This window comes from Talpa occidentalis, unplaced genomic scaffold (assembly GCF_014898055.3).
Source record: "Talpa occidentalis isolate TD23 unplaced genomic scaffold, MPIMG_talOcc4v2.1 talOcc4.14, whole genome shotgun sequence".
NCBI classification, from domain to species: domain Eukaryota; kingdom Metazoa; phylum Chordata; class Mammalia; order Eulipotyphla; family Talpidae; genus Talpa; species Talpa occidentalis.
This window is the reverse complement of record NW_023601433.1, coordinates 68,376,117-68,437,064: the sequence shown is the minus strand read 5'-3', so window position 1 is coordinate 68,437,064 and position 60,948 is coordinate 68,376,117. Positions and strand designations below refer to the sequence as shown.

General features: G+C 37.9%; 1 protein-coding gene across 1 annotated transcript; it reads right to left on the bottom strand.

The window, feature by feature from the left end:
* Positions 1-275: 275 nt before the first annotated feature.
* ARMC3 (armadillo repeat containing 3) lies at positions 276-40,553 on the bottom strand. The gene is made up of 19 exons (XM_037510706.2): positions 40,465-40,553; positions 37,239-37,399; positions 34,025-34,142; positions 30,917-31,042; positions 27,259-27,327; positions 26,559-26,734; positions 22,999-23,193; positions 20,651-20,834; positions 16,589-16,741; positions 16,387-16,492; positions 12,736-12,985; positions 12,283-12,419; positions 11,118-11,286; positions 8,783-8,883; positions 8,028-8,129; positions 7,230-7,334; positions 4,305-4,505; positions 2,697-2,859; positions 276-1,497 (listed from the first exon to the last, which is right to left on the bottom strand). Exons 2-19 carry the CDS (start codon positions 37,284-37,286, stop codon positions 1,288-1,290), a joined length of 2,613 nt encoding a protein of 870 aa, XP_037366603.1. The 5' UTR covers positions 37,287-37,399; positions 40,465-40,553; the 3' UTR covers positions 276-1,287.
* Between the last annotated feature and the right edge of the window lie 20,395 nt (positions 40,554-60,948).

Sequence of the window (60,948 nt, the reverse complement as noted above, 5' to 3'; positions counted from 1 at the left end):
AGAGTTTAGTGTCAAATTTTTACTCACCTCTGACAAATCATAGGATTTTCATGGATGTATTCGAATTCTAGGCTTATTCCTTCCCTTCTTCCCTTGTTGAATTCTAAGCTTATTCCTAGCCTTTCTTTATCACATTTCTGCCTACTATTTTTTTTTTTATTCTTGTTACATCTTATATGTCTTAGTAATCCACTTAAAATGCCTTCTGGATCAAACCAGACTTGAAAATGCTTAAACAGGCTAATTCATGATAAATAAATTTCCACACTATTTGATATAAAGAACTTTATTCTGAAATAATTACACATTCTTTGAATTTGCACATCGATTCATATAGAATAATCTTAGCCTTAATTTCTAAAATTAAACTAACTTCTAGTAAAATGATTACACAGGTAACTTTAGGTTTAAAGTCTGATTAGCATACTTCATATTCATGAAACATATCCCAGTACTTATTTTTTACCATTTGAAATGTGAGTTTGCTCCCTGCTTTGCGCTGAAAACTATTGCTCAGCAAAGAATCACTCTATCTCTATATTTCAAATTTTTCCGAAAAATAATTTTTAATTTTATGAATTTAATATTTTTTGTGACTGACCATTAAATTTTGTTAAAACAAAAATCAGAATTGTATTCAATTGAAGGTATAGTTCCAAAGTCAATATAGATAAGACAAAGACAGCTTATGGAAAAAGCTTTTAGAAATATTTTTAGTTCAGTGAAATATATTAAATTTGTTCTAAGTGATAAATTTTAAGAAACATGAACCAAAAATTCTTAGGAATTTTCTTAGGAATTTATATGTTAAAGTAGATCTATAAGTATTCAAACTATCGACAGTCTTTATGAATATAAGACAATGTGATGGAAGTCATTAAAAAAACTTTGACTCTATCTAACCAAGTGTTCCTGAGGCATTCTGGGCATAATGAGTCACAGTTATGGGGCCACAGATTTGTCCTGGGAACAGCAACTGGGTGATTTTATGCATGGCTCCTCAAGGGCAGAGATGCTCCTTAGGAAACAGTTTGGTGGATTAATTTTGACAATAATAAGCTTTACTTAAGGTACAGTGAGTATAATGTGACCTAATCAGAAAGAACTTTTGCTAAAAGCCTGCAATCAGAAGTACAACTAAGTTCAATGCAAGTGTCCTCATTTCTACCCAAAGACAACATTTTGAATACTTGCATTTAAAAAAAAAAATTAAGTCAATTGGTGAACTTCATAGAAAGCATATAAATTAATTTCTTGTTTGAATTCCTTTTGTGTTCATTTGATAGTTTAGAAATATCTGTAAAATTCTGCCTCTCTACTTTTTAACTTCATCAGTCCACCTGGAGAAAACATGAGGTCAACTATATATTCCTTAAGGGGTGGGACACCCCCAATTACTCCTTTCCGAGATTCATTCATGAGCTTAACTTCATTCCAGGCTCTGCCATACTCCCCTCGAACCAGAGAGCAACCTATGCCAATTTTATCAGCCAGAGCCTGTGGGAGAAAACATGAGATCAACCAAGGGTGAAGAGGGAGAGGGATGAAAAAAAAAATCCTTTGTTAAGGTCCATCTTGGGTGAGGTGAAACAGGCAACTCTTACAAAGAAGTGCTTAGAAGGAAGGCTGAAAAAATGTGGGATATTGTGATAGGAGCAAATAAAATATATGAAGTTCTCAAGATTCTGTAGACTCCAAATCTGTAGTCCTGCTAAGAAATGACATTTTTTCAGGCAGTTACACTGCATTGCATTAGTGCAAGATTGATAATTTCATTGGAAAAAAGTTGCTGCACAGTCATGAGGCACTAGCACATCTATCAACCATTCCATGCTTCTAGGCTGCTCTTTATGGGTGATATGAAGTAGGACTGAATGGAGGGAAAGACTGGTCAGGACCTATATCTGGTTGATTTATTCTGTTTGATACAATGGGTGCAGCAGAATAGGAAGAGCAGAGTCACCCTTCTTGGGCTGTCTGCTGCCATCTCTTTAGGGGTTGCTTATGTTCCTTGGCAGTTGTCTCAGAAAGCGTTGTTTCAGTTCCATTTTATGTTAGATACTGGATATGATGAAACAACAGATCACCCCCTCTCTTAAGCCTGATACTCCTCTAGTGCCCCTCTAAATGAATGGTGGCATCAGTACCAGTTGCCTTACCCAGATGAACTGAAATTATTTTGTTCTCATACAATCTCTCACACCACACCTAGGCAGTCACCAAGTTTTATCTTCTAAACTCCCCTCTAAATTCACCACCTCGTCCATATCCTCACAGTCCTGCCTTTGGTACAGGTTATGCTTATGCTTCTTGCTCCAGTGACCTTTATAACCAGTCTTGAATCATTCTCCATTCTGTACCTGATAGATCTTTCAAAATTATATTAGTGCTTTCAGTGGCTTTTCAGATTTTAGCATTAAATGCAAAGACACATACATGATGGTTTGTGGTCTGACCTATAGATATGTCTTGACCTATAAATGACAAATATTGAATGAATAAGCTAGTAGTTTAGTGAATATATATGTGTGTGTGTATATATATATATGCATGTGTGTATGTATGTCAGTATAGGTACATCTAAATGATAGGGTTAATATCATCCAATAAAATATTAGCATCTGGTTTACTCCATTTTGATAAAGATAACAGTTAACATTTTCATAATGACAAACAATGAAAAACATCCTAAATACCTTGAAAAGCAAAGCTCGATGGTAGAAGATTCCTTTCTTGATGAGTCCAATTGGTATAACATTGGATTTAAGTTGAAATTTTAGTTCACTTATATGAAGTTCCCAGTTGAAGTCATTAAGTTTCTCTTTTGAAATTGTACCACCCATTTTTTCTGCCACATACCTGTGTTAATTACATTGAGATCAAATTAATTATGTTTAACATCTCACTTTAGAGGCCTCGAATATAATTTTATTAATAAAAACTATATTTCCTGACTTCTTTACTTTTTAAAACATGTTTACTATGAGTAGGTTAACATATGCTTATTATGGTCAAACTATCATATACAAAAATGAAATTCTAACAATTCCATTCAACACAAAGAAATGAATGTTAACTTTCCAAATATTTGCAAGATAGAAACCAATATCACACTAAAGATGTATCAAAGCATTTGTAAAATGTTATATTATCCTTTAAAAGTATTTTTTAAATGTTTAAATATAAAGTCCAATGCATTGAACTAACATGTCCTTTTTTTTACAGAAATTCAATCTCAGAGACAGAACAGGCAATTTTTAAATATGATTTTTTTCTTTTAAACTCTTATTTTTAATTTAAAGAAAGACATACTATTTATGTAACACTGAGGCTAGAGAAGAGAGAAAAAGGCAAAAAAGGAAAAAGAAGTAACTTAGATGGGGTGTGGGATGGGGTATATACTTGGCCTGTGGGTTTCTCCTAATATTAGGCTGTCACTCAAGAAGTCAGTCAACACACTTGCAAAAACCCTATCAACTAAGGCTACTACACTCTTGGGGCAAAGACTGAGATGCAGATTTTAGAGAAAGAATTTCCACTTACTGTATGTGGAACTAAGTGAGAAAAGTGATGTTAAAAAGAGAGAGAAAATGAACAAGAGAAAGGTTGGGCAGAGGGCAGCTGCGCTGACCCTCTGCTCCGCCCAGTCAGCGTGCCTATGGTGCTGAGGAACCAAAAGCTTGGGGGCAGATCTCTGTCTCTCTCGCCTGGTGTGGGGTCAGGGTAAAATACAGTGATTATTTGGAAATGATGGAAAGTGTTTCTGGCAGGAACAAAGCCTGAGGAAATTTGACTCATGGTGAAATGAGCTGAATGATTGCTGGGGTGAGTCATCACTCCTCAAGGACATCAGGAAAACTTCAATAGCCAAAAATGTTCTCTCCCACTTCTGACTGAGAAGTCAACAATCTAGTGGCTGTTTCTTGCAGCTGTCACATCCAGGTTGTTGACAGGATCCCACTGCTATTTGCAGTAGTACAAGGCCCCACAGAGATGGCAGCTGTTACACCATGCAGCAGAGGCTTCCCCCTACCCCCATCAGTGTGTCATGAAGCTATCATCCATTTCTAGTGATTCCTAACCCCTTACACCTATCATGGAAAGTTCTCAGCCTCTTCTTAGTGGCATCTAAAATACAAATTGAGAATTTTTTTCAATGTATTATATTTCTGCTTCAGAGTCAGATGGAAGTGGTATAAAGTTTGTTACAGTGTAGTTATCTGAAAATTTGCTAAAAATTGCAAACCACTAAAATAAGAACATTTTCAAAAATTAAAATGTATATGCACTTGCAGACAACTTACTTTGCAAGAGTCTCAACCTGTTCCTTAACATTGGTTATGGGAAGAATTGACTTGGTCACTTCATGCACATAAACACAGAAGTCAGGGTCACAGGGAGGCTGCCATTCTTTTACAGGGCTTCCTTCTCCAGTAATTTTGGGGACTGCTGTACCTTCTTCATCCTCTTTCAGTTTTTCTTCTTCTTTTTTTCCTTTGCCTTTTCTTTAAGAATAAATAGCAGCAATCAAATCACAAAATAAATACTAATTGTGCTTTTAACTCAAAGTTTCTTCATATTCACTAATTTTATCCTTTATCATCTCCAATCTACTTAATCATTTCCACTCTAAATCTGTAAAAATCTACAGTGAGATTTGTTTCTGTATTTTCAATTCTATAATTATTTGTTCCTTTTTTAACTTGTGTCTTTCTAAGTGATTTTTGTTACTTTTTCAGTTATTTCAATTTAATTTGTATTTGATTGTTGAATCATGTTGTGATGACAGCCTTAAAATTCTTCTCAGATAATTCCAACATTCAGTTTATCTGTGTTTACATGAACTGATTGTCCATTTTCATTTATGTTGTGATTTACCTTGTTCATGCTATAAGGGCTGATTTTTAGATAGTATCCTGGACATGTTATCTATTATGGTAGGAAACTCTGGGTATGTTTACTTATCTTAATAAGCAGTCACTCTGTTTATGTTCAGCCTGCAGGTTTTACTTTTGTGGATTATAGATCCAAAGGTAGCTTAATTTTCAGCTTAATTTTGGTCAATATCTTAGTGTTTTACAGCTGCTAAAACAAACTTCCTTAACTGGGTGGTGTGTGAACAACACAGACTTATTCCTCACATTTCTAGAGGTTAGCATTTCCATCAGGGGGCTATTAGAGTCAGTGTCTGGTAGGGATCATCATCTTGTTTCATACGTAGTCAGTCTTTTGTGTGCTTCCAGGGATCTCTTTTATAAGGACTTATTTCCATTTATGAGAGCTCTACCCTCATGTCCTAATCACTTCCCAAAGATACCATTCTCAAAATACAGTCGCATTGGGCATTAGGTTTATAGAGTCCAAGAGACTTTCCAAGTCAGAGCTTGTTCTGATAGAATCCCCCCAGCCTGTGAAAGATGCATGGAGGTTTCAGGCTGGGCACTTAGGGCAAGGTCCCCTGATATTGTACCCTACCGCTGGGTATCTAGGTAAATGCGGTGAGTCTAAAGCCCATGGGGACAACTTGTAGTGTCTAGTTTTCTCTTGTTATGCCACCTAAATGCCAGAGTAGCTCTTGGCTGGAATGGGGTTGGGATAAGGGAGGGAGAGGAGTGTCTGGCCTAGCAGGAAATATGTTCACTTAATCTAGCAACTTATTGTTAGGGGGGATGCAATTAATCCCCTTGTCCCTGGCTCTGTTATCGTCTAATGTCAAAAAGACAACCTATATTTCTTCCTTTGCTAGGGAAGGCAGCAGGTTTTCTGTGGGGTTGGCAGGGCATAGAAGACATCCTGCTTTTGTTTTGTTCCTTTATTCCTAGGATCCCCATCCAGTTCCTTTTACAATGTATATGTATGTCAAATCATCAATTTTTACTTTAAATATATACAATACAATTTTTGTCAGTTCATGTCATTTTGTCAATGTGTATGGGGATTGAAAAAAATTGATGATACATCTTAGTACTTTAAAACCTAGAAATAGGGACTCTCCTGGTGGCGCAGCGGTTGAGCGCTGGGATGTGAAGCTGCCTGCAGCCTCTGCAGCGCCAGTTCGATTCTTGGCCGCCTGCAAAGGTCCCACATGGTATGACAGATCGTGCCTGCTGCTCCCCTCAGCAGTGTATTTCGTCAGTCTGCCTGTTCTGAATTCTCTCAGCCTCCCGCACTTCTGACTGTACCCAGTACTTGTATAAATAAATAAATCTTTAAAAATAAATAAATAAATAACTCCTAGAAATATCCGATTTCTAGAAGAAAATGTAGGAGAAATTCTTAATATGTGACTAGACAGAATTTTCAGACATGGCCAAAAAAAAATAATTCATCAAAGAAAAATGTGATAAAAGCTTGCTCTGAAAAAGATATTGCTAAGGGAGTGAAAAGATAACGTAGAAGATATTCAGATGTAGAAAGAATATTTATGTCAGGCCTAAAAAGCATAAAACCATATAATTGTTCTAATCAAGTAAGGATTTTTGTCTGTGATCATCCCCTTTTCTCCCTCTGGCTGCTTCCTGAAGGGAGATTCAGTGAGTAAGTCTAGTAGGGGGTGAGGAAACAGAAGGCCTTCCAGTGTGTGCTGCTCAGCTCTATGGGGAAGGACAAGTTCAAGTTCATTACTGACTTTAAAATGACTGACTTGAGACTACAGTTTCTGTAGTCTGTTTTTAAATTAAAGTGACTATAGGATTTTATAGAGATGGCAGTGACCTGAGTTCTCAGCCAGAGGCAAGATAAGAAATTCCCTCCAGGGGGCCTCCCTGGTGGTGCAAGGGATTAAGATGCAGCACTATGAAGCAGTCCGCAGTCACTGCAGCATGGGTTCGATCCATGGCCAGGGAGGTGACCCACATGGCGCAGCAGACCTCTCCTGTCTCGCCTGATGCTCCCCTCAACAGTGTATTTCAGTCAGTCCACCTGTTCTGCTCCCTACTCTGTCTCTAGTGAATCCTCTCATTCCCCCACACCTCTGGCCTGTACCCCAGTTCTTGTATGCATAAATAAATCATTAAAAAAAGAAAGAAATTCCCTCAAGTTTAGAGAGACAGGGAGAGACAAAACAAAGTTACTTTTAAATTATATCTTGTGAGTCCTGCCTGGTTCAACATACTGATACCATAAGGAAATCTTCCTATTTAAAAGCTAACCATCCTTTCACCAACTTTATTGCATAACTAAAACTTAATGTGATTATATTAAGAAGACTATAATAATACATTTCTTACCTTAATCCTCTTTCTTTGATGGCACTTTTGCTAAGAGCTGTATTTCGTCCAGAAGTAGGTTCTGATTTCTCTTCTGTGGGAGATCCAAATCCAGCACTACTTTTTCTTATCATTTGAAAAAGAAAATACAACCAATTATGAAAAATAACAGTGTGTAACATTTACAAGTCATTTGATAATCTACAATGCATTTACAATTTCTTTATATGCTTTGATTCCTTTCACCATTATGAAGCAGAGCTCCAGGCAGGAGTCCATCTACAGATGAGGATACCAAGCCTGCTCCTGGACACTAGGTGCTGTTGTCAGGGTCTCACTGTAGGTTCACAGCAGACAGAATGTGAAGCTAGGTTTTCTGACTCCCGTTTCAAAGGTTTTTCCATAGTGATTTTAAATGCATTTATGAAATTATATTACTATTAGAAGAATAAGAATTAAGTTGGGGCCTTCCTGGTGGTGCAAGGGGTTAAGAAGCAACCTATGAAGCTACCCGCAGCCACTGCAGCATGAGTCCGATCCCCAGTCAGGGAGCTGACCGACATGGCGCAGCAGACCTCTCCTGCCTCGCCCGCTGCTCCCCTCAGAAGTATATTTCAGTCAGTCTGCCTGTTCTGCTCCCCACTCTGTCTCTGGTGAATCCTCTCCCCCCCATACCTCTGGCCTATACCCCGGTTCTTGTCTGCATAAATAAATAAATCTTTTTTTTTTAAAAAAAGAATTAAGTTGTCAAAATCTAAAATCTATTTTACTCCAAAATTTAAGAAATATTTGAGTATAGACATATTATCATTCTCTTACATGGCCTTTTCTCTACTTGTTCTCCGTAAAGAAGATGAAGAAGAAATACGTCGTCCATCACCAATGTCTGATGATTTGTCTTCACTAGATGGAGGTGGAGAACTAGAATTTTACATATTTGAAATTGTTTGATTAGAATAATTCGTCAGTATTGGCTCTGACCTAAAATACATTCTTTTAAAATCATGTTTTGAGCTTATTTATAATAATAACTTATTTAGAAAGTATAAAAGAGTGGTTATGACAAGACCCAAAGAATATTATATAGCTCTTTATGAGCTTAAAAAAAAGAAATATTTTTTATAAAACATGTCATAAGGATATTATGCAGATATAATGATATATGTGACCATTGTTTTGTTGTTAGCTCAACTATTTCATATTATATTAAGAAAAAACACTGAATAGTAGTTGTACACCTGCATAGTTCTGGAGACTTGCAAACATGATTCACCTTAGTTTGCTCCAGTCTATACTTTCTTCATTTACATCATGTTACCAGGGGTTAAGATGCCTTGACTGCAGAAATACATATGAAATTGACTGGTAACATGGGCTCAAAAGAAAAATCATGGTGGCAGTTATGCTATAGTCTCTACCATGGCAGGCTATGGGTTTACAGACCAGTGTTTACTTTCATGGTAGTGCTATATTCAGGGAAAAGGAGATACCATGCTGGTATCTTTTTTCACGTGATGATGGACAAACAAAAAATTACGAGCTTCCCTGCATCCCTCTTCCCTCCAAAGACTCACACATCAGAAGGTTTACTGTTAATTAAGAGTATAGCACGCAGACCACTTGGTTCTTGCAAGCAGAGTTCCTTCAAAGGCAAAAGTTTGGTGCCACGATTTATCTGTAGATAATTTAAGGACTTATAAGTAATATCTGCATGGGCATATTTTAAAAAATAAATATTGACAGCGTATGTTTTCAACTGTTTGTGTTGTTTAAGTTTTCTTTCTTTCTCTCTCTCTCTCTCTCTCTCTCTCTGACACACACACACACACACACACACACACACACACACACAGAATAGGAGCCTGAAATGTGTGGAACTCTTGCCTTTGGGCAGGATATATTCCTCCACTTTCCCACAACCTCTATTGCTGATACTCATCTGTTTCATACAATTACCAGCTTGACACATGAAAACAGTTTAGTTTGCAAATCCATCTATATACATCTAGGCAACATCCTGTACCTGATTAACAGGGTTAGACCAGAGTGCATTCTGAGGTCTTTTTCCAGTGAAGTTACAATTAAGAGCAGCCCTCTTTCATCTAAGATACTTGTCCCGATACTTTTAAAGTAATATAGATGATGACATTCTGCCATAGTTTCCAACTTCATTCAGAGTAAAGGCCAAAATCCTTCCAATGTTCTACAAAACTTACATGATCTGATTTCACCCGCCTTCTCTGATAGAATCTCTACTCTTCTATCCTTTGGTTTATTGAGCTCTCTGTACACTGAATTTGTTGTGCCTTCAATAGTTCAACCATGTTTATATCTTATGTCTTCTGAACTAGTGGTTCCCTCTTTTAAGGGTTCTTCCCCCTGCCTAAGTATCTCACTTCCTCTAGGTTTTTGCTCAGAGAGTAAGGGTTTACTCTTACCCTCTTGCCAATGGACTTGGCAATAAAACTTTTTTTTTCCCCAAAAATGGTGCCATAGCATTAGCTTTTATGCATATCAAGCAGTGAGCCCTGGTTCAGTAACACAGCTGTTTTAATCATTCAAACTATCTCTAATCCTTTCACCATGATCAAGTTTTTCCTACAAATACGGCTTAGCTATGTAATTCTTTTATAGTCTGGTTTCCTCTGATTGTTTTAAACAAATTGTTCTCAGAGGGCTTTTCTTGACAGCCTTGCTCACCGTACTTGCACAGGTCCTGACAAACAGCACCTCTGAGTTTACCCATCACATCAGGAAGTAGATTTTTCATTGAACAATACAGGTATGAACAGCAAGGTCCAGACAGATTTTGTTCTCTAGCTGTGAATTATACATTTGGGGCTTGGTATTCATGAAATTTTTCAGCACCAATGATGATTGGTTAAATAAACCCATCCATAACCCACAAACACAGAGGGTTGACTAAGTTATGCCCGGAGTTCTGACTAAGCAGTGAGCATATCTTACTGCCATGTTGTTTAAGAATCAACTGTAGGTTGATGGAATGTCACCATTCCATTCCTTGTTCCCTTCTGCTTTATTTTTTCCTTTTCATTCTTCCTCTTGCATAGCTTCCCCCAGATCTGAGGATCCTTTTGAACTCTTAAATTTTCTTGGAGACAGTGTTTTTGCCTAAAATGGGACTGGTGGGTTTTTAAATTTTTTCTCATTCTCCTTGCTGTTTTTGGTTTCCAGAAAAAGTAGAATACAGTCTTAGCAGTAATGTGAAAATGTTCTCAAGATTCTAAATTTTAGCTTCCAATTTCTCTTGAGGTTAATACTGAATTACAATACATTTTTAAAAATTCATAATTAAAAATTTGATTACATAAATAATATTCTTTTACATTACATTTTAAAATCAAGTATTGTGATTTGTTTATTTACTTTTTTTATCCTCCCATTCATGCTTTATTGTTATATAGTGTATCTTTCTATACTGTGTCCATCAGCATATATTTATAACTATTTTTTTGTACAGTTGTTTTTAAAGATAAAGACAACTTCATCCAGCATTAACATGTTTTGCTTGTAATTACTCTTTTGTGATTTGGTTATTTTCAATCAGACTCTGGCTAATAAAATGAAAACTTTATGCTTCTATTGTCACTAAAATTGAAACCTAGAAGAAAGAGAACACTAACAGTGAAAATGCTTCTTCTTTTTTATCTGACACTTAAGATTAGCATTAGCAAGATGACTTAATTATAAATACAGATTGTAGTTTAAATTGTACACAAAAGCAAAATGTTATAGCCAGACAAAATGAAGGATGTTCTGATTCCCAGGTTTCTGTCTATAAAATATAAATTATGTTAGCTGGTTATAAAGTTGCAATGTAATGGCATCATGATAAAAGAAGTAATTATTATCATACACACTGAAATATAATTTGGTGCTGCCACTTACCCGACCATAATCATAAAATCCATCACTAATTATATTACTTGATGACAAATAGCCCATCTGGCTATATTTCAGGGACAGGTTGTTGTTGAGCAATTTGTTATAAGCTGCTTCACTGAATTTATTTTTTCGAGTTACTGAAAGATTAATTTCTTCAAGGATATCTAAAGCCCTGTCAATAAAAGCAAACAGCATTATTCGCTTTATACAAGCAACCCCAACATTGAATTCTCATTTATATACCCAGCTAAAATTCTCAGTGAAGGACTGAGATGGTAAGTCTACAAGCGATCTCTGAATCTTTTAGATAAACTCATATTGACAGAATCATGAAATCAAATCATCATTCAATTTGGGGAAGACAAGTGCCATATAGTAAGTTATACTAGTTTTCAGAAAACAAAATTCTTTATTTAAAGCATAAGTAGTTTTAGATTCCAACTTTTTCAGTTCTTAAAATGATAATATAAAGAATAAAAATGGTTAGAAATAGAGTAAACCTGTGTACGGAAACCATATTTATTGGCCTGCTAATTCAACTACTCATCTCCTGTTGAGAATGAGAAGGAATTCGGAAGAAAGTTAAATGAGTAATTCTGATGAAAATATTTGGGGGGGGAGGAGAAAATTGGAGATGGTAGTCATGGATCATCCATTTTAAAGAGGATTGTGTTTAGCAATAGCAGAGGAAAGTGAAAGAGAAGCATTAATCAAGATGGAAAATGTGGAGGGGTGGGTAAAGCAGCTAAAAAGGGTTAACTGTGTGCTGGAGGATGGAAATTGGTTTTTGGGTGGTGAACATAACATCCTATGTACAGATGTGGAATTGTAATGCTGTACAATGAACATATAGAATATTATAAACCAGGTTACTTCAATATTTTTAATAACAATTTTTGAACAAAATTTTTTCTAATGTTTTGAAGCTAAAAAAAAGTGTAAAAGGAAATGTTGAAGATGATTCTGTAAAGGTGGTGGCTTAGCTCTGAGGGAGGGAGAAAAGGGTGGACTCCATGCCTCCTAGGCAGTCCCTAGAGGGAAGACCTGTGCTGTGACACAGCCCAAAAGCGGGTGCTGACCCGTTTTGAAATTCCTTGTGCTTGAAGCACCTGATGCTTAATTGTCTTTTCTTCATCTGATTCTGCAACTTGACACAGCACCCACTCACCCAAGCTGGAAAAATTCAGTGGCTGTCAATTCATCACCTGCGCAGACCATCACAGCCCAACTGGCGTGCCTTCGGACTTCATTATTATTAGAGTGCAGGAGTTCTACCAGGGGTTGCAGCCCCCCTAAATTTCTTAACTGAAAGTAGACACCAAAATGCGATGCATTAAGAGTACAGAATGTAAACCTTTGTGCTTTAAACTATCTCATTATTTGATCGTAAAAGGTTTTTCTATGGAGAAAAAAGACACAGCGGCAAGAGACTTGCTGGATTGCAGGGTTACAGGGTAGGCGCTTGTTTGCAAGATAACACCAGTTGGTCTTGTAAAAGGCTGCACCAATCTTAAAAAACTTAAAAGACGGGTTGGTTCAAACACTTGAAACTGTTTCTAAGTGGTCCACCAATAAGTGTGGCCTGGGAACATGAGAGAAACCATGTGCCTAGAACTCTCACCTCTGTCCGGGCCTCAAAGTCGCAGGCTGTGGCAGCGACAGCCAGAGCCGCCTTGCTCTGCACGACGGTGTTGGCGGAATGCAGAGGGCCGAGGAGGGCCTGCATGATCCCCCGGGTCTGCATGTGCACGCGCAGAGGCTCCTGCGTGGCCATGTTAGTTAAAGCGGTGGCCGCGTTGGTGATGGCTCCATCTCGTTCACTGGCTAGGATGTTTATTAATGGGCCAATTCCATCAGCTTCTGCAACAGCACTGGGCACACGAAGGAGAAGTGAAACTATCTTGGTGCATATGACAAAGTTTATAAAGAAATGAGTGCATAAATTAATTTTAGAAATAAAATACACAATGTCATGGACCCAGAATGTCAGTTATGAGAGACATTTATAGAAAAATGTATCTTCTTCTTAGAAGCCCTAATATAACTGTTCTTTTGTGAAATCAATGATACTTACAAAACTAGAAAATTCTATTAAAAGACAACTATTAATATATACTGTAAAAAAATTTTAAATAGAATGCGTGTGCAAGAGAACTAAATTTAAAATTTTTTAGCCCATCTTACTCTTTTTCAAATTAGGTTGTCAATTGTATCCTGAGGCTATTGCTCCAATTCTACTTCTATAGGCACTGCAATTTGACTGTCTAGCTGAAAGATGGCCTGAAAATGAGAATTTCATACTCCCTTGCCAACTGGAAAGTAGGGCCATAATTTCACATGATAGAAGAAATAGAGACAGGCTCAAAGAAAATCTCTACCTTATGGCTCCCTGAGTATGAGCAGATGATGGTGGTAGCTGGCCTGTGTGGGCCAGTACTGGAACTAAATACTGGAAATGGACTTATGCTTAATCCCTTGGTCCTATGGGCTAGGAAAAATTGTCAGATCCATTTTTCAGGTATGGAGACAAAGGCACAGTCCTTGCTGAGGGTAGCAGAGGTGGGGTAGACAGTTACACCGAGGCAGTCTCCTATGTATAGCCATCCCCCCCTCTAATCTGCAAAGGATATGATTCAAGATCCCCCAGTGGATGCCTGAAACTGCAGATAATGCCAAACCCTATACAATCTGTCTGTCTCTCTCTATATGTATGATTTCTATTTCATTTACTTCTGCTCTAATTTTTATTATTTGCTCCACTATACTGGATTTTGGTTTCATTTGTTCAACTTTTTCTAGCTCCTTGAGATGAGATTATTTATTTGAGCTCTTTTTTTTTTCTTGATGTGGGCTTGTATTGCTCTATACTTCCCTCTTAGTATTGATTTTGCTCTGTCTCATAAGTAGTGGTTGGTTGTGTCCCAATTTTCATTTGTATTTATCTCAAGGTATATTTCAATTGGCTTAGATTTCCTTATTAACCCAATTCCATATAGTATTGTGCTCAGTCTTCACATGTTAGAGGTTTATGATTTATCCTGCTTTGCATGATGTTCTGAGTTTCTAGGGGCTGGGAAGGGGCAGCTCTGCTCCACTCTATCTTCTTTCCTCGGGATCCAGCCTGCCTGGGTCATCTCAACAGGAACCTTCTGCAGTTAAGTGTGTACCTCCACACTAATCAGCAGTTCCTCCCCACCCAGAGCTTCCCGTCAAATGCTAGAGCACAGGGGTGCATTGCAAGCTCCCACCTGGCTGCAGTCTCCAGGCACTTCTCTCCACCCACCTTTTGTTGACAAGAGTTGAATTTTCTCAGTGTTTCTCCTGTCATGGTTAACATTGGACTCCAATGTCCATTAGGTACTCCAATATTACCTCAAGTCATGTGATCCTCCAGTTTCAGAGTCCCTGTGGGCTACCCTAGATTATTCGACTGGGAGTGTAGCAGGGAACTGACTCTGGTGCCCTCTTCCCCCACCCAGTGTTTCTGGTTATGTTTTTGTTGTAAGGCTTGTCCCCTCCTCACCGCCCCTGAATTCCTCTCATGGAATGGGCACTATTCTACATGCCTTGGATTTATGGGTGAATTTAACAGACAAAAATGCTCCCTCATGGTGCTGGTCTGAGGAGTTGGGGACAGAAAAGAATGAATATAACAACTGAGTTACATAATATGCTAGAAAACAGTAAGCGCTATGAAAAAAAGGGCAGCAGGGAAGGAGGACAGAGATGTGTGTGTGTGGTGGGGGTTGCTGTAAACACCGTAGTCTTAGTCGTGCTGGCGCTCTAACAGCACATACCTGAAGGGGATGAGGGAATGAGCCTCAGGCTGTCTGGGGGAGAAGAAAGCTCCACATAGTGTCCACGTAGTGAGGTTAGGCAAGACCAAAAGTGTTTGGCAAAATACTACTAGAAATTGACCTTCATTTCTGGAATATTTTATGATCTACTTTATTTTTATTATATTACCCTGCTATACTGGGTATTTGCAAGTAAAGGATTTGTTTTTTGAATTATTTTTTAAAATACAATTTTACTTTTCCATAACTCAAATACTTAGAAACTTCACATATCAAGACTATACATGAGACTTATCAGGGAAAAAAAGGGGTTGTTATCTTCTTACATAATCAAGAAAGGCCAAAAATGAAGTCACTTATTCTAAGCCCTATGTCACTAATTCTATGATAGAATTAACTTAATTAAAATTTTGATATCTCCCTGAAATGGAATCATAATCCAAACTATCGGAATCACCAGGTCGACACCAATGAGGTGATCTTCCTGAGAGACCCCTGTCTTCCCCTGAAGGACAGTGACCTTGCCACAGCTCAATTTTTTCTAGCATAACTTCTTTGTTCCTGTTCCCTTTTGTCTATAAATCTTTCATTTTGTACAGTTCCTGGAAGCCCCTTTCTGTCCGCTAGGTTGGATATTGTCAGATTCATGAATAATTGAAAAAAAGCCAATATGATCTTTAAATTTTATCCAGTTTAATTTGGTTTTTAAACAATATCCTATTGGTTCTGTCTCTAATAAATGTACCAAACATACAAAGGGCAAATAATTATTTTATTTATGAGAGTTGTCTTCAAAAAATTCTTGTTTTATAAAGTAATCTATTGTGGAAAGAACACAGAGTCTGGAGTCCAACAGACCTGGGTTTAATGTCCAGTTCAATGATTTTGATTAATATGTGTGCCCAGAAAAATGTGATACCCTTACAAAGCCTCAGTTTTCTCATCTGTTGACAGATAGTCTTGATAATTACATATTTGAATAAATGCAATCCACATACCACAGTACTTGGAATATAGAACATATTTCTTTCAAAACTTTCTTTCATCTTTACTGCCCACAATGTTGTTTTAAAATGAATTTTTAAATGTTTCTAGTTTTACCTAATGTTTATGTCCTTTTAAAATGGACTTCCCCCCTAAATTTAGTAGATGTTTACATAATGTTATCTGTAATATTTCCTACATTAGCCAGTTGTAATTGTTCTAGAAAATTCCACAGGATGAGCCTGTTATCTGAATCAAATGGCTCACACATTTTCCCAACAAGTCCAGAAACAGTCAAATGTTGTAATATCTTTGGAGAACACTTCTGATAACACTTTTCATAAGGCTTCCTGAGCAATAGTCCAACTAAGACTTGTGAAAGAAAATTTTAAGTGCCTTGAAAGCCAAGATACTGAAATGAGAGCATCTTGGTCTGTTGGTCTGTGGGACAACCCATAGCAAGTCAGCACTGAATGAGTCTTGGCACTTACTTTGCATTAGCAGGGTTGCAGGTGGTCAGGTTAGCCAGGGCAAGAGCTGCAGCTTCTCCGACCTCTTCGTTGTCACTTTTCAGCAACTGAATTAGCTGTGGAATCCCTTTAGAAAAAATTAAAGGTGACTTTATAAACATCCATGTAAACAAGAATATGGTAACTTAAAAATGTTCAAAATAGGGTTTTTCAGTTTGCTTACCCTGGGTATTGAAAAATTTTTTGCTGTCCTTATTCTCACACATTGCCGAAATTGCTTGGGAAGCAGCAATTTTAGTTCCATCGTTTTCAGAACCCAAAAGGGTTATAAGACACTTTTCAACCTCTTGTTCATGAAAAAATTTTCTATTTTCAGCTTTCATAAACCAAAAGGGAAAAATATCAGAATGTTGATGTATACCTACTTATCAGAATTATTCAAGTTGCATGGATGGTTCAGTGTTAGAAATCTTTCCTGTCAGAATTATGCAAGTATACCTACTTCCTCAACCAAAATATGGGAATTCAAACTAGTTTTTTGCTTAGTCACAAAGAATAAACTAAACAAGATATTTTACTTTTAGAGCAAAGCAATTATGCAAAACAAATCATGCATAATGCTTTTTTTCTTATTCCTATATATGATACCAATGCTATGGCAAAGAAAATACGGTAGGAAAGAGGAAAGATTCAGGTTTAGCAAGAACTTATTCAGTCATGTTTACTGCATGGTGTTGTGTTCACACATGCCATTTTCTCACAAAAGATATCAACATGTTTATTTGATGTTTACTTTAAATACAAAACCCAGCATTTGAAGAGCTACTAAATGTGCTTGAGCTAGATGCTCAAGAGAAGAGGAGAAAGTAAAAACAAGTAATAGAGTATACTTCCGAGTTTAAGGAATTTATAATGTTATATCAAAGAAATCATAATCATCTTTTATGTTATACTACATGCTGACAGAGCAAAAGTTAAAATAATTTTACATGATAAATTACCATAAACATAATCTAAACATACATTAGCATAATATTCTTTATCTGAAAACAAAATTAGGAATCTAAGAACATATCATTATAAAACACTAAATGGAGACCCAAAATACTTTTAGTGTTCTTTTTTTTCCTAAATGTTTGTCTTTTGATTTGATTTGATTTTTTTTAATAAAAAACAACCTTACTGATAACCTACACTAAAGCAAAAATCACATTAAACTAGATCAAAAAATTTTGTGTAGGGCCTCCCCTGGTGGCGCAGCGTTTGAGTGCTGGGTTGCGAAGCTGCCTGCAGCCTCTGCAGCGCCAGTTCAATGCCTGGCTGCCGGCGAGGGTCCCACATGGAGCGACAGACCTCTCCTGTCTTGCCCGCTGCTCCCCTCAGCAGGTATTTCGTCAGTCTGCCTGTTCTGTTCTCCGCTCTGGCTCTGGCGAGTACTCTCACCCTCCCACGCTTCTGACTGTACCCAGCTTGTATAAATAAATAAATCTTTAAAAAAAATGTTTTTTGTATAGTATTCTTAAGTTAACTACATATGAATTACTAGATTTTTAAAAAATGCACAACAAAAATGTTAAGGCAAAATTCATTTTAAAGTCATAAGAGGTGACAAAGACTAGTCTAAAATGAAACAGCTTACACATAATTCCTTATTAATTTATCATTGAAAAAACTTTCTCTAGGTCCGATTTTTCCACTAATTAACCTTTATAAAGTCAATTTACATGATTAAAATAGAAAAGTGGGTGATATATGCTCTTAGGATATTGAGGTATAAGAATATTATGCTAGAATTAAAATATCCGCAAAAAAACTGATACTAATTTAGATTACAACATCTTCATGTGAAAATAATTCACTGATACATATTTTTAGTCAACTTGTTTTTTTCCCTACAATATTTTTAGGAATTATTGCAACTAGGTTTCCATTTCAAAGTTAACATCTGATTTCTGTGTTAATGTTTTTTAAAAATCGCTTTTTCACAGAAGCAGTAGCACATTCAGACAATTTGCAAATGCTATTGGCCTTTGTTCATCTGATATGTAGATGGATGCCAAGCAATCTGGTCATGACTAACACAGGCTAAGTTACTCACACTTCTGCTCATTCGTCTTAAACCAGTATGAACCATGTCCTGTAATCCCATAATTTTAATCGCTTGCTCCTTTCATTTAAAATAGGAATTCACGGGCCTCCCCTGGTGGCACAGCAGTTGAGCGCTGTGCTGCGAAGCTGCCCACAGCCTCTGCAGTGCTAGTTCGATCCCCGGCCGCCGGGTGAGGGTCCCACATGGCGCGACAGACCTCTCCTGCTGCGCCCACTGCTCCCCTCAGCAGTGTACTTCATCAGTCTGCCTGTTCTGTTCCCCGCTCTGGCTCTAGTGAATTCTCTCACCCTCCGGCACTTCTGACTGTACCCAGTGCTTGTATAAATAAATAAATCTTAAAAAAAAAAAAAAAGATTAAAAAAAAAATAAAATAGGAATTCAGGCAGGGTATAACTTCCATGAAAATGCTAGGATTCATATTTAAATCGTAAGTATGTGGCTCCTAAAATGTCTTGCAATATATATCATCCTTATTAGCTTTCCCTCCATAAGTAAGAACTGAACCTCTTCAAGAATTGCTGACCTAAAATCCTTAAAATTAGAAATGAGTTCCCTTATGGCTCTAAAACAACTTTTCCTACACAGAACACTCTGCGTATGGAATCTAATCAGGAAAACTGACCAAAAGAATTAATTTGAATGGGCTGACTTTGGAGTATGTAATAGCTAAATTCAAAAAACATTATATGTGAAATTATTGGGAAGATTTTTTAAAATGATTTAAATACTTTAGGCAATTAGTTTCTCAACACTGCTGGGTGTGTTCTCAAAATCCAGCAGTGTTCACCAAATCTCAAAAGAGCTGACTGCTGAGTAGTTATAATAGATTTAAAAGATGAATTAACATATTAACCAAGTACCTTCACTGATCTTCTATACCAAGAAATAAAGTATTTATGTTTTAATTATGCAGGTAATAAAGATGGAAAGGTAATTATATTACTAAGAGAGTAATATCCTCTAAAAATAACATTTAATCAGTATCACTAAAATAAAAAAAAAGCATGAGGTTTTATAACTGAAAATAAATCTGCATTCAATGATGCTTCTCTTCATTCATTCTAGGAAGTTGCTATTGTACTACCTTTGCTCCTGCTAGGATGTTAATGCCAGATCATAAACCTCATGGCAACATGGTAATTAATGCCTTGCTTCTTTCAGTGTCAAAGGCACTCTAATTTGGAATTTTCATGGTGGGGATAAGTATTAAAATTTATTCAAAAATGAAAATTTTAAAAATGTGTATTACATGTTTGTTCCCACTGTGTTTTTGACATGCAGTAACAATGCATTATCAAGACAACAAAAATTTCTCATGACAGGAAATAAAGAGAAACGGTTGTGAATGAATGGTGATAGTTACATTGACCTTAATAGTATAAGGTGCAATGTATCTGAAAACCCTACTTCTGAATGGAGTTTTCCTTGGAAAATCATTTTAAAACTTCATGATAACTTACTTCCAATACAGAAACACTTTGTTACTCCAGTATGGGTTGCAAGGGATATGTTTTCCTATAATATACATATAGTATACAGATGTAGTATATATGATTCGAATATAAATAATATAAACTAGTCAAATCAGTCATTATTCATAAAAGGAGTTAATGTAGAAGAGGAAAAATAAAATCACATCTTTTATTAAATAAAATACATAAATTAAGGCTATAATTTCATCATCAGTGCCTGTAATTTAATTAATCTCTCACATTTTACAAATTTATGTCAACATAGCTTGCCATTGAAATAAAAATTGTATTATGTATATAGCATGTGCCTATTTTTTATACTGCCACTGCTAGACTCCAGCTGAAACTTGAAATGATTTTATGGATATCATTCCAAACATGGATTTATTGAAACAACTATTTGAGACTCACAAACAGCACATACCACCTGTGTAACTCCAAGATCAAGAGAAATAAGGGCTTAAAATTTATTTTGGGAATAAACTGTTAAAAAGATAGGATTATAATTAAGTCATATTGGATTTAGTGTATCAGTGATAAAACAATCTCTACATTAACACATTAGCATTGAGATGAATTGGCCTTAATATGTATAGTACTACTCTCAAATGGTCATATAAAAGCAAACAAATACTCTATCTACTGTTTAATACTAATCAAAATCAAGAACATGTATGCTTAGTTTGTATAAAATGAAACATACAATTATATGCTGCTTTAGTGATTGCTTTTGCTGCATTCTTCTGAATATCAGGAATTGCAGAGTTTTCTGCAAATGTCAGGAGCTTCTTAAGACCCCCCGTCTGCTGAATCAGCGCCATAGTATCCATATCATCAAGGCAGTTGGCTATCACTAACAGCGCATCTATATGAAGGTCATTCAAGTCCTAATAATAAAAGCAAACACAACTGTAGAGAATTGTACTAAAAGAAATTTATATCCTCAAAATTTACCACAGGAGGGACTGCGGTCAGTCAGAATATAATGTAATTAATTTTGTTGTGACAGAGGCCCAAGGAAGCAGTTGTGTTTATTAAAGTGACATCACTGTCCCTAACCATTTGTCCCATCTTTTCTGTTTCCCCCAACTACAAAATATTTTATAGGTAGAAAATAATTACTGGAAACTTCCCAGTGGGGACAGCCAAATGAAGTTGTTCATATAACTTTCCCTGATAACAATTTTAAAATCAGAAGAAAATACTGTTTGAAAAAGCAGACAGAAGCTGAAAGAAAGTCTATTCCTCAAAAGCTCCAACTGGTAGCATGAAGTGTTATGAGTTTATGACTTTCTTGCCTGAGAAATTTCCCAGGTGCTCATAGCAGTGGCAAATCCAGCCTTCCCTTAAGAGTTAGAAAGTTAAGGTAGAAATCCTGCAAGTGAGAGAAACACACAGAGGATGCTCCACCATCACGATATCCACACAGCATTGTTCTGACACACTCTGCAGCAAAAGAAGTGCAATAATAGGCCCAAGCTGCTCATAGAATTCACTGGATTTGCCATGTTTTCCACCATTCTAAAGCAACTGACTTGATAGATGGGCCTTCTGAAGACTCAGTTGCATTGCAGGTAGATGGTAACACCTGATCCTGGAGGCTGTGTGTGTTCTCAAGTGTCCTATGTGCTCCTAAGTGTCTACATATATATATATATATATATATATATATATATATATATATATATATATATGCTGTTTCTCACATGGCCATCCAGTGCTCACGGGTATGGGAATCAAGGAGTGGAAATGGGTGTGGCACCACTCCTTATTACCACTAGTGATCCACTAGCAATACTTGAGCTTCCTGTCTCCACAACTTTATGATGTGCCAGCCTAGAGGCCTTAGTTCCAAAGGGAAGAATGCTTTCATCAGTAGACAACAATAATTCCACTGGACTACAAATTAAGATGGCCACCCAGTCATTTGGCATTCCTCATGCCTTTGAATTAACAAGAGCAGAAGTGTTACTGTGTTGGTTGGGCTATTGATCCTAACTACCTGGAGGAATTGGACTTACTATTCCACAACAGACATAAGGAAGGGTATGTCTACAGTCCTTAAGACATTTCTTAGGCTGCATCTTTGTATCTTTTTTTTCCTAAAGATTTATTTATTTATTTATACTAGCACTGGGTACAGGCAGAAGTACGGGAGGGTGAGAGAATTCACCAGAGGCAGAGCTGGGAACAGAACAGGCAGACTGATGAAATACACTGCTGAGAGGAGAAGCGGGAGGCAGGAGAGGTCTGTGCACCATGTGGGACCCTCCCCGGTGGCCAGGGATTGAACAGGTGCTGCAGAGGCTGCGGGCAGCTTCGCAGCCCAGCACTCAACCCCTGTGCCACCAGGGGAGGCCCCTGTGTCTCTGTATTACCATGTTCTGTGATTAAGGTCCATGGAAAATTGTAACAACCCAATATAGACTACTAATGACTCAGACCCTTTAGGAAAAACAGTTTGGATCATCATACTAGGTAAAGAAGCAAGACAAGTTGAAATACTTGCTGAGGAAAAAATGAAATACAGAATTGGTATAGGAGGAAGGTAATTATAAATATCAACTACATTGATGTAGTAGAAAAAGGATTGTAATTGCCATGGGTATTTCTTCCTAATTTGGTTATGAATGTTCATGTGTGTATGAACTCTTTTATCCCTTTCTCAACCATTATCCAATATAAGATACAGATTTTACAAAATAGTATTTTTGTTAATTTTATAGCATGCATGGTATTTAAGTTATAGGATATCAAGGTAAAGAGTAAATATCATCCAAGGAAATTTCATTCTCTTATGGGGAAAGGATTAGTGTGTTCTGGGGTGTCCACAAGACAGTGGGATCATGTCAGGTATAACATAGGACTTTGCTAGTTTTTTTGTTTGGAGGTTATATATCATGCTGATAAACTATGTCACAATAAGTGAATTCATCCATTATATTTAATATCATGCTTAAATAGAACACAGTTATATTCTACAATTTATATTTTATAGCAACTTTTAGGAGATACATTTCCTCATAGAGAGTTGAATGAATGACACAATACCTTACTTTCTAGGATCTTAATAAGTTGGTCCATTCCTTGATTGTCTCTTAGCATTACTCGTGACTTCTTATCATTTGTAACAACACCTAAGGTTTTGAGAGCCAGCAGCTGAATAATCGGATATTCTGAATTCAAGAGTTCTAATATAGGAGGGATTGCATTTAGCTCTGGAAGTGTAGCTCGACACTGAAAATCCTGCCATGAGAAACAAATGATCAAGAAAATAATTTTTAAGGCAAAATAATATCTCAAAAATGGAGAAATTCTATTTTCTAACAAGACATTATAAATAATAGTATATATAATCATAATATATATAATTTTCCCATCTTTATTCCAGACACTTCCAAAATAACTCATGAATATAAGAAAAATCTGAAATGACAATATTAAAGTATTCATTTTAACTATGTAGACATTGTCAACTACTGTTTATTACACAGCAAATTCCTATTACTATCAGCAGCATTACAATAAAATCTATGAATAATATAATACTTTTCACATTCTATAGCCTGTTTTATTCTGTTTTAATTAGTATTTGATAAGATTAAATGATGACATCAATTCTTTATTCTCTTCATCCAAATGGACTGTTTGTGAAATGCTCATATGCACACAGTGCCATTGGCAGGCCCTGAGCATGCAAATTGATACCAGGTTTATCTCTGACACTGACCTTTATTTAAGATATATACAGTATGAAGGGGTCTTAAGAGTCTAGACAAGTTGTTCTGCATCTTGTGTCTGTGAATGGCAGGGAGAGAGGGCTTGGGTGGAGTGAACAATGGAGAAAACAAGGCCAAAATCCAGGAAAAGTCCCAAACTCTGGCTGCTAAACATTTTAAATGGAAGCATGTAAAAGAGTACTAAGGGTAGAAAAGGCCCCATTTAAAGCTTGCCTTTCCTGTTTCCACCCTTCCATTGACCTCTTTGTAGTCAGCATCCTTCTGACATAAAAATCGAAAGTCGCTGTTTGTCATGGATTGACCTGTGTGAAAAGTAATATTACTGGAGCCATATTAAAACAGGGCCATAGAGAATAAATGGCATTGATGGAAAAAAAAAAAAAAAACAGGGCCATAGAAATCCACTGAGGAAAAGCTGTTTTGCTATTGTCTTTAAACTGCAAGATGACCCTTGGACTGGACCAACCCCCAACATCCCAACAATAAGGAGAATATCCTGTTTGAAAGGACTGATAAAGGCAATGTTTCCTTTCTTTTACTGTGTGACCCCCTCCACCTGTCCATTTACCTTGAGTCTCCTTCATCTGACCATTAACTCACCCATGACCTCATCCTCCATGACCTCTCTCTTCTTTCTCTCTCTGTAAAAACCTCCCTGGGTCCCTCTTCTGGAGACATATTTCAGCTTTATGCCTAAATCTGTGTACCCCAAACTTCAATTCTTTGCTATACCATTCAATTCTTTGCTTGCCCATTCTCCCTGCCATTCTATGACTGATAGTGTCCTCCAAAACATATGCTGAAGTGCTCATATATCTCTATATGTGACCTTATTTAGAAACAGGCCATTGCAGAGATAATTAGTCACGGTCATAGTGGAGTAGGGTGGGGGACAATTAATGGTGTCCTTTGAAGACTGGTGTATGTAAGAAGGTGAAAATGAGACAAAGGAAGGCGAGATGGTAATGCTGCTGCTGTATCCAAGGAATGCCAAGGAGTGAAGCTACCACCAGAAGCTAGAAGGACACTGGAAGGATTATGCTGAATCACAGAGGAAGCATGGCCCTGCTGATGGGCTTCTGGCCTCCAGAACTAATAAGGCAAAATATCCTGTTGTTTCCAATCACCCAGTCTGTGGAATATTGTTGCAGCAGTCCTGGGTAATTAATACACTATTACCTAATACTTCTGCTGTTAGGAATAGTGAAGTCTTTTCATTTCTACTTGACAAAATTTTTTGGGAAATCAAGCTTGGAGGGTGAGCTTGAGGTAAAGTCTTAAGTTAGCAGAGAAGGGGGAAAAAGCTGTTTCTTCTTCCAGGTTTCCATTAGGGAGGAGTGAGGGTAATGTGCAGCCACGTGTTGAGGACCTGCCAGGGCCGGGAATGAATGCTTCAGCTGCTTTCTGGCATGCAGTCCACCTGTGTCTTTTTCTATATGATTTCCTAGATACTTTGTCTTCCAATGAGCCTTCTGTCACCTTTGCTTGAATATCCCTTCCCCTCATTGTCTGCTGGTAGCTATTTCAAACGGTGTGCTGGTATTTTCAGTTATCTAGGGTTTATCATATGTGCTTGGGAATTGTTCAGGAACCTGAGCAACAAGCTGAGAAGCTGCCCTGAGCTGACCTCCTGTTGGTGTAAGGGGGTGTGCTCTGACTTGGGAGGTAGGAATAAGAAGGAGGTTAGGTGTGAGAGTGTGTTTTTCTTTCAATTACAAAGAAAAATAGCATAGTGAGATAGCAATGTGGATTTGTGAGCAATGAGTGCCAGTCAACATACTCAATTCACTGGGTTTTTACCAATAAGTAAACCTAATCCAACTAATTTTTTTTTTATAAAGATTTATTTATTTATTTATACAAGCACTGGGTACAGTCAGAAGCGCGAGAGGGTGAGAGAATTCACCAGAACCAGAGGGGAGAGCAGAGCAGGCAGACTGACGAACTACACTGCTGAGGGGAGCAGCAGGTGGCAGGAGAGGTCTGCGCACCATGTGGGACCCTCGCGGGGGGCCAGGGATCGAACTGGCGCTGCAGAGGCTGCGGGCAGCTTTGCAACCCAGCGCTCAACTGCTGCGCCACCAGGGAGGCCCCTAATCCAACAAATTTTAGTCCACAGAATAAGGCATATATATTCAGTTCAACTGTTGAACAACACAGGTTTTGAACTGCTCAGGTTCACTTGTAGAGGGATTTTTTTAAAACAATCTATATATATATACTTTGAGTATCAATGCAGTATAATACTCTATTCCTTGTGATTTTCTTAATAACATTTTTCCCTAGCTTACTTTATTATTAAGAATATATCATACCATACATATAAAAACAAAATACATGCTAATCAAATACTTAGGTTATCAGTAAGGCTTCCATAAGCAGTAGGCTATCAGTCGCTAAACTTGGGGGGGTAATGAAAATTACTACTTGGATTTTTGACTGGGGAGGAGTTAGCACCCCTAAACCAGCATTATCAAGGGTCAACTGTACTCCCATGTGCTGGCATCATCTTGCTAGATCAATATGTAGTTGCCCAAACCATAAATAGGCCAAATCATAAATACCAGATTTTCTGTTCAAAAGAAATACATTTTATATAGTATAGTCCTTAATTTTACAGCCATTCTATTATTTTTCAGTTGAAATATGATTTAAAAAGGCCCATTCATGGGAGACAATTACTTATAAAATGTACAAAATGAAAAGTAAATATACTAAATTTCCATTATTTTTTCTGAATAACTACTGAATAATACCAAGAAGAATTGAAAATGAACTGGTGAGTTTGAAAAAGCTTTTTCCTGCTTTCATGTGAAAAATAAATTCTGTAATCAGCTCTTGTCAAAACACATTCTCAGAACTTGCTCTTACCTGGACCAAGTTGTAAATGCACTCAATAGAATTCTTCTTCACATCAGGGTCAGGGCTGCTCAGCAGTCTGACGAGAGGCTCTAATCCGCCACATTCAAATATTTGCACTTTGCTGGTGTACTCAGCAGACATGTTTGCTAGGCAAAGACTAGCAAACTCATGGATAATCACTTCTTCTGTATATCAAAAATAAAGAGCACGAGTATGCTAAGTCCTCATTCAACCACTCCTCTACAGCATGCTTAGAAAGCCAAAGCTCCACAAATTATACCTGGGTTGGAGCCCAACTTGGTTTGAGAGATTTTTTTTTTTTTTTTAAAGATTTATTTATTTATTTATATAAGCACTGGGTATAGTCAGAAGCGTGGGAGGGTGAGAGAATTCACCAGAGCCAGAGCGGGGAACAGAACAGGCACACGGGCGAAATACTCTGCTGAGGGGAGCAGCGGCCTGCAGGAGAGGTTTGCGCACCATGTGGGACCCTCACCAGCAGGCGGCCGGGGATCGAACTGGCGCTGCAGAGGCTGCGGGCAGCTTCGCAGCCCAGTGCTCAACCACTGCGCTACCAGGGGAGGCCCGGTCTGAGAGATTTTAATGACAATTCATAACTGGTATTTCATGAACTATTTTCATTAAGTAGTTTAATTAAATGTAAAAATTAAACCAGTTCATCGTTTAAATAGAGGTAAGATGCAGTTACCTTCTGGAGCCAGCTGAGCAATGACAGAATTCAGGATATCCAACTCCCTTAACAATTTTTTAACATCACCTACACAAAAATGAAACAATATCATTGTTAGTTAATACTAATAATGACTGTGTGTTGAATGGCCCTTATGAGAGAGGTACTATTATTACCTAATTTTACAGATCAGGGTAAAAACCACACAGGAATAAAGCAGTGGGGTCAAATGTGATGCCCGGGTCTGTCTGGCTCCACACAGACCCCAGCCCATGTTCCTTGATCATTGAGCGCACCGCCCCCGAGACAGGAGAAAACACAAGCCCAGCAGGGCCAGGCGGGCCTCAGCGCCCATCAGTACAGTTGACTGACTGGCCCCACACTTGTTCACTGTACAATAGTAATTCTTACTTTTGTTGTGGGGAGGAAATTCAAAATTTTGATTTTAATAAATATTGTACAGAATGTAAATACGAATTACCCTCAATCCTTTTTCATTAACATAGCTGGTTTACATTTTATATGATTACCAGAAATATCAAAAATGCTCAAAGAGGAGTATGTTGATTTTTTTAAAGTTCACTTTTGCATAATCTATATTGGTCTAGTTAAGGTGAGACAGGCATGGCCCTACTTCTTGCCTGTTATTCCTTGTCCCCTTTTTCTGAGAAGTATGACATAGCTGTTCCTTCTGTTTTGCAGTTTTTCTTCTTTGTCAATTATCTTCATATAGAAACCAAAATTAGCATTACCAGAATTCTGGAAGAGTTCACTTAGTCTCAGCTGAAGCAGATGGTCTCTGGTTGAATTGTTCCTCATTAACTGCTGGGTAGATAGCACTTGGCTTTTATTGAACAACTTTTCCTGTGGGATCCGGGGATATGGCTGTTCTTCAACCTGTCAAAACCCCTCTGCTGTCTATTTAAAGTAGCTTAAAGGGAGCTAGCAAAATTACAGCTAGCTAAATGTAGGCTGTATATGTAGTCCATGTCTACATGCCTGAAGAGATTTTATCCGAGCACATTCTCCATTTGGTATCCAAAATCACCTTCCATCTACTTCAGGTTTCCGGGGTGACACTGACCACGAGGTCAACTTATGTTCTCTGTGCCTTCTTTCTCTGCAGATCCACTCCCACAGGGAGAGGCCAGCTTGCTGCATCTATGTGTGATACTTTGCCTCAGTTCACCTGAACAAGTTAAATGTTTTCTTCAGAGGATTCTCTGTGCCTTAAAATCACCTTCTGGATATGAATTCAGTCCAAATAGCAAGTGATGTTCAACAACAGATCTAGTAGATCTACCCACTAAAGCTTTAAAGGATTCATTAGCAATTCTTGTAAATTGATGCCACAGTTGATCAATTTATTATTCTGTATTCTTGACACTGGATCATTCAATGAATCCTTTTTTTAGGTAAGTCAACAAAAATAATGGATCAACTACTACTTCCATTACTTTAAACATCTCTGTCCCTGTGTTTCTCAACAGAGACCATTCTCAGAAATGGCACCAAGTAGGAACTCTGACTTGTGGTTGAGCCACATGAACAGTGTGGCACCTACACATTAAAATTGTTTTAATTGGATTCTTTTTTAAAAATTTCTTTATTTTATGCATACAAGAGAAAAAGAGATGGGGTACAGGCCAGAGGTGAGGGGGTGAGAGGATTCACCAGAGAGATAGTGGGGAACAGAACAGGCAGATTGACTGAAATACACTGCTGAGGAGAGCAGCGGGTGAGTCAGGAGAGGTCTGCTGCACCATGTGGGTTGCTCCCTGGCCGGGGATCAAACACGTGCTGCAGAGGCTGTGGATTGCTTCATAGTGCGGTGCTTAACCCCTTGCACCACCAGGGAGGCCCGATTCTTTTTTTTTTTTTTTTTTGGCATAGAACTAGGGTGTAGGCCAGAGTTTTGGAGTGCGATAGGATTCACCAGAGACAGAGTGGGAAGCAGAAAAGGTGGATTTACTTAAATACACTGCTAAGGGGAGCAGTGGCCAAGACAGGAGAGGTCTGCTGCGCCATATGTGAATTTGTCTCCCTGGCAGGGGCTTGAACTCAGGTCAAGACTTAACAAGTTAAATGTTTTCTTCAGAGGATTCTGAAGGCCATCAGGGAGGCCCCGTAACTGGATTCATATTCACAATTTTTTCATGTCATAATATTAACCAATTAATTTATTCTCAACTTTATATATTCTTTTACATCGTCTTTCCCTAAAAAGGTAAGGTCTTCAGATTGCCTTAAGTGATGTAAAGTCTGGGTTTCAAAGGTTACTGCTCCTTACAAGGCCCCTGATGAGGGGCCTCCCTGGTGGTGCAAGGGGTTAAGATGCAACCTATGAAGCCGTCTGCTGCCACTGAAGCACGAGTTTGATCCCTGGCCAAGGAGCTACCCACATGGCGCTGCAGACCTCTCCTGACTCACCTGCTGCTCCCCTCAGCAATCTATTTTGGTCATTCTTCCTGTTCTGTTCCCCACTGTCTCTGGTGAATCCTCTCATCCCACCCCCCCCCACACACCTCTGGCCTGTACCCCAGTTCTTGTATGCATAAATAAATAAATATTTTAAAAAATTAAAAAAAAAACAAGGCTCCTGATGAACTGTCTCTTAAACTTACTTCATCATATGACTCTCTGGGGTTAAAAGACCTTATTGAGTGAAATATAAACTGGCAGGTAAAAGAAGACAGCAGTTCCAACTGGCAAAAATATTTAGCAAAGTAACTTAAGTGACCTGTCATGTGTGACCCATACTTGGCACAGACACATTATGGAATCACCACTGTCATTAATCAGGGACTGCCTTTATTGGCATGGCTTGGTCCTGCTGATATTCTTGTAAACGTTAACAGCATATATTAACTAATACTGTTACTCTATCATATTAAAAACAAAAATAGTTAGGCCCCCCCGGGTGGCACAGGGGTTAAATTCTCAGCACTTTCAAGCTATCGCCAGCCACTGCAGCATGAGTTTGATCCCCGGCCGGGGAGCTGATCCACATATGGCACAGCAGACCTCTCCTGTCTGGTGCACTGCTCCCCTAAGCAGTGTATTTCAGTAGATCTGCCTTTTCTGCTCCTCACTCTGTCTCTGGTGAATCCTCTCACCTCCACATCTCTGGCCTACACCCAGGTTCTTGAATGCATAAATTAAATCTTTAAAAAAAAAACCCAAAAAATATAAACAAGTAATGCATCTGATTGAAGGAATTTGTAGAAGGCTAAATTTGTTTTTGGCAAAATGTAGTTTCCAGTTTCAACAAAATAAATGTATCAAAGCTCTTCTGGGCTTCCTTTACTACAAAATACAGGTGAAGTGTAACTTGCATTTAAGCATACACATTACATTATACTAATGTGAGGAAAAATCTTTTAAGAAAAATCTTTTAATTTTAAGAGGTGGTGACTGATCCACCAACTTTTAAAACTGGAACATACTACCTCATCAATGTCAAGAGTTTTCACATGAATATATCTGTACATATTTTTATATTTAAAATTTTCCTCTTAACATATGAAATCATACATTTGTTGTATTACACTTCCTTAACGTTTCTTTATCATTAAAGTCACCTTGAATAAAATGAATGTGAATCACTTAAAAGTAAATGTGAAAGGATAATGCATTACATGAGATTATTCCAGTATTTTTTAAAGTTGATACTTACTATTAGAAGTCAGGATTCCAAATATCATATTAGCATTTCTTTTGACAATTTTGTCTTCATGGGTGAGCAGTTTAGTTAAAGGTTCCACAGCTCCAAGTTCAAGGAGGGTTGCTTTATTTTCCTCACCTGACAGAACAGATAAATTAAAATCATACATGGGCACCAATCTCATCAAATTTTTTTTGTGCCATTGCAATTTCTTATTTGCCTTTCACATTCCTTTTTGCTTCCACTCAAAATAAACTTTAGGGCCCAGGCATCCAGGACATTTGCTGCTCTCCTTCTTTTGTTTTGAAAGCTGCTTTCTCTCCTCACTCAGTTCCTTAGCTCACAGTTTTTCAGAGGGGTCTCTCTAACCACACTATCTAGTGTTAACTCCATATTCCAGTTGATCCCATCCCTCTTTACCCTACTTTATTTTCTTCATCCACTTTCTGACCTCCATGCTTTGTTTGCCTACTCTGTTGAAACTTAACTTTGCATGAGGACAGATACCTAGTCTGTTCTGTGCTCTCCGAGCCTCAGTGTCCAGCACAGTGCCTGCCATTCATGCAATGGCAACAGCAGTTGCATAACTGCATAACTAATTTTAATAATTAACACACATAGGCCCACTTTAATTTCAAGAGTTTGTGATGGAGTTTGGGGGCTCACTTTTCAACATTGTGATTACATACGCTATGATGTTATGCAAGGTGTGCCTTGCATGCACAGAAGTGAACCACCAGGTAACTTGGGGATTCCTTTGCTTGTGGATGTAGGCACAGAGGTCCCAGAAACAGAGATTAGTTAGGGTCGGAGTCCAGTCTAACTGTAGAAGCAGTGTCCACATCGTAATGATTCAAATATCATTCTATCATTCAAATATCAAATATCAAAGTTTGGAATAATATGTAAGTCCTGGTTAACTTAAGTTTTCAATTTCAGAAAATACTTCGTGTATAAAAAAAATAAAAACACTTAAAAAGAGTTTTATATTTCACAGAAAATTCTTGCCTTTCTATTTTTTTAACCTCATGTCATATAAAAAGAGATGATCAGATACATATGACAGTCCGATGACATATGACTTTGCTATAAGATTGAATGGGAATTATGCTCCCTTCGCTGCATAATCTGATGTCTCTGAAAATTGACCTAGAATTCTACACAACCAACACATGAGTCTTCCTTTTAGAAGCACTTTGTTTTTTATCTAGAATTGCAGTGATGACCAGAGTGACTTAGCAAGGTATTTTACCGTTTGATAGTTGAATGATTTGTTTTTCGCTCATTCAAGCCCCAGAACAATGTTTGAAGTATGATTCATTTAAAATCAAATATCTGGGCCTCCCCTGGTGGCGCAGTAGTTGAGCCCTGGGCTGTGAAGCTGCCTGCAGCCTCTGCAGTGCCAGTTCGATCCCCGGCCACAGGGCGAGGGTCCCACATCGCGCACAGTGTACTTCTTCGTCAGTCTGCCTGTTCTGCTCCCTGCTCTGGCTCTGGTGAATTCTCTCACCCTCCCACGCTTCTGACTGTACCCACTGCTTGTATAAATAAATAAATAAACAAACAAACAAATAAATAAAAGAATAAACAAAATAAAATATCTCTCTTAATTTAAATGTTTTCTTAAAAATATAAAATTACCCTAAACATCTTCCAAATAGTCTCAATTAAAATGTTATACAATAGAATCTAATTTTATCACCATTTGGAATAAACAGAACAAATAAACCTGTCAATCTAATCGTTTATAATTTTCAACAACCTTTATTTATTTATTTATTTATTTTTAAATAGATGCTTTCCTTTTTTTTAAAGATTTATTTATTTATTTATACAAGCACTAGGTTACAGTCAGAAGCGGGGGAGTGAGAGAATTCACCAGAGCCAGAAACAGAACAGGCAGAGTGACGAAATACACTGCTGAGGGGAGCAGCAGGCGGCAGGAGAGGTCTGCGTGCCATGTGGGACCCTCGCTGGCCGCCAGGGATCAAACCGGCGCTGCAGAGGCTGCGGGCAGTTTCGCAGCCCAGCGCTCAACACCTGTGCCACCAGGGGAGACCCAAAACCTTTATTTTTACAACAGTTATAGCTTTACACAAAAATCATAAAGATAGTACATAGAGTTCCTGCATACCCAACACCCAGTTTCCCCTAGTATTTTACATTAGCAGGCACATTTGTTAAAATATTTGTACCAACATTGATACATTATTTTGAAAGTCCAAAATGTATTCAGATTTTTAGTTTTTGTCTAATGTCTTTCAATGTCCCAGGATCCTATCCAGGTCACCTGTGACACTAAGCCATCATGTATTCTTAGCATCTTAGTTAGAATTTCTTTAACTTTTCTTAATTTGGTAACTATGAGTGTTTTGAGGATTACTGGTTAGGTATTAATACAATTTTTTTATATCACAATAAGATTAGGGTTATGCAGGTTTTTGGGAAAATAACAATAAAGTATAATTTTCATTCTATCATGTCAGGGACAGCATATATTATTGCCATGACTGTCACTACTGATGTTGACTGCAATCACCTACTTGGGGTAGTATTTGTCAGGTTTCTCCACTGTATGCTTACTCTTTTTTCCGTTTCTATGTTGTACTCTTGGAAATAAGACATTGTGCATTGCCCAAACCTAAAGAATAGGAAGTTATATTCTGTCTCCTTGAAGTACTGACATATCATTTGGAATTCTTTTGCATGGGAGACTTGTCTTTTCTCCCCATCTATTTGCTTACACAAACTTTTTAAATATTAGTATATCCATGGATAAAATTTTCTACTTTGAGGTTATAATCTAATATTTTGTTATTTTGTTACTCAAATTGTTCCAGCTTTGACTATTGTGAGTTCTTCAACTCCTTTGACACAATTTTTTAAACTACAAGAAAACCTTCAAAACGGCTATTATTTTATCCAGTGACTAAATTATTCCTTAAGATGAAGTTAGGCACTTAGGGAGATACATCCCTGTCAGATAGTACATTATGACAGTCTGGTTGTCAGAAAGAATTCTTTTGACAGGAATTAAGATAAAGATTAGGGAGAAAAGTGCCCATTTTGTAGTAAATATTTTAAGACATTAATGAAATACATAAACTGAAAAATCCAAACCTTTTAAAGCAAATCTATAAATTGCTTCACATGCTTTTGCCAAAATTTCTTCCTCTGGAGAATTAAGCATTAACACCACGGTTGCTACATTTTTGCTTTCAATTGTTAATGGATCAAACTGAAATGCAGAAAGAAAAAAATATCAGGTTCATATTTGAGCTTTAAAAATCACATAAAAAATGATATAGAAGAAAACATAATCTTAGCAAAATAAGGTGGTCACTGCCCATTGAGTGCATTGTAAGGTTTTTATTTTTTAAAGTATCTTTTTTAAAATATCACTGACATAGACCGTTGTTAACATTGGTGGCTGTGGAACTCCTGGAATCTGGCATGAAGAGCAAAGAATTTGATACACCTAGTCTCACCTTAATCATATGGAATCAAACAAGTCCTTTAAGCTGCTAGAATGCAGTTTTCCTTTCTATACAATGGGCTTAATATACCTATCTCAAAGCATTACAGGGAGCATTGAAGAACACATATAACGCTTAGCAGATTGTCTGGCAAATAATATATAGTCATTAAACAACTTATGTGACTGTAATTCTTAGTAATTACATAAGAATCCCTGAGTACCTGTATCAGATTTCCTATAGTCTCAATAATCAGTGCCTGCTTTCCAACCACTATATTCTTTCTGGAATAGCAGGAACTACCTGTGTAAATCAACTGAAAGACAACATTATGTGCCAAAATATAAAATAAAAAAAATAACAGCATGATTCAAAATATCAAATTGGATAAATTCTGGAATGGGGAAATTACAATGTAGTATAAAGAAAATGTATAGGACTCTAAGAAAACCTATTGCCCTGAGATCTTGGGGATTCATGTGGTTGAAATGAGCAATAACAACCAAGTGATTGGGGGTTATATCAGTTACACATGTAACTGACTCACTGTCCTTAATCTGAAAGATGAGGGTATTGTATTTTTGCTTTTGATATCTTATAATATAAAGTTCCAAGATCCTATGAAATACAAAAACATATATCAAAGACAATTTATGTTGTATGAGGAAGAAGTACATGGAGAAAGTTTCCTAAAATTGGTAGAATATTAAATATTTTTAAAGAATGAATAAAATGAGGTAAGTTGAAATAAGGAGGAAGGATATTCAAATGGGGGGAATAACGCTAAGAAGGTTTGATATGGAAATGAACGTTGTATTTCTGAAGGATGAAACAGGAGCTTGATTAAATAGAAAATATATAATAGGAAGCAAAAATAATATTGAATAACAAGGCAAGGGAAGGTGTCAGAAAATTACATAGATCTTTTTGTCCCAACTCTTGTAAAACAATAAAATTCAAAGTGAAAAGGGTATGGCTCTAAAAATTTATATCTGTCTATGTTATTATTCACATTTGAAAAAGACATGCATATCACCAACGCTTTTCTTTCTGTCTCATATTTTTAAAAGTAGATGAAAGACTATAAAAAAAAAACACTTTGCAAAAAAAATGTTTTTTTATTGGAAATATTTAAGAAGAAAATCACCACTACTTGACAGAAAAGTTTATGTTCTCAAGCAATTACAAACCTCCCCTTTTTACAAATTTCACTTATAATTGTACAATAAACTTTTCATAGACTCTGAAGAGGTATACCTTGGATAATAAATTCCAAGTTACTTTAAATTGTGGTATATACTGTTTTGACAGACTAGGATTTAAAAATGCAGAAAAGCCATTAGATACTTGAATACCAATCTGTCAGTTTCATTACATGAAGTCAGAGTAGGGGAAAGATGGCTGAACCCTTGGGAAAGGCAGTATCAAGGACCATTGGTGACTGGTACATACGTCCCTGGCTGCCACCAAGGTTGTTATGAAAAGACAGCTAGAGTTTTGCTAAGCTAGGATTAGAATTGTTTCTCAAACCCTTGATTGTGGCTCCTAAGGATTGGAAAACAGAGGACAATATCTACAAAACATTATAAAATTACAGCAGTATTCTAGGACAGATATACCTATTGTTTAACAGTCCTTTAATTCTAAATTTGATCAGAAAATGTTTGTCATCATGCACTGAAATCATGAGTACAGTTTCTAGAAATAACATGTTAATAATGCTATTTTGCAGCAAAAAGAGGTAATACAAAACTAGAATTCAATTAAAAAACTAAGATAATTTGGGATGTTTTAGTACTATGTCCAAATGTGAGCAGTCAGACTGCAGAAACACCATCAAAGACCAAAATGATCACCTCCACAAAGCTTCCCTAGACCTGGACAGAGGGATGCCTTTGTTCCCAACTATGGAAGAAGAATTATATATAAGTAGTTACTTAGAGTGTGTGTGCGCAGGGGGGTATGGGAGAAGGGAATCCCATAAATTTACTGAGTACTACCTTTAATACCAGGCACTGAGAACTTTATATGCTATTTTAATTCATACAACAAGCAAATTGAGCCAAACAATACAAATCCTATTTTAGAGATTAAGAAAAACTGAAACAACTTGGACAAATTGGTAGCTCCAGAACCACAAGTCTGTAAGAGGCAGAGCTGTGACCAAGCTCACAGTGTAACCACCATGGTCCAGAGCTCTCAGGGAGATTCCAACAGACGGCTCAAGTTCCTTCAAGCTGTAAAGCCATTGAGTCTGTTGACTATACTTATTGGTCCCCATTAACATTTATGTGATGAAAACATGCCACATGTCTGTTTCAAAATAATTTTCTGAAATGAAAATTTTCCAAGGTCATGTTCTATTTCTGTGTTGTGGGGAAGGCATTACTTAAGCCTCTGGCAGAGATAAAGATGATGAGCCCAGAGATCTGGAAAACACAGGACTTCTGATGTCCAACTGGTCATCTTCAGACACCATTATATACATCTAATACTATAGCATGACTTCCAGTATTTTTGAAAACTCATTTGGATAATTAACACTAATGAGGGAATGGCAAATGTAAATGTATTTAAGAGAATAATCAAAACTATTTATTCATTGACACAGCTTATAAACATGCCATCCAGAGTGGAAACACTAATAATTACTTCCTAACTGTGCTAATTCTGTGATAGCAATGCTGTAAATGTGTTTATATAATGTTAGATTTTTCTGAGTAATGTTACCATTACTCAGACTTTGGACTTCTGCCACCATACACTTATGGACACACTGGTACATGCCAAACTGTTTGAACAATTTATTTTTAAAATCAGTTGTTAATGTGTGACTAGCATTCAAATCAGAAACTTACCACATCTTTATAAGTAGGTTCTGCTTCCTTCTTTATCTTTTTACCCATTTTGGAAAGAGAAGCAATCAGCAGTTAAAGTGTCCTTTGTATATTACATATGTACAAGTTTCTCAGTTACCTGTGTCCTCAAGAGGAAATTAATTTCTTCCCTTAAAGTTTACCTAGAAATACACAATAAGAAAATATGTAGAGTTTATTGCATATGTACAAATATATTACCTACATCCCTATTTCAAACTATGATTTGTTCAAGCTTCCAAAGAGGAAATACGTTAGTTTGAAAAGATGAAAATGTTAGTAACATAATGTTTATTTGCATAATAGAAATAGTTTATAGGTCATTTACATAAAGCTTGGGAGACTGCAAGATCTGCAAAAAAATTTTTTTTACAAAGGGTGGGATTATTGTCTTCTTTCTTACACTGATCTATCCCAAACCCCTAGAACAGTGCCTGGTACACAGTAGGCATCAATATTTGTAAAAGTCATTATCTCTGTACATGAGAGTTAATGATTTTCTGTAGTTAGTATCCAAGATCTACCGATACCACATTAACATTTGTCATTTCCCCAGATAACAAATACTCTTTTCTAATATAATCCACAGCTCAGTGAAAATGTAATTGGGAACCTGAAAAGATATATTCTCAGGAAACTGGAGTCTTCTAGCAAGACTCTCTTCCACCTGTCCAAAAGTCAAAGGAGGAATATACACTGTTGATTTACCAGGGCAGGAACTCCATCTGGGTACAGAGAACCTTCCAAGATGTTGCTGACTCTATCAGAATAACCCCAGGAATCTTAAGTTTTCTCTAATGAGAGTCTGGGGGTTATGTTTGGCATTAAGGCAATCTCAGATGGTATATTCTAGTCTCAAGGAATTACTTAGTCTCAAGAAAAATCTTGGAAAGTAGAAAATCATTGAAGAGACTCTGCACGGCCAGAGTTAATTTGGATGTTCTGTTAAGTAACAAAAGCAACTCCTAGCAGGAGAGAGGCATACCAGAATTTATCACATACTTTTAAAATCCACATGCTCATAATCAGTCACAGGGACTGCCAAAAGGCATCTATTCTAGGTCACCATCTTCAGGTGAGTTAAATTTCAAGATCTTTGAGGGACCAGGCAAGCTCACTCTGTGTTGGACTACTTCACACTATATCAAATAATGTTAAAATGCATCCACACCCCTCATTAAATATGATTTTAACCATAATTTTTTTTAAATTTTCCAATCAAAATTACCTAGCAATCAGAACAAGCACCTGGGAAATCCTCCAAAGTGAGCAAATTATTTTCAAGTGTAATGAAATTTTAATATTAATAAATACATTGAATCATTCAATTTTATTTTCATATTTTTGAAACTTTTTTTTCAAATCTCAAACATTGTAAATAGGTGCTTGAAAAGCACAGGCCCTAGGACTTGTTCCTGTAATGTTTCAGGCAGACACATAGAAACTATTTGGGACAAATGAAAATCTATTATTTGATTAATATCTAGGGACCAAAGAGATTTTATAGCAACTTATAAGCAGTTCCAAGATATGATAGCCTTTGTAAATATGACATGATTTATCATATGATATGATTTACAAAGGAATTCTTAATGAACAATATTCGGAGGCTATAAATTACACCTGGGTAGAGCTGCTTTAAACCATCTGATTTTCACTGAGAAACTTATTTCAGGAGAATCGTTTTGAGTAATTGCGTAGTGTCAATTATAGAGGCTGGAAGAGCCTAAACTTAGAGGATTATAGTGATGGAGCTGGTCACAAGCACTGCTATACAAAACTAGTTTATATTTTTATTACCATTTTATTACCATTTCTGTTATCCTATATCAAGTATAGGATAACAGGGGAGAAAGTTTACAGCTGACATAGGTGAGAGTCAATGAGCCTCAAAAATGACCCTAAGGGTTAAAAAAAACTTTCTCCTTAAAATGAATATTCAAACTATCTTCATAGTTTGAAATAGGGATGTAGGTCAACTAAATGACCTCACATTATTCTTTGAATATTTGTTTTCTCTTAAAGCAGCAGGAATGTCAACTTAAGAAGATCTCTACAATTTTTTGAAGCAACTAACCCAGTTTACCTTGACTATTTTACACCTGCCTGTTGATTTTTTTTATTGTGCTCAAATATAAATAAAATTGACCTTTTAATCTGTTCCTGTTTCCACATATATGGGGAATTTATTATGGAAAATTTGGAAAGCAGAGAAGGGTACATCAAATAAAATAAAAATCAACCAGAAATCAGTTCAGGGAAATCAGCAATACTTTGAAAAAATTCTATGTGTTTTCTAGAGATATTTTACCATCCCATCTGGATCTCTATCCTTCATACTCAACTTCCCATTTTTTACTACATTTTTAAATTAATGGACTAGTTCATGAAATCTCAGTCTCCATTCACTGCTCCAAACACTTCCCATGGATCAGCATATCATGTCATTTAAAACCCTCTATTTAGCTAGTCAGCCTCCTGTTGTTGAGCATGTTTACAATTTTTTGGAATCATGACACACTTTTTGTCATGAATTTATTGGTAACTTGTATTTCTTTGTGAACTTTCAGCTACTATATACATTTTTTTTAATGTTTTCTAATGGGGATAACTATTTTGAGAAGACTTAAAGGAGAGGAGGGCTAGAACAAGTGGGAACCCACTTCTTGAATTACTCAGTCGATATAACAGAAGCTCTGAGACTCAGATCCCCTCTGGAGGTCTCAGTCAAATAAGAGGTGGCCCATAAAAATTCAGTTGTACAAAAAAAATAAAGCCTTTCTTTTTAAATGAAACTAGGTATACTGCCACCTTTCTATAATGTCAAGCATTCCCAGAAAGGTCCATAAAGAATCACTGCTTTCTACATATGAAATGGATTTATATATAATTTTGTTGGAATATGCTTTCAAAACTGCATAATTATATTGAAACTATATTGTTTACTACATTTTCCACTAAAATGGCCTATAGGTTATATAAGACAAACTTCTATGGGCCTAACTAAAATAAACAAACAAAAAAACAGACTTCCAGGACGCTTATGAGACCCACCCTGACCCCTGTCTTAACACTGTGAACTGACAACCCCTAATAATGGGTTCCTTCCCTGAGTTGCCCTAGAGATTCCCATCCGCGGGGCACGGGTTTTGCTAGGGCCTCTACCCTGGGCCTCTCCAAACCGCGTGGATAGACAGTCTGCCTTTACCTGCCAGAAGGTGCAGCCAAGCAACCGCTCCGCAGAACTCACAAAGTGCACCTCAACTGCCCGAGCCAGGTTCCCAGTCCACTGTTGTCCCTGGTTGCTATGCAACACAAGTCCGCACCTGCGCATAACGCGGGGTGTGCGCTTCCAAGGAGCGCACTTAGAGCCGCTCCCGAAGAGCTTGCTTAGTGGGCACTTTGGGGAAACAGCAGTGTGCATCTTCAGTTCTCTGAGCCTTGTGCTTTGGGGCCGGTTAGACACTGCGAAGCCTCCTATTCCTAGTTGCGGGTCAATCCACTTGAACACAATCAGCTGACACCGCAGCTTCAGCAGAGGACTGGCTGTGGAGTCTCACGTTGTGATGCTACTGTATTCTCCCAAAGACTGGCCTCAGCAACAGTCTCTGTGCAAATGACTTCCAAATCGCCACTTCCTGCTCAGATTCCCCTAAGCTGCCCCCTGCCTTGCCAACTTTCTATGCACCAGGGTGTCCAGTCTGTTCTCACAGAATTTATCATTTCCCTTCAAAGCACTACTTTTCTCCTTTCTGCCAATCCCCCAGCTCCAATCATTTTGTCCCCTATTTATTCCTTCTCTTAAATTCTTACTGACACTCCAGTCCAGGTCTTCACTTCTAACTTTCTGATGATTTTGGTTTCTCTCTTTGGTTCTTTCAGCATAACACAGACAGAACTTTCCAGAAATTATTGCTCTAGTTACTTCTCTCTCTTCAAACTTCGGCAGCTTCCTAAATAAGTCAAAATCACTTCACCTGATATTTGAATCTCTCTGTCCCATCCCCATTCTATCTGTGTAGCACTTGCCTGGTGACGTGCAAGTGTAAGAGGAACAATGAGGCACAACTTCAGCTTTCCAGACTCTACCCCCGAGGAGGAGCTGATGGGAAACAGGGGCAGATCTGCAGTTTTGGCAGTTAAGTTGCTATAGTTTTGGCAATTGTTGTTGGCCTGGGACTTTGGTACTTAAGCTACCAGTGAGGATGGTTGTCTTTGGAGAAGCCACCAGCTTGCCAAGTGTGTCTTTTGCTTGGACCTCTGGCTCTACTTACCAGGACGCTAGCAGGGAAAGGAAAGACAACATTTGACCACCTACTAGCCATAAGTATGCACTCTCCCCTCCTCTACTCTCCTTCCCCCTTTCCTTCTTCTTCCTTCTTCATTTTCTCACTCCTTTTGTAAGTAAATCTTCTGTTATTGTTTCTCCCAGTATGTCTGCTTTTTGGTCTAGGGTGAGGACCTACCAACCAAACCAACCCTGTTCCCCTGGGTTTGTTGTGTTTTGTAAGTTGTGCAATTCCCAGCATATGCTTTCATTTTCCACTTATTAATCCTAGTTCAAATGCCATCTCATAAAATACTCTTTGATTGACTTTAGCAAAACACATCTCTCTTGAATGACCCTCACACTGAAGTAATTGGCATAAGGTCACTCCACTAATAAATGGTAGAGTCAGAACTTAGAGTGAGGTCAGCTTGACTCTTAAAATAATATTCTGAATCAATGTATCATGCTAGTCCACCCTAAAGATATAATGTTATAAGAAGTTACAAATAATTTATGAAATAATTAAAACTCATGTTTTAGGTTTTCACATACTTAGTTTTTTCTATACATGTCTATTGTGGGGAGGGGTCCAATTCATTTTCCAATATACAGTAGGATGGTGTTGGCAAATGTTGATAGTAGTTTGACCATTACCATAATGAAGACAAACATTGCCATCATCCAATTTCATTCATGTCTTTTTGAATTTAAACCTCTTTCTCTATTCCACTTGGAACTTGTGTTATCATTTTGCCTCTTCTTGAATTTCTTATTAATGGATCCACTCAACTTGTTGCCTTTTCATCTGGCTTCTTTAATTTAGCACAGTGCTTTTGAGATTTGCCCATTACAATGCATGTGCCCGTTACAATAGCTTGTCTCTCTGTTGCTGAGCAGTAGTGCACTGCCATGGATCTATGAATATAACATCCATCCATTGGTTGATGGACGTTTGGGTTCTTTCCAGTTTTGGACTGTTATAAATAAATATGCTACAAACATTTATACATGGGTTTTTGTGTGAACATATGTTTCTCCTTCCTTTGGAAAATACCCAAGAATGGAATTTCTGGGTCATATGCCATGTGTATATTTGATGTTATGAGAACTTGCCAAACTGCTTTTCAAAGGAGCTATGCTATATTTACATTCCCACCAGCAATGACTGAGAGATCCAGTTGCTTCATATGTTCTACAACACTTGATATTGTCAGTCCTTTTAATTTTAGCCATTCTAGTAGTGGTATCTTCTGGTTTAAATTTTCATTTCCTTCATGACTAATGATGATAAACTCATATTTATTTATGTACTTGTTTGCCATTTCTATATCTTCTTTTTGTTAAGTATATATTCAAATATTTTCCTACTTTTAACTGTCTTACTATGACATTGAGTTGTAAGACTTCTCCCTATATTCTGGCTACAAGTCAGTTATCATCTACATAATTTGGAAATATTTTCTTTCCAGGTTTATTATGGAGGAAAATGAAATTTGCAGACCATTACCTAGCTAACAACATGGTTGCTAATTGCTATTGGATTGGTCACTGTTTGAATTCAGTGAAGCTTTGAATTTAATACATACAATAAATTATAAATGTACAGATCCAGTCTGTGGTTACAAGAAATAAGATTATCACTGTGTGACAGTTATAGGCTAGTTTGGTCTCTGGCTATGGCATTCACTAAGATCTTAAGTCTCTAATCCTGTCATTTTTCTGACTCTGAATAACTAAGTACAATCAAAAGTAATTCCCCCATCCCATACCCCATAGTCCTTTTGTCCACCACACTGTGGGATAGCAGTAGCTATTCTGTGTGTCAAACCTGTCTCCATTAGTTACTTCTGTGTGTCTCCATTAGTTACTGCAGTATCCAATAAGATCCTTTTAAAATAAGCAGATCTTCACTGTTTTCAAGTTCAACCAGGTCAAACAACCAGTCCCAGATTTACATCTTTAATCTTCTAAGGTCAACAACCACATCTGGTTGCAATCATTGTGTCACTTGAAATTCGATTGCAGGAAACTGGAGACTTATAGCATCGTTGTGAGAGGTCAAGCAACTGACACGAGGCTAAACTTTCAGAATTATTTACAATCACCAAAACATGGCAATTACCTATGACATGTCCATCAAGAAATGCACAGATAGGGCCTCCCTGGTGGCACAAGGGGTTAAGCACAGCACTACGAAGCAATCCACAGCCTCTGCAGTGCAAGTTCGATCCCCAGCCAGCTGGCCAGGGAGAAACCCACATGGCGCAGCAGACCTCTCCTGTCTCACCTGCTGCTCCCCTCAGCAGCGTATTTCAGTCAGTCGGCCTGTTCTGTTCCCCACTCTGTCTCTGGTGGAGCCTCTCACCACCCCCCACCACATCTCTGGCCTGTACCCTAGCAATTGTATGCAAAAATAAATAAATCTTTTAAAAAAAAAAAAGAAATGAACAGATAAAGAAAACGTGCACATTTATTCAGCCATAAAAACGCTGAAATCCTGCTTTTTGTGACAACAGGAATGGACTTTGAGAGCATTATGCTAAGTGAAATAAGTGAGAGAATGACTACTATATGGTCTCACATGTGTTGTCTAAAATAACTAAACTTACAGAATAGAATAGTAGTTGCTATGGACTGAGGGATCAGGGTAAATAGGGAAGAAGCACTGGTCAAAGGGTACAGACTTTCAGTTATAAGATGAATAAGTTCTAGTGATCTACGGTGTAGCATATGACTACAGTGAGTAACACATAGTACACTTATGTTGCTCTGAGAGTACTGCTTTAACATTCTCATCATAATAGAAACAACAACAACATGGTAATTAGTGATGTTAGGTGAGGGATATCTTGACTAGCCTTATTGTGGTAATCATTTCATACTACATATTGCATCACATCCTCACACTTTACACCTTAAACTTGTTCAATGTAACATGCCAATTATATCTCAGTAATGTTCAGGAGAAAAATATACTGCAGAAATGATCAAACAAGAAAGCCAAGAAATGAAAAAGTATAAGTCACTTTCATGCAGAATAATGAGGATTATATGAAGTAAGTATTTATATTTGCCATTAATTCTTTTCCTGTTTAGCCTTATATTTTTGTCTTGGAAAAGTTAACCAAGTGAAGCAATAATGCCTAGTAAATCAGACCAGCTCCAAACCACAAACTTACATTTTAAAAAGAAAAACATTTGAACTTGTTAAAGCACCTGCAAACTCAAAAAAACATGAAATTATTTTATATAATCATAACTATACCTGTATCTGATACTTCATAGCTGAAGTCAAGTCACACAAACCATTGCAGCATAATCCATCAGCCTACATAAAAAATGACCTATTTTTGAGATCATCAATATGAAGTAATAGACACAAGGTTACTTTAAAAAAAAAGCACTAGTAGTAGATACATTATGCCTTATGAGATGACACAGAGATCACACTAATCTAGAAGACAGTTAAATCAGAAAATAATTGATGAATCAACAGATATTACAAAGTGTTCCTGTGAACAGACCTGATTAGACAACTCAAAGAAAAATGATTTGGAAAACCATTTGATCTGCAAAGAGGTACAAAAGCAAAGTTCTTGAGATAAGATATTTAAAGTGCTAAACAAATATGTTAAAACAAGTAAGATATATTTGGAATAATGCTTAAATGTGTGTGTTAATGTTTTCATTGTAGGTTAAAGTGTTAACATTAAAAAAAAGCTGTTCCTAAAACCCTATCTGTGAAAGAACTGGGTTTTGTTTGTTTGTTTTATTGAGATAATGTTGATTTACTTTGTTGTTTGTATTTTGGAAGTATAGAACACCCGTCCCCCACCTTCCAGTTATGTTACTGTGGCTCTCCTGCCACCACATGATCTACGGTCCAGGGCCATAGTCCATTGTGCCCCCTCCCATCTTGTGCTTGTCTCTCCCCCTTACTCCCTGAAAGAGTTGTTTTAATCACAAAGAAATGTTGGTGTAAAGATTTTTTCCATGTGTTCTACATTAAATGATATTCTTAAATCAGTGAATCCAAGCCATTGAAATTAGACTGTTTATAGCTTTATGCAAGAATTAAGATCAGGAAAAGTACTCTGTGCTTGTTTATACCAAAGAGAATGGCCAAGAAAAAATTTTCTCGAGTTTCTGAGCTAAAAGAAGAACTGACATTTGTGTGCGTGTAAATGATTCTCACTTTGCATATTTGAAAGTTGGTTTGTTGGATTAAAAAAAATCTAATATTTTGAGCATCTTAATGAACAGGATCTAATATTGGAAGGACCACATGAAATATTTGTACTGACAACATTAATGGATTCAAAGAAAGAATACTGATGAAATCCTTATTCAGAAAACATTTCAAAAGATTCAAAAATCCATTCATTATCATAAAACATTTCAATGGTGCATTTGTCAAGAGAAATAGAGTTTTTATATTTCAAAAATGATAAGCCTATGAAGTAACATTTTAATCAAATTTAATAAATGACAAGAAAGCAGTTTTCAGTCAATGAAAAAAAATTATAATCTGCTATTTACTATCTCTACATAGTTTCTGACACAAATGACCATGAATGGATCTGATCAGGAATTACATATAGCAGTTTTGAGATATAAATGGGTGTGTATATGTTGTATATATGCGCATAAAATATTTGCAAAGTCAATGTTTTCACTTAAAAATATAAGCCTATTTTATTACAAATTTTGTATTTACCATAGCGCTATAGTTTTTCTTTCCTTTATTAAAAAAATATGTAATCTGAAGAAAATGTGATCTTTTTTTTTCCAAGTCCCAATATTGACTCCTCCCAAATCACTTCCAGTTCATCTCTGTGGGATTTACAAATATTGTCATTTTCTGTATATGCCATGATGTAGAAAAGTTAGATCTAAAGACCTGGTGACCATTAGAAGTTCTACATTAGATCTATATAACACTTTATTCCCAATAGTCCTGGTGCAGTAGTTGATGTTATCAAGTTACAAGGAGAGACCATCAAATGAGCCTATTAAAGACGTGCTAGTAAATGCTATTATCATTTTCTCTAAATCAGTGCACTTCCTTTCTTAGTATTAAGATACCTGAGCAGCAAATTAGTGATCAGAACACGGTATTAACTAGAACTAGGGGAGTTGAGAATCCAGATAGATTTTCCTACCCCATCACATACAGCACTTCTTTTGCATCTGGATTATGGCTGACCTTCAAACTCAGCATTTTTTTTCCCTGTTACAATCTGTGTCATTATTTCCATGTCTGGGAGGCATTCCATTTTGTCCCTATACCTCCCAGAAGTACTGAGGTTTGTAGCTAAGATACAATCTCATTTCCCCCTTCACAACTGCGTAGTCTTAACCACAACACATTTCATTTGGTTCAGTAGATATGTTCCAGAAAAAAATGTTTTTGAAAGAAATTTTGAAATCTAATTATAATTTAAGAACGCTGAAAGTCGCTATTTAGAGAACTCTGTGGATGAATCACTTTATATATAAAAAGGAAAGAGACATTCAGTTTAAAAAATTATCTACTTTGTCGATCTAGATTTGCTTAAAGTGAGGGGGTACAATGTATATAATTTTAGGTAACTTATCATAATATGTTTCTTTTATTGTATTCTTTGAATTCATTTCCATTCAGATTGAATTAGTCATTGGTTGGTTGTAAGTAAATTGAAATTGGTTTAAAATAAATAATAAAAATTTACAACTTCTGTTTGTGACATTCAATTCAGTGTCAGAGATGTGAGGAAACCCACAAACAGTGTGGTAGCTTTTCACCTTCTCTAGCGCTTAAGCACACACAATTTGCCAACATGTACCATAAATAGTTGCTATTTTTCTAAACAGAAGAGTGCCACAAGACAGCTTCTTACATCACATTGTGCTATTTAAAGTTATCTGCTTTTTTGGCTGCTGTTCAAGGGAGTTCTTTGCCTGTAAATCCTCTTTATCTCATGCTAAGGCTGAAGAAAAATCTTGGCACAATTTCAGTGCATTTGTCTTGCACCAGAGGAAAAAAAAAATTAAGGTCCCAAAGACTGACATTGTTCTGCAAATGGTCATGAAGCAGTGGGAAGTCTTGTTGGCTATTCAAAAGGATAATACTATGAAGCACCTACTGGGAAAAATAATATCACCTCACACAAAAGCAGCCACACCATAAAAAAAGATCATTCATAAATGTGAAAGATAGAGTTTTAAAGTGCACAATACTCATTGTCTACTTGAACCTCATCTTTAAAATCAACTTAACTTATTTGACTGGGGCCATAAGTCGCCATCATTTAATTCTTCGTTTAGTTTTTACATTCTTTTGACTCTAAACTCAGTTTCTGTAATTTGCACTATGGAGATACCTGCTTGTTGTAAGCTGTAAGAGAAAATAGGGTACATCCCACTTAAGAGTGGTAAGAGATGTGTGGGACAACATAGACTTTTGAGATAACACCTCACTCTGTGAAGCATGCCCCAGAGATGACTCCTTCTACCACTGGCCAGCCTTATACTGGGCTTGTGTCACTCACTGGTGGATAAATGGTGGAACTGCTTCTAGGGTTATACTTTAGCATGAACTGTTTCCCTTGGTTGGACTTCTGGCAGATGACTTGTTTTTATAAGAAGTTGAACAATTGTGCCTGTCTAAGGAATTCTCTGAACTGAGAATAAGTGGGTTGATCTTAGCAGATCAGAATCACCAGAATCAACAATATTGAGTATAATGTGGTTGTGGAAATGGTTATCTGAGTTCTGCCCTTTGCCTGTTCAGATGAGTTGTAAGATAATTCAGCAGCACAAGTTACTGTTGGAGTCAGGATCCTGGATCTGAATCTCTGCTTGTCCTGTTTGACAAACTGGACCAGATAATGTGGCTGGATCATGACTGATATATGATGACTGCTAGTATCACATGTCCAGACTTCAAATACCACAAAGCTATAATAATCAAAACAATATGATACTAGAAGAACAACAGATACATAGAACACTGAAATAGAATTGAGAGCCCAGAAATAAACAGAGACTTCTATGTTAATCTACAACAAAGGGGCCAAGAATATATGTTGAAGAAAGGAAATCCTCTTCAATAAATGGTGTTGGGAAAACTGGATAGCCACACACAAAAGAATGAAACTAGACCAGTATCTCACACCACACACAAAAACTAACTCAAAATAAATGAAACACATGGATCTAAAACCTGAAGCAGTAAAATACATAGAAGAAAACATGCAAAACACTCCAACATTAACTTCAGAGACATCTTTGTGGATACATACTTTAACTTAAGAGAAATAAAAGAATATAAACAATTGGGTCTACAACAAACTAAAAAGATTTTGTACAACTAAAGAAAACTATCACTAAAACAAAAAAACACCCTGGTGAATAGAAGAAAATATTTGCTCACCATATACATTTGACAAGGGGCTTATCCCAGATCTACAAAGAATCCATTCAAATCAACAAAAATAAAATAAAATAGCCCAATAAAATAAATGGGCAGAAGGGCTCCATAGACACTTCTTCAAAGAAAACAGAAGACACATGGAAAAATGCTCATCATCCCTTATTGTCAGAGAAAACAGATACATAGAACAATGAAATAGAATTAAGAGCCCAGAAATAAACACAGACCACAACGAGATATCATCTCATACCTGCCAGAATGTCCCATAACAAAAGGACCAGAAACATCAAGTGTTGACAAGGATGTGGAGAAAAAGGAACCCATTTATACTCTTGGTGAGAGTACTGGTCCAATCCCATATTAAGTACAGATCTACTACATGACCTAGCAATTTCACTTATCTACCTGAAGAAAACAAAAACACTCACCCAAGGTGAAATATGCATTCCTATGTTCATTGTAGCACTATTTACAGTGGCCAAGCAATGGAAACAAGCTAAATGCCCCCAAACATATGAATGGGTCAGGTATATGTGGCATATGTACACAAAGAAATACTACTCAGCCATCAAAAAAAGAGATAAATTCTTGTAATTTGCTAGCATATGGATGGAAGCAGAAGAGTTTAATACCTAACAAAACAAGTCAGAACAAGAAAGATAAATAACAGATGGTACCACTTATATGTGGAATACAGAAAAACAAAACAAAGGGTCAAATAAATTCAAACTAATAACAAGCTAGAAACTGGACTGTAGAACTGAGGTTATGAGAGGGTGATGGGGACTGGGTAGAAAGCAAATTAGAGTTGGGGCGGGAGCACAAGGGACTATGATGGAGGACTAAGGTGTTCTGGTGGTTAGTATGGTGTGGAACAATAGCTGAAGGGGGAGAGCCTATACTTTGTAAATCACAAACAACATGGTATACCAATGTTACTTCAATTAAAAAGATTAAGTTCTCATTCTTTGCACATATTAACTACAAATAGCCCTCTCTTAATTAACATCTATGATAGCTGACTGAGGGTTTGCAACACTAGAGAAGGCCAGAGGGAAGATGATCAGGTATCACCTACCAAAAAGTATCCCTTTCCCAGAAAGAAAGTCACAGGAATAGAAGACAACAGTTCAGGCTAAAAATGTTTGCAAACAGAAGCCCTCAAACACAAGCATTGGCACGAAGGAAATGAAGCATGAAGGGAGCACGTTAGTCATTTCCTCGCTGTAAGAGAAAGCCAGCACCAGCCTGCTTGCGCACAGCAAAACCTAAAATAACCTTACTAAATTAGAGAGGTGGTCAGAACCCTTTTGTAAGTTCACTGAAGATAAATGCAGGTTAGTATCTTCAGGAAAGGAAAATGAAGTCTACAAACAGAAACTGAGTATTCACTGGCTACAGGCAAGGATGTCAGGACCCAGCAATGAAAACAGATAAGCTGAAGTTGGTCCTGACACCAGCTTTTGGAAAATTGCTACAGGGTTAGGATGCACAAACAATGCCTGTACAGACAATGAGTTCACTCTCCCTTCATACTTGATGATAGCCTAACACTTCCCACACCAATATGTACATTACTAAGTCCAATAGTTAGAGGGAAACCAAGAACCTGGGGGACATTCTATTACTAAATTCAACCAAGATTATTAAAAAATGAGACATCAATAAATGAGATTGTGATTATTCATCTTAAAGGGAAACAGGAGGTGATTAGATAGACATGAGATTTCTGTATAAAGGCATTTTGGGGATTTTATTGTATAGTTAACAATCATAGGGTATTTTCAGAAATACAGAGGGTAAGAAAAGATAGTTAGCAATGCTGATAATTAGTGATACTGTTAGGGGGAAAAGGCTGTCCCAAAGCAAATTCCATATAGGCTTTGTGGACTCCACCCCCACCCCAGGTCAAAGCCAAAGACACTGGGAACTCCAAATCCCATCACCACCAAAGGGAAGGTGGCTGGGACCTGAGGGTGGGGTTAAGCAGCCAGGTGGATACAAAAGGCAGACACATGGGCTTTGGGGATCCCCCATTTTGGCTCTCCACCAGCTCGCAGCATCCGGCCAGCTCGGAGAGTGACTTTGGGTTTCCAGGTCGTCGGATCGGGTAGGACGCATTAAAGACTTTATTTCCCTATTTTCTCCCTGAGTTGCACATTTTCCTTATTTCCTTTTCTCTTGTAAATAAACCTTTTATTAACCCTTTTGTGTGTGTCTGTAGTAGAGTATTCATAAGTCCCTTTAAAGCGCGGGTGAGGACCCACAGCCAGGAACCCGTTTAATATCGGGGTTGCTCTATAACAATACTACCATAGTAAGTCCAATTTGGAATGTGGACAGTTTATTCTCTAGATCATTTTAATATACATTTGGAAAGGTCTAAATATTTCTTAAATACCATAACACATTTCAATAAACTAAGATTTAAGCTTTACTCTTTCAATCCCAAAGTGGGCAGCATACAGTCTTTAACACACATGGAGACTTTAACATTTACAGTCTTGATTCATATCTGAAACCAGGCATTCCTGTGATTTTACTCATTGGTTTCATTAAGCTAGAATCACAGGTAATTTAAGGTATAAGCCAAATGAGAACCAGCATTCTCTATATTTTCTCAGAGCCCTTCTAACTGGTCTAAGTTGGACAAATGTCTTACCCTAGTTCTGCATGCAGGTGTGTAAGTGATGCAGTTACAAAGGACTGTTCTCTCAAATAAGCATTAACAAGTTTGTCATCCCCTTCTCTCTTGCAATTTACCCCCTTGTTGGACAGGTTTGTCATCTTGCATTCCAAGGAAAAGGGAGTTAAACAGCAGTTGTTAACAAAGCATGCTGATGCCCACCGGAAATCTCAGAAATCTCTGTAAGCCTGCATCAAAAGGACTTGCCCACCCTCTCTCCCTCCCCTTTGCAGACCCTAGCCCATCTCCCCCTTTGCATAAATACCCCTGCCCTCTGCCAAAGAGCAGGACGGTGGTCTTTCAGACGTGAGTCTGCTGCCCTCTTCATTTGTTCACAAATTAAAGCACTGTCCTTCTCTTCAAACTCTGTTTCCTTTTATTGGCTGAGGGAAACTGAGGCCGGCATTCGGTATCAGAAGGTTTGGTATCAATGTCAAGTGTATTGAACCTCCTGTTTTATTTCATATTCTAGACTGAAGGAAGCTCAGCTCTGCAGACTCTGTCACTGCCAGGTGTTGATGATATGAAACAGTGACATAAGCACACAGGTTTTAGTTTTATCCCAAAAATATACACCATCGGCCTCGCCAGGCAGCAGCATTGGGAGCAGCGCGGGACGAGAGTACTCCAAGTCCATGTGGGGCAATGGGAAGCCCAGAGGGGCTACACAGGGATAGAATGTGCTGCCTTCCCCGCCCACCCCCCCATCTAAAGGCAGTTTCATATTTATTGGAATTTACAAACCTGGGGCAATTAAGTCAGGGTGTACATGCTTGGGGGATGGAATGAGGGATGTAAACTAGGGTGGAGTGACCAGGGGCTATTGCCTGGGGGCTCCATTATTCCTGCCAGTCTAAGCATACTGTTTCTATTCTAATATCAGCCACTGCTTTCAGCAGATACTGGTTTCGCAGCATGTTCTTCAGGCCAGGACTTTCACCCTTGGTGAGAGGCTCCCTGCAAGACCCTATACCTAGCTGACAAGCAGGAACTCTGGGCACCAAGACAGTTCCCCAAGAATAAGGAGGGCAGGGGATCCCACAATGTGATGTGTCAATCGAGTGAATCTGTAACATACATCTGATTATTTCCATCCCCTGCCATTCCTGGCTTTCACATCTCTCTCTGGCTAAGTGACAAGGATGTGCTTGTGAGGCAGTCTTCGGGGTACATTGTTTTGTGTTTCTTAAGAAAGTCATACATTTTATAGAAAAGATACGGGGCTCAGATTGTAATAAATTCACCTTTATTAAACATCAATGTTTAGGAATTGATCTAGTATGTGGGTGTATTAGCTCAAGCTCTGACAGCGTGCACACTTGAGCCTTTTCTTTCAATCATATGTGTTTAGTGATTCCTCATCCACATTGTCTGGAAAGGTTGGTTCTGCTTCACAAAAACAATCAATATGCTATCCATTTTGTCTCTTCATCCTTTTCTACCAGAAGTTCTTCCAGTAGAGCCAAGAAACAAAAGCAAAAACTACAACCTTTCCAATATAGCATTTGAGCCAGTCAATGTTCAGGGCAGGAAGAGAAATACGTAAGTTTTTAGCACACGTGCAAGAATATTTGTTCACCTGCCTTCAAATTATTTTTTCTTGTCCGGTGCACTTTATTTTCTATGGCTGTAGAGAAAGTTATGCATGTGTATGTTTGAGTGTGTATGTAAAAGTAGTAAACAGAAAATATTAATAAAATACTACCAAATAGACTGAATTTGCATTTTTCATTTTAAAAATCAAAAGTTTCTGTTTTCATAGAAAATAGAACTATCAGAAAGCATCAGAACATTTTCATAGAACTATCAGAATACATTTATTCTATTTTCAGCATGTCATTTTCCCAAGACCGGGAACACAGAGATAAGGGCTCTTTCAGCCTGGACTATGAAAATTCATCTGCTTCCTAAAGGCAAGGGGCCTTTTCAAGGCAATCATTACTGTCATTTAAGCAATACTACACTAACACTTTTCAATTGTTTCTGCAGAATCAAAGAGATTCATCCAATAGTAACAGCCACAGGCAGAGCAAGCAGCTATACCAGTGTAAACATGTCCTTCCTTCTTCTCATGGAGAAATGCAAAAATGAATAAAATAAACACCACATGACAAATTATTACAGGCTATTTTGACCATGCTTGAGATGCAGGTGGCACTTCCCCCCAAATTAGAATCAAATAAAATAGGTTCTTCCCTCAAAAGCTAATGCTGCTAAAGCTTGTACGTATTTAATCTTCCTATAACCTGTCTGTTTATAGTTTGTCTTTCAACACATCCAGGAACACCAAGATTCCTCAGTTCCCAAGGAGAGACAAAGTAGGCAAATCTGAAACCCTCTGTGGCTTGACAGCAGCTCAAACACCATTTTGTCCTAAAGGGAGTTATCTATTACACAGTAGCTGCTCAATTAACATTTCTTAATTTAAAGTAAATTAAATCAATCAACTTAGCCAGCAGTGGACTTTGAGAGAACTGGAAGTTCAGAATCAAAAGACTGTCAGAAGCCCTAGCCCAGCCCCAATTTCCCATCAGTCTAGAAAGCCCACCTTCTATCATCAAGTTGGCTATGATCGCCACCTACTGGCTCAGAGGTTGCTCCTCACTGATGCTCTTACAATATCATGGTTGATTTATCTCTCCCAGCAGAAGAAATTTAGGGCAAATAGGTATTTCAGGTTCCTGACACAGAGCTTCTAAATCCCTGAGGCACAGAGGATAGGAGCAGCATCATTATGGTTTAAAGCAGCTCATCATTATCTATAATGAGCTTCTTTCAACCATGTATGAGTTTGTGCTAAATGAGTGACTTTTGGTGGGTCCCTTAGTGACTTCAAAATGGGGACCAGTTGCCAGAGAAACAATCATATAATAACAAGGTTTGCATTTTCAACTTTATCCCAGCACTTACAAGAAAAGGGTTAGAGATTAAGTTCAATCATTAACGGTCAATGATTTAATCAGTTGTATCTAAGAAATGGAACCTCCATTAAAACTCCTACATAGTGGAGAAGTTCCAGGTTAGTAAACACATAAGATATAGGAAATGCGGTGCCCCCAGAGAACTCATGATCTGGCAGGGTATTTTTTAAATATTTCAGGTGAGTGTGGGGTACAGCCACAGTTATAAATTGCTGCTTTAGACAGAGGACTTACCTGCATAATATAACCTGGCCACTATAACCATGATTCAGGGAGATAAATTTTCTAGCCATGTCTTTCCCTCTTTTCTCCAAAATAAACTTATATTAATAACACAAAGCAGTTCTTAAAGCAGAGTATGTATGATTTCTTATGCTCATTCACATATTTTCTTTTAAGACTCATTTAAGAGAAAAAAATCTGCTTGGAAAAATGGACAAAAATGTTTTAACACAAACAAAAGAAAACCATATAAATGTATAAATGGCAAACATGCACAAGGATATGTTTAACATCCATGGTCAACGGGGAACAGTGAATTAAATCCACAATGAGATGCTATCACATAAATAGAAAAGGGCTAAAATGATTATGATTCATAAAACCAAGTGTTGATGAAGATGTGGTACAAATGGAATGTGTTTCTTTAAAACTGGAGTATATATTTACCATATTACCATATTGTGCACCAATTTACCAATGTATGTACCATTTTCATTCGTAGCTGCCAACCTAAGAAAACAGGAATCAAGTCCATAGAATTTAATGTGAAAGCTTTTAGCATCATTATTCAAATAAATCCCCCAAAGAGAAACAACCCAAATGCTTGTCTACTGGCAAGAAAAGAAAAAAGGTTCTGAAATGCGAAACACAAAAGAATCTTACAAAGGTTATGCTGAACGAAAGAAGCCAGACACACAGGAGTATATACTATGGGATCCCACTGATAATACACCCTGTAAAGGGCAAAAACAGAGCAGCGAAAGCTAATCAGCGGTTTTCTGGGACAAGGGGTGGAGGGAAGGGTGGGGGGGGTTGAGTACCACGGGGCACAAGGAAGGGCTTAGAGTGAGCGTGTTCTAAAACTCCGTTGTGGTTGCACAACTGTACATATTCACCAAAGCACATCAGACTATAGATCTACGTGGGCAAATTATAGTGTGCAAATTATATTTGAATCACAATATTAAAAAAAAAAAATGCTTTCGGGCCTCCCCGGTGGCGCGGCGGTTGAGCGCTGGGTTGCGAAGCTGCCCGCAGCCTCTGCAGCGCCGGTTCGATCCCCAGCTGCTCCCCGGCCACCAGAGGAGGGTCCCACGTGGCGCGCAGACCTCTCCTGCCGCCCGCTGCTCCCCTCAGCAGTGTACTTCGGTCCTTCTGCCTGCTCTGCTCCCCGCTCTGGCTCTGGTGAATTCTCTCACCCTCCCGTGCTTCTGACTGTACCCAGTGCTTGTATAAATAAATAAATATATCTTTAAAAAAAAAAAAAAAGAAAAAAATAGTCTTTAAAAAAAAATGCTTTCTTTCACATTCTAAATAATTTCCTTAAATTAGTTTTCTAACGTGATTCAACTTTTCAGAACGTTAGGTAGAATACTTGCTTTTATTTCAGTCTGTGTGTGTGTGTGTGTGTGTGTGTGTGTGTGTGCTGTGTGCACGCATGCGTGTGTATGTTTATAACAAATATCCTTTTATTGAAGAATAAGCACATTTTTCTTGTTTTGTCTCATGAAAAAATCCATTTCATGGTTGGGGGGGATTTTTCTCTAAGCATTCACAAATTTACTAGTGAATTTGCTGACACATCCATTTGTTTTCTACCTGCTCATTTCAGAGCATGATTTGCTGCTCTTTGGCGCATATGTTGGGAAGCTGTTTTCCAAGCCTGGAAGACTGGACAGGAAGGCTCAGAGTATGTGGAAAAGAAAGCCTGTGGGGCTTAGGACATAAGCCCACAGAGCAGAAAGCAGGAGCAAGCAGGAACTGTGCACGCTACCCCAGAGTGTGGAGAGCAGGACGCCCAGTGTGGCCCATGCACAGGAAGGCAGGGCGGCACTGTCCAGGCCCCCAGCAGCAGACTGGAGACCAGCAGGAGAGAGCTCAGGCCAGGGCTGGTGAGGGTGCCAGGTCAGGGAAGCTGCCTCTCATCCTCCTGTGAGGGCTGAGAATTGGAGAAATGCCAGAAGAAATCTGAGCCAGTTTCAGCCCTCTGATCTTCACAGTGGCTTCTGCAAGTTCTCCCCTTCTGGATGGGGGCCTGGGAGGAAGCTCAGGGTTCTATGGCCTCATCAACCTCATCTGAGACCTCCCTGTGGTGACTCCTGAAATGTCTAAGCAGCATTGTTCCTCCTTGAGCTCTCAGGATGTAGATGTGCTTAAAAGCTTTGGTTTTCAAAGAAAAGAAAGCAGTGAAACACATGCAATTTGCAGCAACATGGATGGAGCTGGAAGGGATCATGCTCCGCGAAATAAGCCAGAAAGAAAAAGAAAAATACCGGATGGTCTCACTCATAGCAGGAATCTAGAAAACTTAAATAAGGGACCAGGAAAAAGAATAACTATAAGAAAGTGAAAATCAAAATCAACAAACAACTATGAACCAGAGACACTCTATGGGGGGTGGGGGGCGGGGAAAGGAGGGCTTGGGGTCAAAATAAGGGGGTTGTAATTGTACGGGGAATATAAAAATAAAATTTAAATTAAAAAAAAAAGAAAGCAGGGCCTCCCCAGTGGCGCAGCGGTTGAGCGCTGGGTTGCGAAGCTGCCCGCGGCCTCTGCAGCGCCCGTTCGATCCCCAGCTGCTCCCCGGCCACCAGAGGAGGGTCCCACATGGCGCGCAGACCTCTCCTGCCGCCCGCTGCTCCCCTCAGCAGTGTACTTCGGTCCTTCTGCCTGCTCTGCTCCCCGCTCTGGCTCTGGTGGATTCTCTCACCCTCCTGCGCTTCTGACTGTACCCAGTGCTTGTATAAAAAAAAAAAAAAAAAAAAGCAGTGAAAGCTTCCTCAGGTCTCTAAAGTAAATTCACTTTGGTTCTTTCGAGGCCGGTTCTATATGCTAACAGATCATGAAATAATTTTCTGAGTTGCACCTTAGGAGTAATTGTGATTAGAAAAACCTTGTTAACATTCAATTCTTCTCTTCTAAATTTGATCCTCACCTCCCCTACCCCATCATCTCCTTTTTCATTTCTCACACCAAAAAATGATAAGATGAACCCAGGACAAATCTGCCTCCTCAGTGCAGAATGGGGATGAAGAGAATCTTTGTTTCTCGTGGTAAGGAGTGCCTACCCCTTAGCAACTATTCAGGAGCTATTAAATGGCATTTAATGGAACCGGAATCACCATTTGGAAGAGGCAGCAAGACAACAAGAAAGCAGAGCCTCTCGATAGACCTTCAAATGTAGGTGGGAAGGGAGAAATAGGAAAGAAATATTAGAGGATAATTCCAGAAAGTCAGAGGGAACAAAGGACTTGGAGAAGCAATAGGCTCTCGGAGACTCTTACAAAAGCAGCTACATGTGCTGATGACTGCAGAAGAGAAGAGATGGGTATTATCTGAAGACTCAAGACTGGCACGTTGTTCTGGCCCAGTGCCAAGCACACATGACGACCTGGCGAGGATTATCAGGGCTCTTCTGTTACAGCAGGGATCACATGTGTGCTGAAAATGTGTTCTTTCTCTGGGTTGGAGGTGACAGACAGTCACATCACGCACCATCCCTTTTCCACCCTGGTTCCAGCCAGGCAGCAAACCCAATCGACACCCAGTCTGTCTCAACCATGTGGTTTTCCCAGCCAGCTGAACAAAATATTTTCAGAATGTGGAATGTAAACAAGGTCCCCACTGTTAACTATTCGCTGTCATTTACTTGTGTTGTATTTTATTTTACTTTAACTCACATTTAAATTCAAAAGGTTGCCAGCCTGCTTGATGCATGCAAACAAATCAGAAATATAGATTAGAATTGCAACTGATTAGTTAGCTGTGAAAGTGTTTGTGTAAATGGAAGGGAGGGACCATCTATTATGCTCCTGGGATATTGCTTCTCCACAGGAAATTCAATTGCGAAAGGGCTTTAAAAGCAATGACTTTAGTCATCTGTGTTCTCTACACACTGGTTACAGTAATTGTTAATAGAATACCTAGGCAGACCCTCTGCCAGCTCTCACGTGAAACAGCTTGACAAGGAAAAATAGGGGTCGATTCTGAGATGGGAAAAAAGTTCTACAAATATGTGTTAGCAGACAAAATGTGTGATTCTCACAAGACTGAAGATGTTTTTCAAGAAAACACAATTTTCCAGGTTCATTATTCCCTGTTGTTTGAAAGTATATGTCCACAGCACATGTTGCTAAGCGATAGAGGGTTATGGTACTCACTGAGAATTCAAATAAAGACTTGCTTTCCCTTATAAATTTTCTCTGAAACATATTCTGTCTCCCAAATCAACAGGGAGCTAAATGAGCCACAATAATTTCATTATTTACCCAAAGCCCTAAAAACAATTAACGTTTTTCTGACACAATGCAATGAAATACGTGTTTTATTGACATTTTATATTACCCACTATTTTTATATTATTTGGAGCCTGGTAATCTAACATGAAAATTTGCTAAGTTATACATTTCTTTGAATTTTTTTTGTGGTATCTCCTGAATTGTGTTCAAATAGCAATGCTAAGTTCACAGATGAGTCAGGCAGAAGCAGATGTACCTGGTGAGTTCATTATGTTCTATTTCCAGTTGCTTCTTCCTCCTTCACTCAAAAGGCAATTGGTTCCCAGCTCATTCAGTTAGACTCATCACACTTTCTCAAGTGATACCAACTGTATCAGACTCAGAGGCCTCTTCCCCAGCAAAAGCCCTGGGGAATAAGGTTGTGTGCCATACAAGATTAGGCACCTGGAGGGCTGGAGGAACCATCGCCTCCAACCACAAATTATTGGCAAAGGGAAAAGCAACTTCCTCTAAAAGCTGAGATTTGAAAAGTTTTCATCTGAGAAGGAGAAATGGATAGCTTAAGAATGGAGACTTAAGTCAGGGTGGGAGATATGAGGGTATAATCAGTGTTCCGAGTCAAATGGTTCTACAGATAAATTTTGATTTCACACTTGAGCACTGTAACAAAGACCAGTGAAACTCCATTGTTGTCAAGTAAAACCCTAAAGTCAAACAGAAATCTCCTGTGGAGTGACAGGCAGAAGTTTAATCTTCCCGTATACACTGGTTACTTTATAAACATAAATCTTAACTCAAGCTCTCATTAATTTGTTCTGAAAACACATAATTTATGATCAATTATGAAACAATTACTGTACTACACTTTTCTGTTTTCTGTGTCTGAATCTCCCCTCTTTCCATTGAATTTGTTCCTTTTAATTCCTCATATAACATGCATGAACAAAATGGAAAGCTGATTCTAATTAGCATTCATGTGAAATGTGTACATCTTCAGTATTTCAGTGAAAATGGTTTTCATTGAGAATAATTTTTACTGAAAGAAGAGTCGCTCTTGATCTAACATGAATCTCCTTGATCTAAATTAAAACTATGCTTGCCTATTTCATTATTAGGAGAAACACTTAATCCTCCAACTCATAATTCCTATTTGGTCTGGAAGGAAGGGATATCTACCAACATGCCATCAAGGATTGTTGGGAGCAGACACTGAGGAGTTTGACATCCATCAGGTCACATTTCACCCATACAAAGAGCCACTATATTCTGTTTTGCCTAAATCCTGCCTTCCTGGATGGACCAGTAGGGCTAGTGCCTTTTCTGCTTCCTGTCCCCTGATTGTCCCATGGTGCACTAAAAAATCCAGTTACTTATTTTCCCAAGGGTCTCTAGGGTCTGGAAATCTTCAAAGAAAGAAGTCAGGAGACTGACCTTAGCTACAGGTTAGAATCATATTCTCTTAACAGTTTTCCTGCATTGGGGGTGGGGAAGTAGAGGTGGAAAGTCACTGATATATTTCATTTTTTATATTAATTAAAAAAATTTTTTTACCTCATTGTTCATTTTTAAACAATATTTGCTTCCCTCCCCACCCCGCAGGTGTAGTCCTCATGGAGTTTCCTTCACCAATGCACCTGTGCACCATCACCTCAGTCCCCTGTGCTCCTCCCTCCCTCCCTCCCTCTAATCCCTTTCTCTCCTCCTCCCCTGCAGTATATGACTATTTTTTTTAAAGTATACCTTTTGGTTCTTATAAGAAGGTCTTAATTGAGTGCATCTGCTAAAGGCTGGAGCGCTCACAGCATCAGGTTTCCCCATGGTCTGAATGTTTGTGTCCCATCCCCAAATTTGTACATTGAAATCCTAATGCTCAATGTGATAGTATTAAGAGGTGGGACTTTAAGGAGATGCTTAGGTCACTAAAGTGGAGCCCTTATGAAT

Bases quoted from the DNA above. Each gene is read 5' to 3' on its own strand.
- ARMC3 (XM_037510706.2), bottom strand. From the start codon at position 37,286: ATGGGTAAAAAGATAAAGAAGGAAGCAGAACCTACTTATAAAGATGTG. The intron at 27,328-30,916 runs GTAAGTATCAAC...ATTTTTGTGTAG, and splicing joins TGGAATCCTGACTTCTAATA to GTGATGTTAAAAAATTGTTA. The intron at 26,735-27,258 runs GTAACTGCATCT...TTTGATATACAG, and splicing joins TGCTCAGCTGGCTCCAGAAG to AAGAAGTGATTATCCATGAG.